The sequence below is a fragment of the Cupressus sempervirens genome, chromosome 9 (genome assembly GCF_028749045.1).
Source record: "Cupressus sempervirens isolate cs-2001-9-10 chromosome 9, ASM2874904v1, whole genome shotgun sequence".
NCBI lineage: Eukaryota > Viridiplantae > Streptophyta > Pinopsida > Cupressales > Cupressaceae > Cupressus > Cupressus sempervirens.
The window spans coordinates 601,461,744-601,533,832 of record NC_143126.1 but is presented as its reverse complement, the minus strand read 5'-3'; the positions used below and the strand labels follow the sequence as shown (position 1 = coordinate 601,533,832).

The 72,089-nt window shown below is 34.4% G+C and overlaps 1 protein-coding gene across 1 annotated transcript; it reads right to left on the bottom strand.

Moving 5' to 3' along the window:
- Nucleotides 1-46,146: 46,146 nt before the first annotated feature.
- Nucleotides 46,147-46,913, bottom strand: LOC149540117 (uncharacterized). The gene is made up of 2 exons (XM_089802654.1): nt 46,898-46,913; nt 46,147-46,667 (listed from the first exon to the last, which is right to left on the bottom strand). Exons 1-2 carry the CDS (start codon nt 46,911-46,913, stop codon nt 46,147-46,149), a joined length of 537 nt encoding a protein of 178 aa, XP_089658780.1.
- Between the last annotated feature and the right edge of the window lie 25,176 nt (nt 46,914-72,089).

Sequence of the window (72,089 nt, the reverse complement as noted above, 5' to 3'; positions counted from 1 at the left end):
AAGGCACAAGCAAAAATTCTTCTATTGATAGGTACATGGATGGTATGGATTATGAAGAGTTTAGTGTGTACTTTTTTTGGCTCATCCATACATGACTGGTGGCTTTTCATCTATAGTAGAGTGTTATGCCAATGGCTAGTGTAGAGTGTCATTAAGGAAATGACACTCTATCTAGTACAAAGTGTCTATTTTTGGATGACACACTTGAAGCAATCTTCTAGACACTACATGCACTTCTACATTGTTAGTAACAAGTTGGACAACATTTTTAAATTTAAAATCCATTATCCTAGTTCCCTTTTCCTCTAGTTGATTTAAGTTTTGACAAACTGGAATTATTTTTCGAAATAAAAGGAGCCTTTAAACTATTAGCTTGATTGGATGTTGCCTTGTTGCCCCCATTTCAAGAAATACAGGTCCATAACCTTTTTGGGTGCATTATTGAGAATAGAATGAAACAAATAATAATTTATTATGTATTCTTTAAAGGGTGCTAGCTCAATGGAAGAGCACTTGCTTTACAAGTAGGAGGATGGTGGTTCAATTCCATCATGCCCTATTATGACCAAGTACACAACCAAATATGTGACCAAAAATGTGAGTAAATATACTAAATATGTGATTAGATATGGTATTAAATATACCACTAAATATGTAACTAAATCAACTATCAAATATAAGACTAAATATATGATTACATATGTGATTAAATTGATGATCAAAATTTGTGATCAAATAAGTGACTAAAATCATTTAGTACTAAATTTAGTAGTGCTATAAATGACTAGATATTAACTAAGTTATTAGTCACGTGACTGATTTTAGTCACATATATACAAATTTTAGTGGTTTTCTTAGTCACATATTGTTGTTTTTGTAATAGTGAACCCCTCACCCAGTTGTATTATCTCTAGGGTCTACGTATCCAAAATTTCCCCCTCTTCATGCATAATCATCTACAAAGCCTTAGTTAGCTTACCTGTGTTCTCCTCCCCCTACCTCTCATCCTAGGCTTTCATAGGGATACTCATTTTCTCCTCAATATTGTGAGTTTCATTTATCTGGGTATACCCTAAACCAAGTGGTTCTGTGCTTTTTAGGGTTTTGGGAATAGCTTCAATCTCGGTAGTTTTTGAGCTTTCCACCACCTCAATGCTTGGGGTTTAGACCTTGTTCTTGAGTTTCTCACATGTTGGGTAGTCAACAAAAAGACATCTAAAGTTGTTACACTTCTAGTAGAAGGGGATAGCATTCTCATAAGCTAGTGGTTACAACTAGGTACCCCATTTAGATGTCAATCCCACCATGATGGGAAGGGGTATATTCATTCCCACATTAACACAGATCTTGGCAAAGCCAAGCTTAATCTTTGAGCAAGTCACGAAGTCTTCTTTTATGAACTGCCCAAAGGAGTTACCAATTCACCTAAAAAAACACTCATCCCCATACTCCAAGGGAAGCCCAAGGAGGCATATCCATATCGGGGTGGATCTAAATATATCAAATTCTAGATTGAATCCTATTTTCCACTTAGCCACCATCAAGTGGTGTTTACCAAAGCTCCAAGACCTAGTCAAGATCAAATCATGGTCCAACTCAGTCATGAACCTAAATAGGAAAAGGGCACTTGCCATCGTAGAGATGGAAACAAAACCCATTAGTTTCCATTGAGTAAAGTACCATTTTTGAACCATGTTCACTGTGGGTCAGAAAGAGACAAAATTTCCAACAAGGATAAGGGTACACCCTGAGGAGATCGAATTTCTCACTAAATCTAGGAGTAAAATCTAATGAGACCTGAGGAGAATGTGGGTTTAGTATTAGATTTCATAGGCATCTTTAAACCAAAAAAAACCCCAAGATAATTTAGTTTAGGGCACGCTGATGAAGTTTCCTCATTCAAGGGGATAGTCAGTGTTTTGAGACCTAAGCAGCCATAGTCGTCAGGGATGGAGCTAGAATCTACAAGGATAGCAACATCCTCCTATACAGGACAATGATTATTTAGGGATTTTGCCACTAGTTCCAAATCTAGGCAGTCAGGGGCTAGATCTAGAAAGGGGGGGGGGGGGGGGGGGGATCCATCTCTCCCAAGATTGAGAGGGCATGGAAGAGGGATGGGAGATGGAAACATAATTGTAGGCAACAGAATAGGGATAGCAATTTGTTGTGAAACATAATATTGTTAATAATATTATTAGGGATAACATATGAATAGTTAATAATGATGAGGATTTCTTTAAAACTTACAAAAAATATAAAGTCTCATTATGGATAGGGGATATGGTATATGCAAAGAATGCAAGTAGCATAAGGTCCATTTCAAATAGTGGTGGCTTGAAAGGTCAAATGTTCGATGTTGTTCCATGATCTTGGGCTTTATGGCAATGCTCAATATGCCTTGTATAATAGCCCATGATAGTTCATAATATGCATGGATTATTGAGAAATCCTTAAGGAAATTTCTCATGCACGTGTTACTATTAAATACATATATGAAATATAATTAGCACCTTATATCCATTTTAATAATGGTGACCCAAGAGGGACTAGGGGGCTAAATGAAAGGTATCATTCAGTTATCCTCTACTTAATGGAAAAATATAACCTTGAAGGGCCTTATAAAAATTTCCAAGAAACTTCATCAATAAAACTAGTTATATCATATGATTGAGTTAATGTCCCCAACCCTAGGAGAAAAGAAATGTTTTATGAATATTGTCTAATTATTAACTAACATAATTACAAGCTCTTAAATAGGATTTATCTTATTCCACAATTGGTGAATGATATTGCTAAATTTATATTATTTCTTTCTTTACTTGGAATTGTAATTTCAGGTTAAAAAAGAAAGGACATAAGAAAATGGGACATTACTCTTAATGGATTTAGGACTCCTAGAAAATATTAAAAAACTATAAGTCAACTATAGTATCTTAATATTGTATTCTATTTTATTTATGTCACTAATTATAGATCCACGATATTGGATAAAGTAATTATAAATATTTAATATTTTGAAAGGTTTGATGATTTTATAAAACTAGTTATTGGATGCTTTGGTATTCTATGAACCTAAGAAAATATCTTTGATTAAGAAATTTGTTGAGATGTAACATATGGTCGAAGACATTAAATTTATAAAATGAAGGATAAGATGAATGAAATGTGAGAATGAAAGATATAGTTCCATATTTATTAATTTTAACAATATATGTAGAAATAAAATTATGTCTCTTGCTTTATTGGTAGAGAACGATACTTATAAATTGATTTTTGAGAATCATAAAAATAGTAGTTTAACACCTCATCATTAAATGAAAAATAAGTACATAAGGATGAGGGAAGTTTTGATTAGTAACAATTAAAAATTTCTTTGTTGAAGTGTAGAAAGAAGAAAGAACATGCTTTATATTAATCTATTTTTACTCATGTATAAATAAAATAGAATTAATAGGATGCTTAAATATCTATTACTATGTATGCAATAAAAATATATTAACATAATTTTAACAAACAATCTAATAAGATGAGGTCTAAATGTGTCATTCAAAAATGTTCATCTGATACCCCACCACTATTGAAATATTAAATGCTATAGTCATTTGTCCCTGGAGCCAAATGCTCACCTACCACCCTTAATGACCTACATAATAGCCAAAAAAATTATTATGGGTAGGTGAGTTTTCAAATTTGCAAAAGAGGGGCAAATATTTTTGGCCAGTAAGACAAAAAAGAATGTTCTACTCCATTCGACCAGTCAGAGAGAGAGAGAGAGAGAGAGAGAGAGAGAGAGAGAGAGAGAGAGAGAGAGAGAGAGAGAGAGAGCTAGTTGAAGAGAAAATTTTCAAAGAAGAGTAGCGAAGGAAGAAGAAAGAAAGTGATCAACAGATCCAGTCATTGCAGAGATAGAATGAAGTGTTTTTCGTGCCTATAGTTGCAAATGTTTCTTCCTGTCATTCTATAAGTTCATAGTTTATTGTGTGATTCGACCTATGAAGCAATGATTTCTCTAGGTGCTATTGTATGTAGCCATTAGATCTACAAGTTTAAAGTTTAAAGTTTGAAGTTTCACTAGTTTAAAGTTTTAGGGTTATTTTAGGGTTTTTTGGTTGAAATCGAAGGCTCCTAGATTTTGTAATATTTTTAATCAAAGTTGAATACACAAAAAGTAGGCATACTTGAATCCATTTCTCTTCCTCAAAATTGTTGCATTTGAAAAGTTTATTGTTGAAAGTTTCAAGGTTTAGCTCTCTAGTTTTAATAGCAAAAATATTCATGTTATAAATCTGTCACTCAGTCTTGTCTTGTTTGAAGTTCTTCTCTTTGCAGTTTAAGCTGAGATCATTTGACATACATTGGTGTTGAGTTACCCTTCATGTTCCAAGTTCACTCGACTCCTTCATGTGCCAAGCTCACTCGACACCCTCCTGCCACTTGGCTCCTTAAGGTCTCGAGCAAAATTGGCACTCGACAATAGTTAGTGTCGAGTGAAAATATTAAATTTGTGATTAATATTTTTCACATGGTATCAGAGCCTTGAGGCCCCACATCCATAATGAGTTAGGGCATTTTTTTTAGGATATTTGACATGGCAGGAGATGCAGGAAAGATATGGTAGCAACCACTATCCTTTAATGGACAGAATTATAATACATGGGCAAAGAAGTTGAAAACTATAATGGTTGCAAATAACTTGTGAGAATTTTTGATAAATGGATTCAATGATGTAATAGACCTAGCTTAGTATGATGCTCTCACAAATCCACAAAAGACTCAGTTGAAAGAGTCAAGGAGAAAAGATGCTAAGGCATTAAGTTTGATTGAGGCAACTATGATAGAGATAGTTTTTCCCAAGATTGCAGCAACAGATTATGCAAAGGGAGCATGGGATATCCTTGAGATGAACTTCAAGGGAGTTAATAAGATTAGAGTAATAAAGCTATAGATGATCAGAAGAGTGTTTGAGAACCTTGAGATTAGGGACAATGAACCTATTGCAGAGTTTAGCTCATGAATCTCCACTTTGATAAACCGGCTCAAATCAAATGGAGAAGAATATGATGAGTAGAGAATAGTAGAGAAAATATTGAGGATTTTATCTTAGAAATATGACAATCTTGTCATGACCATAGAGGAATCAAAAGACCTCACTACATTGACCATGGATGAGTTGATGGGAACTCTTCAAACCCATGAGCACTAGATAAACTAGTCAGCTACGACTTCCCAAGAGCAATCTTTCAAGGCTCAAAAAAATTCAAGAGGTAGGGGGAGAAGAATAAATGGCTTTAGTAGAGGCTCAAGAAGAAAAGGTCATCGAAGGAATGGTCAAAGGAATGTTGGTGCAGAAAGCTCAGGAAGAGCAAGCAACGAAGAGGGAGCAAGCACCTCTTAAAAAAACTCTAGAGGAGGTAAGAAGAATTACAACTCCAATAAGAGTAATGTTGAATGCTATTACTCTCATAAGTATGTACATTATGCAAGTGAATGCTAGAAGAAACAAGGTGATTAGTCAAAGTAAAATGATAATGTGGATGATGTGAACATGGGAAATGCAATCAATCCCACTACCTTCATCATGTGTAACACTGGTGAGGAAGGAAGCCCTGAGGTATGGTACTTGGACAGTGGATGTAGCAACCACATGAGTGGTAATGCAAGTTTATTTTCTTCCATTGATAATACTTTTAAGTCTAAAATTAGAATGGGAAATAATGGAACCATTCCCATAGTGGGAAAAAGATCTATTATGGTCTGCACCTAGCAAGGTGAGAAGAAGGAAATATAAAATGTATATTTTGCCCCCGGTATGAAGCACAAATTGATAAGTGTTGGACAACTCATTCAAAATGGATAAAAGGTGCTAATGGAAAATGACAAATGTGTCATTCATGAAAAGGATGGGAGTAATATATTACTTGTAGTAGTACAAATGGAAAAGAACTAGATGTTTCTGTTGAGAATTGAGATATGTTTCTCTTCTCAATTCAATGTTGCACCTCCCAAGCATGCATGTACAATAGTACACCAGCAATCAGCTCTTAGGAGCATGATTGGAGACCCCTCGAAGCTTTGGCATCTCAGGTATGGACATCTTGGCCTTGCTAGTTTAAATTTGTTGTCTAAGAAAAGAATGGTAGATGGTTTGCCAAGCCTTATAAATTCATATGACAAGTGTGAGGCTTGCATATTGGGTAAGAAACATAGGCTTTGCTTTAATTCTAGAAATTCTAGAAGGGCTAGAGCACCATTAGAATTGGTGCATTCTAATTTGGTAGTCCCTATGCAAACTACTTCTATTAGGGGGAGTACTTATTTTATGACATTCATTGATGATTTCAGTCGTAGGACATGGGTGTATTTTTTGAAGAATAAATGTGAAGCATTTGATAAATTTGTAGAATTTAAAGCCCATGGATGAAATGGAATGTGGAAACTATATTAAGGTCCTTAGATCAGATAGAGGGGTGTATACCTCCAATATGTTTGTAAGTTTTTGCAAGAAAAATGGCATAAGAAAAGAGTTGATAGCCAATTTTACTCCGCAACAAAATGGAGTGGTTGAGAGGAAAAACATGACCATTATTGAAATGGCAAAGAGCATGATGAAAGCCAAAGGGCTCCCAACTGAATACTGGGGTGAAGCTATAACAACACTAGTATACCTGATCAATAGGTGTCCTACAAAATTAGTTCAAGATAAGATTCCTCTTGAGGCTTGGTCAAGGGGCAGATAGATAGTTGAGCACTTAAGAGTGTTTGAATGTGTAGCATATGCACATGTGCCTAAGGAACAAAGGCAAAAATTGGATGGCAAAGGTGTGCAGTGCATCTTCATAGGCTATAGCTCAAAATTAAAGGTGTATAGGTTGTATGATCCAATTAGCAAGAAGATCATCAGTTCAAGAGATGTGGAGTGTCTTGAATCTTAGTCATGGAATGGCTCAGTAGATGAATCCTCAAGCACTTCAAGTAAAGTGTCTACCATTGAAGAGGAAGAAGATGACATTAATGATCAGCAAGAAGATGGAGTAGCAAATGTAGATTGCAGACAAAGGTAAAAAGGCAAGCAACCTAACATGCTGAGTAATAGCTCCAACCACATCAAGATAGCCTTGAGTTAGTATCCAAAATAGTAGCAGCAACACTACAGAGAATTTAGATCCCACTCTCACCTCCTTATTACCAAGAAAGAGCAAGAGTCTAAGGGAGATATACCAAGATGAAAGGTATGAGGAAGATTATGATGAGAGTGTAAATTTTGCATTATTTTCTCATAGTGATCCAATATATTTTGAGGAAGCTATGAATGAGGAGAAATGGTGTAATGCCATGGATGAGGAAATAGATGCCATTGAAAGGAATGAGACATGGGAGTTAACTACATTGCCTCCCAAGAAACAAGTAATTGGAGTGAAATGGGTATACAACACCAAGTGCAATGTTGAAGGAAAAATAGATAGGCATAAGACACGTTTAGTGGTCAAGGGGTACAAGTAGCAATATGGCAGAGATTATGATGAGACATATGCCCCAGTTGCAAGACTGGAAACCATGCATACTATCATAAAAATTGCAGCCTAGCACAAATGGAAGTTATATCAAATGGATGTGAAGTTTGCCTTCCTATATGGTGTATTAAAGGAAGAAGTATATGTGGAGCAACCACTTGGTTATGAAGTTGTAGGTGAAGAACACAAGGTGTATAGATTGAAGAGAGCTCTTTATGGGCTCAAGCAAGCTCCATGGGCATGGTAGAGTAGGATTGACTCATATTTAATGAGAAATGGCTTTAGAAAAAGTGATGGTGACCCCACACTATACATCAAGGTAGAAAATGCTAATGTGTTGACTGTTGTCTTGTATGTAGATGATTTAATTTTTACTAGAAATGATAATTTCCTAATTGGTGAGTTCAAAGAGGCCATGAAAAATGAGTTTGAAATAACAGGCCTAGGTCTCTTGAAGTCCTTTTAAGGAAACTTGGCAATAAAGAATATAACCGTTTCCACATAACCCATCATAAATTTGAAATAAACATGGAATTAAAATCCACATGCAAGAGAATAGACAACATACCCATAAAATGTGACACAAGATATACCCTGTGAAACCCTCATTGAGGGGAAAACCCAGCCTCCAAAAGCATCCATCAGCATGTATTATTCAGCAAAAATACCATTGCCATACAACCATGGAAGACTTCGTGGCCATAGCCACAACCGAGAAAACTATGTGAACAAGCATGAATCCATACATCCCATGCCATGCTTTCAACCTTCACAAATGCTCCCTTGGCTAACCTGTCAAGCCTTGTCCCGCTCGACTCTTGCCTTTTTTTCTTCTCCTTGTCACTCTCTATACAACAACTACCCTTGTGGTTGCTTATATAGTAGCAAGTCCCACAAAACCACCAAGTGGTATTACATAAACCATGTGCTAAAACCATGTGCTACCTAACCCACTAACCTCACATTTAATATTGGGCATTTAATTATTTTCCCCAATATTAAATAATTACATAAAATATTATCACAATGTTACAATACAACTCATCAAGAATATTCCATGGGAATATTTACATGTTGCACGTCCATCTAGGTACAACATTACATAATAAAAATAAAATAATAAAATAACAATATTAAACAATGTGTGCAACACCCATTATCTCAACAATCTCCCACTTGTTGTATACATTGCATAGGGTCAATCCGTAGCCACATAAATGAACAAGGGAACAATCCCTCCCAGCACATCCACCATCATGGATCAAAATACACCAAGTGCTCCATCCTGGTACCCACAACAAAATCAAAGTATCCAGCATCTCAAACATGAATGATCTCACCTCCTATTATGCCACTCATACTGGACATACATAGAAGCCATCCAAAGAGAAAAACCACCCAACCTGTCGCATTAGAAGATCATAAAATCTTGTACCAACTGAAATTCCAAGCACAAAAAACCTGATCCAAAGGTAATCACATGTATCCGTAGTTGTCAAAATATCCATAGCTGAAATAGCACCCACAGCAAAGTGCCAAACCCATCCAACTATCCATACCTCAAAGGTATAACAAGTGAATCTCATATCACTGACATATCCAATCTACAACTTGCAATCAAAAGCCTCAAGAGAAATACCTACCACATATATACCAAGAAGCTCCCACAGCAAAAGATAATGTCAAATCTATAACCAATCCACTCACAACATCTCAAAGAAGTGAATCCATGTAGTATCAAGGACATCCACAGTACATAAATTGATATCCTGCAAGAATAACTCTCATAACAAGTCTCCAATGCTCTCTCAAGTTCACCACAACCAACAGAGGAATGAGATAAAGGAATAACCATGTCATCTCTCACATGACATACATAAGCACAAACCAGTGATCACAATCTCTAACCAATCTCAAATCCAATGTAAGAAAAAATGAACATCCAAGAAGATAACCAAGACCAGAGAAACCATGCAAATCATAACCTGTATCATGTCCTTCTACATACACCTCTAGATGTAAACTGTGCAAGTATGATCTCCTCCATAAAACCCCAACAAGAAGCCTCAACAACACCCAAACCATACCATATAACTAATTATGGATGTAAGCCTCTCACAAGAAGATCAAACTCATAAACCATTCCTAAACCAAGGAATATGCCCAATATAAAACCATCTCCCAAACTCAACTAGCATAACAACATATGCACATGGAGATAAACAATGCTTAACCATCTCTCAACTGAACCCTCTAGAACTAACTCATGTACCATAGCTCAAGATCCATATCCATGAAAGACAAGCATAAATATAATGCAACTAAGAGAAACAATGGGCTATACCTCTCAAGTAGCAACTCGCCGAATAGACCAAGAGTGGGGAATGAGAATGCTCATCAACATACCCAAGTCTCCAACCAAGACTCATCTAAGAACAATCTCCTCTCAAGTCCATATTAGGTGACTTCCCCTCGGACTTCCTACTGAAACCATCAACCGTCCCAACAAATACTTCTCTAATCCAAGAGAAATCAGCGTCACCACCGTCTCTAAGTATCCATGAGCACCTGTAACCAATCAATCCATGCCAACTCCAAATGCAACATAACAATATCATGAAGTATCCAGCTTATGATCAGTGTACTCAATACCAAAAAGCTAAACCAAGATCAATGTCAAAGTTCCAACCATGGCCTCAGGAACATAAACATGACAACATGATCTTACCATCTCAACTAAAGAGATAACATGCTCTACATGCACACACCATAACATATCACAACTCTAAATGCGTATCAAGAGTATACCATGACATAATAATGAAACCATCCTCACACCAAGGATAAAATGCCAAATAAAAGCATAAACCTCACCTTTTTCCAAGAACCCTGTGAGTCCTCAAGATGCAACCATCTCCACACACCATGAAGAACCATCTCCACATACTAGGAAGAACCATCTCCACATACCATGAAGATAACCAAGAACTCCATGAGTTCTCAAGATCTAACCATCTTCATACACCATGAAGATAACAAGTGCACCATGCAAATGTCAAAGACGCTTCTGCAGCAACAAGATCTAAGACAAACCTCCAACATCTACAAACACTCAATAAATATATCAATGCCAACAACTCCCACTCAATTGTGGTACCAAGTCACCTATGGCATCATAAAATTCATCCTCTCCTAACCAAGAAGATATAAACCAAACTAAGAACTAATCCTACACTGTCACCCCATCACTGTCACAAGCTCCCACTAAACTGTGTATCCAAGCTATCCATGACATCATGATGAAAATACCATCCTCTAACCATGAGAATCAACCAAGGCATCAAACTATCAAAGAACTCAAAGTGCACATCATGAGCTCCTCAAAAAGAAAACCAAATAACCATGATCCTCAATCAAGAAGATATACCACCATAACTGTATCAGAAAATCCAAGCTAATGAACATCAAGGATGTACCTGTATAACCAATCATGTCATGCCAAAATCCATGGCACCATGATCACATCCATGAACTGAGCATCTGGCTCTTAAAGTGTCCAACCTGTCAGAATAAAATAGTCAACCACAATCCTCCACCATGACTGTACCTGGTAACAACATCTCATCCCTTCTACATGAAGAAAATAGTAAATCATGTGACTTAGGGCATAGACAATCCAAATCCAAGCCACCAATCTGAATATGCATCAATAATGAAAGATCAATGGGCAAAGACAACCCATAACCAAGCTATAAATGCAACCTGTAAGTATAGACCGCTTACAACACTGCACAACTTGTAGACCCAACAAGTCATCATGCATATCCAAATCCAAACACTGATAACCATATCATCATGAGACCAATCTGAAATATGAACTGAGTATACAATGACATCAAACCTTAAATTTCCAATGCCATAAACTCACAATGTTACCATAGTCAAAATATATCTATAAATTGTTCAGATCAATATATCAACAAATAAATCATGCCAAACCTGCACTAAATCTAAACTAATGTGTAGAGCTCTCCAAGAGCTTTCCATTGACTACTCGAAGTCCAAAATCCGACTCCGTATGCTCAAGTTATGCCCTAATCCGTGCTAAAAATAAACAACATCTAACTTTAGGACTCTTAAAACCTGACAAAATTTCAAAATCATAGAACCAAACCTACACCATCTTGTAGTACTCTGAATTAGCTTTCCAATGCCTATAAGAACTCTAAAATCTGATATTCTGAGAGAAAGTTATGGCCATTTTACTAAGACAGTCTCTTTACCATTTTTAGTACGATTTTTTATTTTTTATTTTTTCAGTGACGAAAATTCCGACAGGATTAAATTTGATGGCCATCATGGGCTGAAACTAAAAAACTCTTTCATTTTCTCTGAACATGGCCAAACTAGGGCATATTATATATCAAAATTTATGGAAATGTCGACCCGGATCCAATGGTGAGGTCTGTTTTTACCCAGGAGGTCATTTCTGCAAGCTACCCCCCAAAACCCTCATTTAAATGAAACATTCGAAAAAAAAATCCTTTTCTCCAACAATTTCACATGCCCAAATCTTTTAACATCCCATCATAACAGCAAATCCAAAACCCTCAGACCTGCAATAAATCATTCATATATCTTGCCATTTCTTTTATCCTCTCATGCATTCCCATGGATTCAATCTAGGGTTACAATAATAAAACCATAGCTCTGATACCACTTGTAAGGAAACTTGGCAATAAAGAATATAACCGTTTCCACATAACCCATCATAAATTTGAAATAAACATGGAATTAAAATCCACATGCAAGAGAATAGACAACATACCCATAAAATGTGACACAAGATATACCCTGGGAAACCCTCATTGAGGGAAAAACCCAGCCTCCAAAAGCATCCATCAGCATGTATTATTCAGCAAAAATACCATTGCCATACAACCATGGAAGCCTTCATGGCCATAGCCACAACCGAGCAAACTATGTGAACAAGCATGAATCCACACATCCCATGCCATGCTTTCAACCTTCACAAATGCTCCCTTGGCTAACCTATCAAGCCTTGTCCTGCTCGACTCTTGCCTTTTTTTCTTCTCCTTGTCACTCTCTATACAAAAACTACCCTTGTGGTTGCTTATATAGTAGCAAGTCCCAAAAAACCACCAAGTGGTATTACATAAACCATGTGCTAAAACCATGTGCTACCTAACCCACTGACCTCACGTTTAATATTGGGCATTTAATTATTTTTTCCAATATTAAATAATTACATAAAATATTATCACAATGTTACAATACAACTCATCAAGAATATTCCATGAGAATCTTTACATGTTGCACGTCCATCTAGGTACAACATTACATAATAAAAATAAAATAATAAAATAACAATATTAAACAATGTGTGCAACACCCATTATCTCAACAGTCCTCTCTAGGCATAGGAGTAAAACAAATGCATGATGACATCTTCATCTCTCAAGAAAAATATGCAAGGCACATATTGTTGAGATTCAAAATGTAGTGTAGTAAAGCAGCCCCAACACCAACAACAGCAGGTCTAAAGTTGAACAAGGAAGATTGCAGCAAAAGAGTGAATCCAACACTATACAAGAACATGGTTGGAAGTCTAATGCATTTGACTAAAACTAGGCTAGAAATAATGCATGTAGTAAGTTTGATTTGCAGATTTATGGAAACACCAAAAGATTCCCATTGGCAAGCGGGAAAGAGGATCCTAAGGTATGTGAATGGTACTAAGGAATTTGGAATTACGTACACTACAGTAAATGATTTTAGGTTGGTTGGTTGGTTATATAGATAGTAATTGGGTTGGAAGTCTAGATGATAGGAAGAGCACTTTTAGATACATGTTTCATATGGGATCAGCGGCAATTTCATAGGCATCCAAGAAGCAACCTATTGTTGCTCAATCTATAGTAGAGGCTAATACATAGTAGAAAATGTAGCAGCATGTTAGGCTATTTGGTTAAGGAGGATCTTGACATATTTGAATGAAAGACAAGAGGGTGGAACCACAATTTATTGTGACAACATCTCCTAAATTGCATTGTCCAAGAATCCAGTCTTCCATGGGAGAAGCAAATATATTGAGATTAGATATCACTTCATCAAAGAGTTAGTGGAGAATGGGGATATCAAAATGGAATTTTGCAAGTCTGAGCAAGAGCTAGTAGACATATTTACTAAGCCATTAGGCACTGGAAGTTTTGTACACCTAAGTGAATGTTTTGGTGTAGTTGATTTGGATCAGCAGTGATCTTTGTTTGTTTGGTTTAGGACAAAGGATGAGTTTTGAAATATTAAATGTTATAGTCATTTGTCCCTAGAGCCAAATGCTCACCTACCATCCTTGATGACCTACACAAAAACTAGAAAAATTTATTATGGATAGGTAAGTTTTCAAATTTTTAAAAGAGGGGGAAATATTTTTGGCTATTAAGACAAAAAGGAATGTTCTGCTCCATTTGACCAATTAGAGAGAGAGCTAGTTGAAGAGAAAATTTGTAGAGAAGAGCAAAGAAGGAAAAAGAAAGAAAGTGATCAGTAGATCTAGTCGTTCCAGAGACAGAAGGAAGTATTTTTCATGCCTGTAGTTGCACATGTTTCTTCGTGTCATTCTGTAAGTTAGTAGTTTATTATGTGATTCAACCTATGAAGCAGTGATTGCTCCAAGTCCTATTGTATGTAGCCATTAGAGCTGTAGGTTTAAAGTTTGAAGTTTGAAGTTTTACTAGTTTAAAGTTTTAGGGTTATTTTAGGGTTTTCTAGTTGAAGCCAAATGCTTCTAGATTTTGTAACATTTTTAATCAAAGTTGAATACCAAGCAAGTAGGGATACTTGAATCCATTTCTCTTCCTCAAAATTGTTGCATTTGAAAAGTTTATTGTTGAAATTTTCAAGGTTCAGCTCTCTGGTTTTAATAGCGAAGATATTCACATTATAAATCTGTCCCTTAGTCTTGTCTTGTTTGAACTTCTTCTCTCTGTAGTTTAAGCCAAGTTCACTCAGCATCCATTGGTGCCAAGTTGCCCTTCACGTGTTGAGTTCACTCAACTCCTTCATGCACCGAGCTCACTTGGCACCCTCCTGCCACTCGGCTCCTTAAGGTGCTGAGCAAAACTGGCACTTGGCAATAGTTAGTGCTAAGTGAAAATATTAAATTTGTGATTAATATTTTTCACACCACTAACACCCCCTCAATAGTTGTACATGTGCAATCATTTTTTGGGCTTTTTATGATAGTAAATGAAGTGGAAAGGTGCCCATAATTGAGAAATAGATGTGGCGGTAATGTGTACATGGGTTACAAATGACTCATTTCCCATATTCATTGTCACTTTTGATACTCATGTAAGTTCTATTTGTATCAAAATAGTTGCAACTACTTTTGTGAAAGTTACTCTAAATTTATGCTTTGATGGTTTTCCATAACCAGTTTGAAAGCTTCCATTAGGGATAGGACATTATTATTTTGCACTGCAGACTGCATTTTTTTGAATTTGTAAAGTCTTTTTAACAAATCTATTTTGTCTAAATCTTCCAAATAGAAAATAATTTGGCTTGAAGTGTTCTATCAACCAGTTTAGGTTCATTGTCTACGATTCTACATTTTTAATATCCTGCAACCCAACAACCTATGAGATAGATCACCTACCATGTCAATGTTTATACCAGGGTAGTTGCAGCTACAAAATATTACAAAATTCCTGCCTATGGAGGATGCCCATACCCTATTTTTACACTCTAATTTTGGCATAGTAGTGGACACTGCCAAAGGTTGCAGAGTTTGGATATACATCTCTCAACCTCATTTGGTGGAATTTTTTTAAAGCTTCTCACCAAACTTCAATCACAACATTCCATGTGCGAACGCATCCGGTCTATGCTATGCAGTTTTTGATGTATTCAAGCTATAAAATCTCATCATATTTGTCTCTCTATCATGCTTAGATACTTGTCCATACAATTTTTGGATAGGTTGGGGTGTTTGCAGATAACCTTTGATCGAGTTGCTGATTTTTTTAATTAAGTGTGCAAACAATTGATTTGAAATGGTATGGTGATGACATCAGTGTTTTTATGGCAAACATCATCCAATGGAAATGATAGAGGGAGAGCTTAATAAAATAATAGACCCACACCAACCACTCCAAGCAGTCAACGCTTAGAGTGTGTTGATTAAGTCAGGCTACATGGAATAGGAGAAATATTGTTCCAAATTTCTAAAGGCCCTTCGTAGAATTCGATACAGACTGAAGGAGAGATCTAGAACATTTGAAGTAGAAATTCTACTGCGGGTATATTATTCTAATAATATGAGCTGCTACATCTATGATTTAAAAATAGGTCTTCTTGCATCCATGCAAGTTATTGTTGGAATATTTAATGTGGTAGTTGACGTTTGCCCCTAGAGCTAAATGCTCACCTACCACCTCTGACGTCCAAAACAGATAAAAACATAAATATGGTGGGTGAGATTTTTGAAATTAGAAATGAGGGAGAAAATGGAATGTGACAAAAGGGAATGTTTCTACATTCATTTTCATTCATTTACATTATTCAAAGATTCAGTTCATCAGAGTAGAGCAAAGGAAGAAGAAGAAAGTGGTCAGAAAATCCACTTGTTGCATAGACAGAAGGAAGTATGTTCAGTGTCTCCAGTTGCTCATGACTCCTCTATTCATTCTGTGAGTTAGTTGTTGTTTTTTTTTTTGTCCTATTGAAGCAGTGATTGCTCCAGGCACCATTGTATGTAGCCATTAGAGCTACAAGTTTAAAAGTTTATTGAAGTTTGAAGTATTATAAGTTTAGGGTTATTTTAGAGTTTTCTAGTTGAAGCCAAATGCTCCCAAATTTTGTAATGGTTTAATCAACTTGAATAGAAGGCAAGCAGGCATACTTGAATCCATTGCTCTTCCCTTTGTTTATTGCATTTGAAAATTTTATTTGGAAGTTTCAAGTATTGGCTCTCTGGTTTTAATGGTGAAAGCATTCACATTGAAATTTTATAAGTTATAATATTTTATAAGTTGAATAGAACACTCGGCATCCTCTTTCTTAGTTGGAGTCGAGCTCACTTGGCATCTATTGTTACTGAACATTTACTTTGTGTGCTGAGCTTCCTGTCACTCAGCACCTGTTGTCTGTCACTCGGCACCATCAAGTGCTAAGCAATCTATGACTCAGCACCTTCAAGTGCTGACCCAAACTGGCACTCGACACCTTCATGTGCTGAGCAATATTTTTCTAGTGTTGAGAAATTTTTTTAAGGTTTAGGGTTGTGAGTTTTAAATATAATTTATATTTCTCACATGGTATCAGAGCTTTGAGGACCCACATCCAAAGTGAGTTAGGGCATTTGTTTTCTTGGGATATTTGACATGGTAGGAGATATAGGAAAGATATAGCAGCAACCACCATCCTTTAATGGGAAAAATTATGATAGATGGGCAAAGAAGATGAAAACCATTATGGTTGCAAATGATTTTATAGGAGTTTTTAGTTAATGGGTTCAATGATGTGACAGACCCAACTCAGTATCTTGCCCTCACAAATGCACAAAAGGCTCATTTGAAAGAGTCAAGGAGGAAGGATGCTAAAGCATTAAATTTGATTGAAGTAGTAATGATAGAGACAATATTACCTAAGATTGCAGTAGCAAATTATGCAAAAGAAGCATGGGATATCCTTGAATTAAACTTCAAGGGAACTGATAAAGTTCATATTGTAAAGCTACAGAATATAAGGAGGGAGTTTGAGAACCTTTAGATGAAGGAAAATGAATCAATTGCAGATTTCAATTCAAGGACCTCCAATGTGATTAACCAACTAAAGTCAAATGGAGAAGATTTTCAAGAGTAGAGGATAGTAGAAAAGATGTTGAAGATTTTACCTCATAAATATGACAATTTAGTCATGACCATAGAAGAGGCAAATGACCTCACTTTTTTGACAATGGATGAGTTGATGGGTACTCTTCAAACCCATGAGCATAGGATCAATAGATCCACATCTTCTTCTTCCCAAGAGAAAGAATTCAAGGATCAGTCAAATCCAAGAGGAAGGGGGAGAGGAAGAAATGGCTCTGGCAGAAACTCTGGAGGTAGAGGCCAAGGTAGTGGAGGATAAAGAAATACTGCAACAAAAAGCTCAGGAAGAGCAGATGGAGCAAGTAGCTCACAAAATACTTCAAGAGAAGGTAAGGAAAACTATAACTCAAATAAGAGTAATGTAGAATGCTACTACTATCATAAATATGGGCATTATGCAAGTGAATGCTGGAAGAAAAAAAATGATTTGTCAGGAAAAGCAAATGTGGCTGATGTAAACATGGGAAGTTGAAACAATGCCACTGCCTTCATCATGTGTAATGCTGGTGAAGAAGGAAGCCCTAAGGTTTTGTACCTCGACAATGGATGTAGAAACCACATGAGTGGTAATGAAACCTTATTTTCATTTATTGATAAGAGTTTCAAATCTGAGATTAAGATGGGTAACAATGGAACCCTACCAGTTGTGGGCAAAGGATCTATTATGGTCTGCACCAAGAAAGGTGAGAAGAAGGAAATACAAAATGTGTATTTTTCCTCTGGTATGAAGCACAATTTGATGAGCATTGGTCAGCTCATTCAAAATGAATACAAAGTGTTGATGGAGAATGAAACGTGTGTCATTCATGAAAAGGATGGGAGCAACAACTTACTTGCAGCAGTTCAAATGACAAAGAATATAATGTTTTCCTTGAGAATAGAGACATGTTTCTCATCTCAAGTTGGTGCTACACCTCCCACACAATCAGCTCTAAGGAGTGTGATTGAAGACCCCTCATGGCTATGGCACCTCAGGTATGGTCATCTTGGCTATGCTAGTTTAAATTTTTTGTCAAATAAAAGAATGGTAGAAGGCTTGCCACGAATAGGAAATTCATGTGACAAGTGTGAGGCTTGTATTTTGGGTAAGCAACATAGTCTTCCCTTTAATTCTAGAAATTCTAAGAGGGCTTGATATCCATTAGAGTTAGTGCATACTGACCTAGTCAGTCCTATGCAAGTTACTTCCATTGGGGGGAGTACTTATTTCATGACATTCATTGATGATTTCAGTCATAGGACATGGGTGTATTTCTTAAAGAATAAATCTGAAGCATTTGATAAATTTGTAGAATTTAAAGCCCAGGCTGAAAGATAATGTGGACACTATATCAAAGTCTTAAGATCAGATAGAGGAGGGGAGTATACCTCCAATTCTTTTGTAAATTTTTACAAAAGCATGGTACAAAGAAAGAGCTCACAACCAGCTATACACCATAGCAAAATGGAGTGGCTGAAAGAAAGAATAGGACCATTGTTGAAAAGGCAAGGACCATGATGAAAGAGAAAGGTCTTCCAACTGAATTTTGGGGAGAGGTCGTGGCAACAATAGTTTAACTAATTAATAGGTGTCCTACAAAAGTAGTTCGGGATAGAATTCCAATGGAAGCATGGTCATGAGGAAGATGGATAGTTGAATACCTAAGGGTGTTTGGATGTGTTGCATATGCACATGTGCCTAAAGAGAAAAGGAAAAAATTGGATGACAAAGGTGTGAAGTGCATCTTCACAGGGTACAACTCAAAATCAAAGGCATACAGATTGTATGACCCATTGAACAACAAGATGAATCTTTCAAGAGATGTGGAATTTCTTGAAAATCTGTCTTGGTATGGACCGATTGATGAGTGAAGAGGATGCTAATGAACAACAAGAAGAAGGAGAAAATAGAAGAAAAGGCAAGTAGATTCAGTCATTGCTGAGCTCCTCTAGGCATGACAGAGTGTTAGTGCCGAGTACTAGTGAAGACTAAGCTAGTCATTAATGTAGTAGCAGTAAAGATTCTGATCCCACACTCTCCTCCCTATTACAAGGGAAGACCAAAAGTGTCAGGGAGATATACCAAGATGAAAGGTATGAAGATTATGATGAGAGTGTTAATTTTGCATAATTTTCTTACAGTGATCCAATATATTTTGAAGAAGCTATTAAGGAGAAAAAATGGTGTAAGGCCATGGATAATGAGATAGATGCTATAGAAAGGAATGAGACATGGGAGCTAACTAAATTGCCTCCCAAGAAGCAAGTGATTGGAGTGAAATGGGTCTATAAGACCAAATGCAATGTTGAAGGCAAGATTGATAGGTATAAGGCAAGGCTGGTAGTCAAGGGCTACAAACAGTAGTATGGAACAGACTATGATGAGTCATATGCCTCTGTTGCAAGAATAGAAACTGTGTGTGCTGTCATAGCAATTGTAGCTCAGTACAAGTGGAAGGTATTCCAAATGGATGTGATGTCTGCCTTCCTAAATGGTGTATTGAAAGAAGAAGTATATGTGGAGCAGCCACCTAGTTATGAAGTTGCAGGTGAAGAAAATAAAGTATATAGATTGAGGAGAGCTCTTTATGGGCTCAAGCAAGCTCGAAGGTCATGGTACAGTAGGATTAACACATATTTAATGAGCAATGGCTTTAGCAAAAGCAATGGTGAGCCCACTCTTTACATCAAGGCAACAGATGGTAATGTATTGATTGGTGTCTTGTATGTAGATGACTTAATTTTTACTGGAAATGACAACGTTCTAATTGGTGAGTTTAAAGAGGTCATGAAAAGTGAATTTGAAATGACAGACCTAGGTCTCTTGAAATACTTTCTAGGAATAGAAGTAAAACAAATGCATAATGGCATCTTCATCTCTCAAGAAAAATATGCAGGAAAAATCTTGGAGAGATTTAAAATTTAGAATAGTAAGGTAGCCCCCACACCAACAACAATAGGTCTAAAGTTGAGCAAGGAGGACTCTAGCAAGAGAGTGGATCCAACACTATACAAGAGTATGGTTGGAAGTTTAATGTACTTTACTAGAACTCGACCAGACCTAGTACATGCAGTAAGTTTAATTTCCAGATTTATGAAAACACCAAAGGATTCCCATTGGCAAGTGGGAAAAAGGATCCTAAGGTATGTGAAAGGTACCAAGGGATTTGGGATTTTGTATATTACAAATAATGATTTCAAGTTGGTTGGTTATACAATTAGTGATTGGGCTGGAAGTTTAGATGATAGGAAGAGCACTTCCAAATACATGTTTCATATGGAATCGAGTGCAATTTCATGGACATTTAAGAAGCAACCTATTGTTGCTCAATCTATAGTAGAGGCTGAATACATAGCAGCAAATGTAGTAGCATGTCAAGCTATTTGATTAAGAAGGATTTTGAATGATTTGAATGAAAGGCAAGAGGATGGAACCACAATTTATTGTGACAACATCTCATCAATTGCATTGTCCAAGAATCCAGTCTTCCATGGGAGAAGAAAAAACATAGAGATCAGAGATCACTTCATCAGAGAGTTGGTGGAGAATGGAGATATCAAGATGAAATTTTGCAAGTCTGAGTAGCAGCTAGCAGACATATTTAGTAAGCCATTAGGTATAAGAAGTTTTGTACACCTAAGAGAGTGTCTTGGTTTAGTTGATGTGGATCAGTTGTGATCCTTGCTTGTTTGGCTCAAGACAAAGGGGGAGTGTTGGAATATTTAATGTGGCAGTTGACGTTTTCCCCTAGAGCCAAACACTCACCTACCACTTCTAACATCTAGAATAGACAGAAACATAAATACGGTGGGTAAGATTTTTGAAATAAAAAATGAGGGGGAAAATGGAATGTGACAAAAGGGAATGTTTCTAAATTCATTTTCATTCAATTATATTATTCAGAGATTTAGTCCAGCAGAGTAGAGCAAAGGAAAAAGAAGAAAGTGGTCAGCAAATCCACTTGTTGCATTGATAGAAGGAAGTATGTTTAGTGTCTCCAGTTGCACATGACTCCTCTGTTCATTCTGTGAGTTAGTCGTTGTTTTGTTTTGCCCTGTTGAACTAGTGATTGCTCCAGGCACCATTGTCTACAACCATTAGAGCTGCAAGTTTAAAAGTTTATTGAAGTTTGAAGTATTATCAGTTTAGGGTTATTTTAGAGTTTTTCGATTGAAGCTGAATGCTCCGAGATTTTGTAATGGTTTAATCAAGTTGAATAAAAGGAAAGAAGGCATACTTGAATCCATTGCTCTTCCCTTTGTTTATTGCATTTGACAATTTTTTTTGGAAGTTTCAAGTAGTGGCTCTCTTGTTTAAATGGTGAAAGCATTCACATTGAAATTTTATAAGTTATAATATTTTTTTAGTTGAACAGAACACTCAGCATCCTCTTTCTTAGTTGGAGCCAAGCTCACTCGACATCTATTATTGCTGAGCATTTACTTTGTGTGCCGAGCTTCCTATCACTCAACACCTGTTGCCTATCACTTAGCAGCATCAAGTGCCAAGCAATATGTGACTCAACAACTTCAAGTACCGAGAAAACTGCCACTTGGCACCTTCAAGTGCCAAGCAAAACTTGCACTCAGCACCTTCATGTGCCGAGCAATTTTATTTTTAGTGTCGAGAATTTTTTTTTAGGTTTAGAGGTGTGAGTTTTAAAGCTAATTTATATTTCTCAAAGTTATATCTCAACCGATATTATTTATCGGTAGTGATGAAACTTTTGCTCTTCAGGGCATTTATATAAGAAAGTCAGAAAGAGTAAGGTTTTATTTCATTTTTATTTATGAAATGTTTAGTTTTTAAGTTAAATTTATTGATTCATATTTTATGAGTTGTGGTTCATACAAATTTATTTTTCTTGAGAATAAGTGGAGTATTTGGTACTTATTAGATGATTATAGAGATAAGGCACCAGAGGTCATCCTCCAATTTGATCATTTAATTATGGAGTTTTCTGCATGATTAAACTCACTCTTCCTACTACTGCATTACAAAATCTTTATTAAAGTCTTGTGCCTTAGGAAACATTCATTACAAAACCCCTTAAGCTCATCTACTAATAAGTAAGAGATATTTTCCATAGCATGTTAAATTGATATTGCTATCAATGTTCAACTTTGTAGCTTTTGAGTCAAACTCATGGCCAATGTTTTATGAGTAGTAGTTCACACCAACAAGAAGTTTAGCGACTTTCTTCTAGTTTGAAAATGTTCTACAAAGTTTCTACCATGGTTAAATGCACCCTACTTGAAACCCTGTTTGTAAAACCTTTAGATAGTGTTTTTCCTTACAAACCATTCATTTGAGATTTCCTTAAGTTCATCTATTGAAAGGTAGAAAATATTTTCCATTAGGATTCAACTATGTAGTTTTTGAATCATACTCATTGACCCATCTTTCATCAGTAGTGACTAGTAGTTCATGGAAACTCATCTCTCATGAGAATGTATGGAGCAATTAATAGTCATTAGATCTAGGTGATGCTCATAGAGGTGAAGTACCAGGAGGTCACCCTAGTCCGATTTGACTACACTTAACTATGGAATTTCCTTCTAGTCAAACCTACTCTACTTGTGACCCAATTCGCAAGACCTTCACCAAGTGTTGTGACTTATGAACCATTAATTAGAAAGCCTCTCAATCTAATGAATTGACAAGTAGCAGATATTTTCTATAGCAAGTCAAATTGTGATATTGCTATCAGGATCCAGCTGTGCTATTTTTTAGTCAAACTCATTGACACGTGTTTAATGTGTAGTGGTTCAAATGAACCCATCTCTCATGGATTGAATGGAACACATAACACTCATTAGATCTAGATGATGTTTATAAAAGTAAAACACTTGAATCATAATTGATCCATGATAAAATCAACAAATGAAACCTTGTAACAACTGCCCCTACAAAAAAAATGCCACATCAGCAATCCCCATAATATGTGGAAAAATCAATGAGAGTCAAAGTCTTTTGAATATTGACCAGTCAACATTAGTCAATTAACTATCATTAACTTTTAAAAAAATGATACATATACATATATGCTCAAATTTAAAAGAAATTGTAAATTCTTTACTAGATTACTAATACCAGATACCAGATACCAGGTGGTAAACCATGACAACCAAGTTGAAAAGAGCTCCAAAACCTATCTAAGAACACCAGGCAAGAATATTGTTGGAGTGCTTTTCCACCCTATCACGAAGCTTTTTAGCTTCCCTAGAATCTTTCCTGACATGAAAGATACCCAGCTCGGCAATGAGATAGTCTAAACAAGTAAAACTTAGAGGAGTAATGGAATTCATGTCATTAAAATAAAATCATGGTCTAAATACCCTTCACTAACAACATGGATATCTACATTAGTGTATGAAAGAAAGTTATTAACATTTCTTAATCAACATGTACATATCTATTTTCTGTCACATTTGTTTTTCAACTATGCATTATCTACATATATGCATCAGTTCAAAGTAAATGTAACACTTAATCCATTCATTTTAATCTATGTCTTTAAGTACAGTGTTAATTTTAACAATTCATTAAAATGCAAATAACAAGGAGATGTTATCAAAATTCCTCATGCTTCTCATAATATTATTGAGAAATAAATAACAAGGATTCATATCATTCTTTCCTAGTTTATTAGATGGAAGCATACTTTAAATTTCTATATCACTAGGAACTTTCATCCACTTTGAACAACATTATTCCGAAGTAAAAACGTATGCAGTGTTTGAGCACTAACCAAAAATAATAATCATAAACATTCAATTTTCATTGTAATTACTTAAAATAATAGAATACAATATGCCCAAAAATTATATTCAATAGTCAGATTGTGTTATTAGGAAAATATTTTTTTATTTTTATAGGACACCATACCCAAAGTTTGAATTATATTAACATTTGTTTTAATCTACTAGCAAGAATACTATCTTCAAATAAAAGAATACATAGCTATGACATTCCTACTGACTTCCTCTATGTCCGAGTTGCCTTTATACATCAATGACTTCAAGAATAATTGTTCTCTACTGTTCATGCATAGCCAGCTCATTGACACATCCAACGAGTAATAATAATTAAATGTATGTGATGAAGTTCTCTGTCTAGGAAATGAAACATAAGGAGTTTTTCCTAAAAAAAAAAAAATTAAACTGTTATAAGTAGTGAATAAGAGGGACAGTGGCTTCAACTTATTGAACACAACATTGGAGATCAAATCCAACATTTACCATGCTTCAATGCTAAATTTAAATTTTTATATTTGATTGATACCAAGTTAATGGTGATCCTCTCTTTCAAGAATAGAATAGTTTGAAGAGATTTTTTCAATAGAATAACTCCACTCATCAATAACAAAGAATCTGACTTCGTGTGAATAAAAGACTTGCTTCTAGGCATTGAATGAGATGGCTAATAAAAGAGAGAATGGTCACAGTATTTTGGATAAACACACACAATACTAAGATAATCCTATTTTATACACTTTGACCTAGATGACCCATATCCTATTCATAGATAATCGGCTAAAGGGGAAGAAAAGGAACATTTATGTTATGGTATAGAATCTTCCCTATTTCCCTAATGTATTTCTGTTCAATTAAACATTTTATAACAAGTATCGTAGATTAATAGGCCACACAATCAATTTCATGTACTAGACTGGACTATAAGTTACATGCACACCTCAAATTTTTCCATTTCTAAAGAAATGATTTCTAACTCTATAAAATGATATCCAATCGATTAGTCATACAGCAAAAGATCCTCAAGAATGGTGTTTAGTTTTTTGATGATAATAGTTGGGGTACGGTAATGTTCTATGTTCTCAATCGAAACCATAAATTCAGTCATCCCCACAGCCAAAAATCAAAGACACTATCATTTATCTAGTATTGGAAAACACACATTTCATCATTTTGCAAAGGAAAGTTAGAAATTTTAACAAAAAGATTGGAACCTGGTAATATTTTAAATTGTTATAAGTAGTGAATAAGAGAGACGGTAGCTGCAACTTACTAAACACAACATTGGAGATCAAATCCAACATTTACCATGCTTCAATGCTAAATTTAGATTTTTATATTTGATTGATACCAAGTTAATGGTGATCCTCTCTTTCAAGAATAGAATAGTTTGAAGAGATTGTTTCAATAGAATAACTCCACTCATCAATAACAAGGAATCTGACTTTGTATGAATAAAATACTTGCTCCTAGGCATCGAATCAGACAACTAATAAAAGAGAAAATGGTCACAGTATTTTGGATAAACACACACAATACTAGGATAATCCTATTTTGTACTCTTTGAACTAGATGACCCATATCCTATTCATAGATAATTGGCTAAAGGGGAAGAAAAGCAACATTCATGTTATGGTATAGAATCTTCACCGTTTCTCTAATGTATTTCTATTCAATTAAACATTTTATAACAAGTATCGTAGATTAATAGGCCACACAATCAATTTCATGTACTAGACTGGAGTATAAGTTACATGCACACTGCAAATTTTTCCATTTATAAAGAAATGATTTCTAACTCTATAAAATGATATCCAATCCATTAGTCATACAACAAAAGATACTCAAGAATGGTGTTTAGTTGTTTGATGATAATAGTTGGGGTACAGTAGTGTTCTATGTTCTCAATCGAAACCATAAATTTAGTCATCCCCACAGCCAAAAATCAAAGACACTATCATTTATCTAGTATTGGTAAACACGTATTTCATCATTTTGCAAAGGAAAGTTAGAAATTTTAACAAAAAGATTGAAACCTGGTAATATACATAGTTGTCAATATCTCCTCTTGTGATGTTGCACATGGACAAGTATGGACTTTAACAAGAAGGCTAATACTAGCTTGGCGAATGGGCTACTTATCTTCAAGAGCCTTATTGGAAAAAAAGTCAATATTACATACCTTCCTTGGTGTACGCATCTGGCTATCGTAGGTAGCCCAGACGAGATCATTGGAATCATAGGCAATGTAAGTGGCACAAGCGTTTCTCAGTATATTAAAAAAAATTGAGATCATTAGTCATCAAGAAAGCCTCCACATAGGAGAAATATCCACAACAGTATCAATAGTCCCAAGTTTCAGATACATGAGAGGCCCGTACTGCTTGGATAGATGATAGAGGAAGCTATGAGGCATGGTGCCCAATAGGGGAAGACTGCCGATGACCGACCATGCCAGTTGCTACCTTTGCTTTTGCTCCTTCCTCTCGATTGTGTGTCCCTCTTTGAATTAAGCAATTCTCGGCGAGAGAAGAGTAGGTTGAACTATACGGATGCATTCAGTTGTTCTCTTCATGGCAATTGCAAGAAGCTTCTTCTTCTTCTTTCCTACTAGAGTAGCACCTGATGCTCCTAACATCACCATCTTAATATCATTTCTCTTGTCCATATGCCCGTATAGGATAACATTTTCGATAGCACCACCACCCATAAAATATTTGATCATATCCCCATATATGGAATACCAACAAAATCTTCTATCTTTCATGGCCTTCTCTCATTAGTTCTCATTTATTACAGGAGAGAGATTTCTGCAATTGAGATATCATCTTAGTTATGCAAGTTCACAATTGTTTTTCGCAAAAGCAATCTCAAACTTCTTCCCTTGTAACTAACCCAACTTCTTCGATAATAGTGTCAAACTCATCCCAACCCCTCAAAAATTTGTATATGCATGTCGATTATAATGGTTTGGAAGTTATTGTTTATTCTAATTCAAGCAATTAATTTAATGGCTTTGTCCAGGTGGCAGTCTAGTACTGATTTATTCGGTATGTTAAAGAGTGGGTCATGACATCCTTCCCCTCTTAGAGAATGCATTGTCTTGATGCAAATATGAAGAGAAGAATTCAAAATCATATGCACTTACATATACAAGGAAATGAATCTACAAGAGCCAATTCTAAATTCCATTTACACAATAACACATGCATTTGCATTCAGTTCTATAAAAGAATATATATATATATATATTGATTTTCAACTACTGTAATAAAGTCTAATTTTCTTTTTCTTTTATGAAAGCTACATTTCATTAACAAATTAACTTTCATGAATCTATCTCTTCAAAGAGAATATTAACACATAGTTGAAGTAATAACTAAAGAGATAGTAACACACATTTGTAGAAGCACGTGAATTAGTAATCATTTCAAGATCATTCACATGTGAGTGTGTGAATTGCATTATCATTCTATAGTTTTACAAGGTTAGACTACCTCTGTCCAACAATATTCCCCTTTTCTAATGATGTGTCGTTCCCTCTGTTTCATTACAAGAACAACACCCAATGTCAGTGCATCATATATTATGAATCAAAGTGACTTTCCAATGAAATATAAAATCTTTAACATACTGAATATTAGTTGTTGTTTTTTTTTATCCTGTTGAAGTAGTGATTGCTCCAGGCACCATTGTATGTAGCCATTAGAGCTACAAGTTTAAAAGTTTATTGAAGTTTGAAGTATTATAAGTTTAGGGTTATTTTAGAGTTTTCTAGTTGAAGCCGAATGCTCCCAAATTTTGTAATGGTTTAATCAACTTGAATAGAAGGCAAGCAGGCATACTTGAATCCATTGCTCTTCCCTTTGTTTATTGCATTTGACAATTTTATTTGGAAGTTTCAAGTATTGGCTCTCTGGTTTTAATGGTGAAAGCATTCACATTGAAATTTTATAAGTTATAATATTTTATAAGTTGAATAGAACACTCGGCATCCTCTTTCTTAGTTGGAGTCGAGCTCACTTGGCATCTATTGTTACCGAGCATTTACTTTGTGTGCTGAGCTTCCTGTCACTCAGCACCTATTGTCTGTCACTCGGCACCATCAAGTGCTAAGCAATCTATGACTCAGCACCTTCAAGTGCCGAGCCAAACTGGCACTCGACACCTTCATGTGCTGAGCAATATTTTTTTAGTGTTGAGCAAAATTTTTTAGGTTTAGGGTTGTGAGTTTTAAATATAATTTATATTTCTCACATGGTATCAGAGCTTTGAGGACCCACATCCAAAGTGAGTTAGGGAATTTGTTTTCTTGGGATATTTGACATGGTAGGAGATATAGGAAAGATATAGCAGCAACCACCATCCTTTAATGGGAAAAATTATGATAGATGGGCAAAGAAGATGAAAACCATTATGGTTGCAAATGATTTTATAGGAGTTTTTAGTTAATGGGTTCAATGATGTGACAGACCCAACTCAGTATCTTGCCCTCACAAATGCACAAAAGGCTCATTTGAAAGAGTCAAGGAGGAAGGATGCTAAAGCATTAAATTTGATTGAAGTAGTAATGATAGAGACAATATTACCTAAGATTGCAGTAGCAAATTATGCAAAAGAAGCATGGGATATCCTTGAATTAAACTTCAAGGGAACTGATAAAGTTCGTATTATAAAGCTACAGAATATAAGGAGGGAGTTTGAGAACCTTTAGATGAAGGAAAATGAATCAATTGCAGATTTCAATTCACGGACCTCCAATGTGATTAACCAACTAAAGTCAAATGGAGAAGATTGTCAATAGTAGAGGATAGTGGAAAAGATATTGAATATTTTACCTCATAAATATGACAATTTAGTCATGACCATAGAAGATGCAAATGACCTCACTTTTTTGACAATGGATGAGTTGATGGGTACTCTTCAAACCCATGAGCACAGGATCAATAGATCCACATCTTCTTCTTTCCATGAGAAAGCATTCAAGGATCATTCAAATCCAAGAGGAAGGGGGAGAGGAAGAAATGGCTCTGGCAGAAACTCTGGAGGTAGAGGCCAAGGTAGTGGAGGATAAAGAAATACTGCAACAAAAAGCTCAGGAAGAGCAGATGGAGCAAGTAGCTCACAAAATACTTCAAGAGAAGGTAAGAAAAACTATAACTCAAATAAGAGTAATGTAGAATGCTACTACTATCATAAATATGGGCATTATGAATGCTGGAAGAAGAAAAATGATTAGTCAGGACAAGCAAATGTGGCTGATGTAAACATGGGAAGTTGAAACAATGCCACTGCCTTCATCATGTGTAATGTTGGTGAAGAAAGAAGCCCTAAGGTTTTTTACCTCAACAATGGATGTAGCAACCACATGAGTGGTAATGAAACCTTATTTTCATTTATTGATAAGAGTTTCAAATCTGAGATTAAGATGGGTAACAATGGAACCCTACCAGTTGTGGGCAAAGGATCTATTATGGTCTGCACCAAGAAAGGTGAGAAGAAGGAAATACAAAATGTATATTTTTCCCCTGGTATGAAGCACAATTTGATGAGCATTGGTTAGCTCATTCAAAATGGATACAAAGTGTTGATGGAGAATGACACGTGTGTCATTCATGAAAAGGATGGGAGCAACAACTTACTTGCAGCAGTTCAAATGACAAAGAATATAATGTTTTCCTTGAGAATAGAGACATGTTTCTCATCTCAAGTTGGTGCTACACCTCCCACACAATCAGCTCTAAGGAGTTTGATTGAAGACCCCTCATGGCTATGGCACCTCAGGTATGGTCATCTTGGCTATGCTAGTTTAAATTTTTTGTCAAATAAAAGAATGGTAGAAGGCTTGCCACGAATAGGAAATTCATGTGACAAGTGTGAGGCTTGTATTTTGGGTAAGCAACATAGTCTTCCCTTTAATTCTAGAAATTCTAAGAGGGCTAGATATCCATTAGAGTTAGTGCATACTAACCTAGTCAGTCCTATGCAAGTTACTTCCATTGGGGGGAGTACTTATTTCATGACATTCATTGATGATTTCAGTCGTAGGACATGGGTGTATTTCTTAAAGAATAAATCTGAAGCATTTGATAAATTTGTAGAATTTAAAGCCCAGGCTGAAAGATAATGTGGACACTATATCAAAGTCTTAAGATCAGATAGAGGAGGGGAGTATACCTCCAATTCTTTTGTAAATTTTTACAAAAAGCATGGTACAAAGAAAGAGCTCACAACCAGCTATACAACATAGCAAAATGGAGTGGCTAAAAGAAAGAACAGGACCATTGTTGAAAAGGCAAGGACCATGATGAAAGAGAAAGGTCTTCCAACTGAATTTTGGGGAGAGGTCGTGGCAACAATAGTTTAACTAATTAATAGGTGTCCTACAAAAGTAGTTCGGGATAGAATTCCAATGGAAGCATGGTCATGAGGAAGATGGATAGTTGAATACCTAAGGGTGTTTGGATGTGTTGCATATGCACATGTGCCTAAAGAGAAAAGGAAAAAATTGGATGACAAAGGTGTGAAGTGCATCTTCAGAGGGTACAACTCAAAATCAAAGGCATACAGATTGTATGACCCATTGAACAACAAGATGACTCTTTCAAGAGATGTGGAATTTCTTGAAAATCTGTCTAGGTATGGACCGATTGATGAGTGAAGAGGACGCGAATTAACAATAAGAAGAAGGAGAAAATAGAAGAAAAGGCAAGCAGATTCAGTCATTGCTGAGCTCCTCTAGGCATGATAGAGTGTTAGTGTCGAGTACTAGTGAAGACTAAGCTAGTCATTAATGTAGTAGCAGTAAAGATTCTGATCCCACACTCTCCTCCCTATTACAAGGGAAGACCAAAAGTGTCAGGGAGATATACCAAGATGAAAGGTATGAAGATTATGATGAGAGTGTTAATTTTGCATAATTTCTTACAGTGATCCAATATATTTTGAAGAAGCTATTAAGGAGAAAAAATGGTGTAAGGCCATGGATAAGGAGATAGATGCTATAGAAAGGAATGAGACATGGGAGCTAACTAAATTGCCTCCCAAGAAGCAAGTGATTGGAGTGAAATGGGTCTATAAGACCAAATGTAATGTTGAAGGCAAGATTGATAGCCATAAGGCAAGGATGGTAGTCAAGGGCTACAAATAGTAGTATGGAAGAGACTATGATGAGTCATATGCCCCTGTTGCAAGAATAGAAACTATGCGTGCTGTCATAGCAATTGTAGCTCAGTACAAGTGGAAGGTATTCCAAATGGATGTGAAGTCTGCCTTCCTAAATGGTGTATTGAAAGAAGAATTATATGTGGAGCAGCCACCTAGTTATGAAGTTCCAGGTGAAGAAAATAAAGTATATAGATTGAGGAGAGCTCTTTATGGGCTCAAGCAAGCTCGAAGGTCATGGTACAGTAGGATTAACACATATTTAATGAGCAATGGCTTTAGCAAAAGCAATGGTGAGCCCACTCTTTACATCAAGGCAACAGATGGTAATGTATTGATTGGTGTCTTGTATGTAGATGACTTAATTTTTACTCAAAATGACAAGGTTCTAATTGGTGAGTTTAAAGAGGTCATGAAAAGTGAATTTGAAATGACAGACCTAGGTCTCTTGAAATACTTTCTAGGAATAGAAGTAAAATAAATGCATAATGGCATCTTCATCTCTCAAGAAAAATATGCAGGAAAAATCTTGGAGAGATTTAAAATGTAGAATAGTAAGGTAGCCCCCACACCAACAACAATAGGTCTAAAGTTGAGCAAGGAGGACTCTAGCAAGAGAGTGGATCCAACACTATACAAGAGTATGGCTGGAAGTTTAATGTACTTGACTACAACTCGACCAAACCTAGTACATGCAGTAAGTTTAATTTCCAGATTTATGAAAACACCAAAGGATTCCCATTGGCAAGTGGGAAAAAGGATCCTAAGGTATGTGAAAGGTACCAAGGGATTTGGAATTTTGTATATTACAAATAATGATTTCAAGTTGGTTGGTTATACAAATAGTGATTGGACTGGAAGTTTAGATGATAGGAAGAGCACTTCCAAATACATGTTTCATATGGGATCGAGTGCAATTTCATGGACATTTAAGAAGCAACCTATTGTTGCTCAATCTATAGTAGAGGTTGAATAAATAGCAGCAAATGCAGTAGCATGTCAAGCTATTTGATTAAGAAGGATTTTGAATGATTTGAATGAAAGGCAAGAGGATGGAACCACAACTTATTGTGACAACATCTCATCAATTGCATTGTCCAAGAATCCTGTCTTCCATGGGAGAAGAAAACACATAGAGATCAGAGATCACTTCATCAGAGAGTTGGTGGAGAATGGAGATATCAAGATGAAATTTTGCAAGTCTGAGTAGCAGCTAGCAGACATATTTAGTAAGCCATTAGGTATAAGAAGTTTTGTACACCTAAGAGAGTGTTTTGGTTTAGTTGATGTGGATCAGTTGTGATCCTTGCTTGTTTGGCTCAAGAAAAAGGGGGAGTGTTGGAATATTTAATGTGGCAGTTGACATTTTCCCCTAGAGCCAAACACTCACCTACCACCTCTAACGTCTAGAATAGACAAAAACATAAATACGTTGGGTGAGATTTTTGAAATAAAAAATGAGGGGAAAAATGGAATGTGACAAAAGGGAATGTTTCTACATTCATTTTCATTCAATTATATTATTCAGAGATTTAGTTCAGCAGAGTAGAGCAAAGGAAAAAGAAGAAAGTGGTCAGCAGATCCACTTGTTGCATTGATAGAAGGAAGTATGTTCAGTGTCTCCAGTTGCACATGACTCCTCTATTCATTCTGTGAGTTAGTTGTTGTTTTGTTTTGTCCTGTTGAAGTAGTGATTGCTCCAAGCACCATTTTCTATAGCCATTAGAGTTGCAAGTTTAAAAGTTTATTGAAGTTTGAAGTATTATCAGTTTAGGGTTATTTTAGAGTTTTCTGGTTGAAGCTGAATGCTCCGAGATTTTGTAATGGTTTAATCAAGTTGAATAAAAGGAAAGAAGGCATACTTGAATCCAATGCTCTTCCCTTTGTTTATTGCATTTGACAATTTTGTTTGGAAGTTTCAAGTAGTGGCTCTCTTGTTTTAATGGTGAAAGCGTTCACGTTGAAATTTTATAAGTTATAATTTTTTTTAGTTGAACAGAACACTCGACATCCTCTTTCTTAGTTGGAGCCAAGCTCACTCGACATCTATTATTGCTGAGCATTTACTTTGTGTGCCGAGCTTCCTATCACTCAACACTTGTTGCCTATCACTCAGCAGCATCAAGTGCCAAGCAATATGTGACTCAACAACTTCAAGTGCCGAGCAAACTGCCACTCGACACCTTCAAGTGCCAAGCAAAACTCGCACTCAGCAACTTCATGTGCTGAGCAATTTTATTTTTAGTGTCGAGAATTTTTTTTTAGGTTTAGAGGTGTGAGTTTTAAATCTAATTTATATTTCTCAAAGTTATATCCCAACCGGTATTATTTATCGGCAGTGATGAAACTTTTTCTCTTCAGGGCATTTATATAAGAAAGTCAAAAAGAGTAAGGTTTTATTTCATTTTTATTTATGAAATGTTTAGTTTTTAAGTTAAATTTATTGATTCATATTTTATGAGTTGTGGTTCATACAAATTTATTTTTCTTGAGAATAAGTGGAGTATTTGGTACTTATTAGATGATTATAGAGATGAGGCACCAGAGGTCATCCTCCAATTTGATCATTTAATTATGCAGTTTTCTGCATGATTAAACTCACTCTTCTTGCTACTCCATTACAAAATCTTTATTAAAGTCTTGTGCCTTAGGAAAAATTCATTACAAAAGCCCTTAAGCTAATCTACTAATAAGTAAGAGATATTTTCCATAGCATGTTAAATTGATATTGCTATCAATGTTCAACTTTGTAGCTTTTGAGTCAAACTCATGGCCAATGTTTTATGAGTAGTAGTTCACACCAACAAGAAGTTTAGCGACTTTCTTCTAGTTTGAAAATGTTCTACAAAGTTTCTACCATGGTTAAATATACCCTACTTGAAACCCTGTTTGTAAAACCTTCAAATAGTTTTTTTCCTTAAAAACCATTCATTTGAGATTTCCTTAAGTTCATCTATTGAAAGGTAGAAAATATTTTCCATTAGGATTCAACTATGTAGTTTTTGAATCATACTCATTGACCCATGTTTCATCAGTAGTGACTAGTAGTTCATGGAAACTCATCTCTCATGAGAATGTATGGAGCAATTAATAGTCATTAGATCTAGGCGATGCTCATAAAGGTGAAGTACCAGGAGGTCACCCTAGTCCGAATTGACTACACTTAACTATGGAATTTCCTTCTAGTCAAACCTACTCTACTTGTGACCCAATTCGCAAGACCTTCACCAAGTGTTGTGACTTATGAACCATTAATTAGAAAGCCTCTCAATCTAATGAATTGACAAGTAGCAGATATTTTCTATAGCAAGTCAAATTGTGATATTGCTATTAGGATCCAGCTGTGCTATTTTTTAGTCAAACTCATTGACACGTGTTTAATGTGTTGTGGTTCAAATGAACCCATCTCTCATGGAATGAATGGAACACATAACACTCATTAGATCTAGATGATGTTTATAAAAGTAAAGCACTTGAATCATAATTGATCCATGATAAAATCAACAAATGAAACCTTGTAACAACTGCACCTACAGAAAAAATGCCACATCAGCAATCCCCATAATATGTGGAAAAATCAATGAGAGTCAAAGTCTTTTGAATATTGACCAGTCAACATTAGTCAATTAACTATCATTAACTTTTAAAAAAATGATACATATACATATATGCTCAAATTTAAAAGAAATTGTAAATTCTTTACTAGATTACTAATACCAGATACTAGATACCAGGTGGTAAACCATGACAACCAAGTTGAAAAGAGCTCCAAAACTTGTCTAAGAACACAAGGCAAGAATATTGTTGGAGTGCTTTTCCACCCTACAACGAAGCTGTTCAGCTTCCCTAGAATCTTTCCTGACATGAAAGATACCCAGCTCGGCAATGAGATAGTCTAAACAAGTAAAACTTAGAGGAGTAATGGAATTCATGTCGTTAAAATAAAATCATGGTCTAAATACCCTTCACTAACAACATGGATATCTACATTAGTGTATGAAAGAAAGTTATTAACATTTCTTAATCAACATGTACATATCTATTTTCTGTCACATTTGTATTTCAACTATGCATTATCTACATATATGCATCAGTTCAAAGTAAATGTAACACTTAATCCATTCATTTTTATCTATGTCTTTAAGTACAGTGTTAATTTTAACAAGTCATTAAAATGCAAATAACAAGGAGATATTATCAAAATTCTTCATGCTTCTCATAATATTCTTGAGAAATAAATAACAAGGATTCATATCATTCTTTCCTAGTTTATCAGATGGAAGCATACTTTCAATTTCTATATCACTAGGAACTTTCATTCACTTTGAACAACATTATTCCGAAGTAAAAACGTATGCAGTGTTTGAGCACTAACCAAAAATAATAATCATAAACATTCAATTTTCATTGTAATTACTTAAAATAATAGAATACAATATGCCCAAAAATTTTATTCAATAGTCAGATTGTGTTATTAGGAAAATATATATATATTTTTTATAGGACACCATACCCAAAGTTTGAATTATATTAACATTTGTTTTAATCTACTAGCAAGAATACTATCTTCAAATAAAAGAATACATAGCTATGACATTCCTACTGACTTCCTCTATGTCTGAGTTGCCTTTATACATCAATGACTTCAATAATAATTGTTCTCTACTGTTCATGCATAGCCAACTCATTGACACATCCAACGAGTAATAATAATTAAATGTATGTGATGAAGTTCTCCGTCTAGGAAATGAAACATAAGGAGTTTTTCCTATAAAAAAAAATTTTAAACTGTTATAAGTAGTGAATAAGAGGGACGGTGGCATCAACTTATTGAACACAACATTGGAGATCAAATCCAACATTTACCATGCTTCAATGCTAAATTTAGATTTTTATATTTGATTGATACCAAGTTAATGGTGATCCTCTCTTTCAAGAATAGAATAGTTTGAAGAGATTGTTTCAATAGAATAACTTCACTCATTAGTAACAAGGAATCTGACTTTGTATGAATAAAATACTTGCTCCTAGGCATCGAATAGAACAACTAATAAAAGAGAGAATGGTCACAGTATTTCTGATAAACACACACAATACTAGGATAATCCTATTTTGTACTCTTTGAACTAGATGACCCATATCCTATTCATAGATAATTGGCTAAAGGGGAAGAAAAGCAACATTCATGTTATGGTATAGAATCTTCACCATTTCCCTAATGTATTTCTATTCAATTAAACATTTTATAACAAGTATCGTAGATTAATAGGCCACACAATCAATTTCATGTACTAGACTGGACTATAAGTTACATGCACACTGCAAATTTTTCCATTTATAAAGAAATGATTTCTAACTCTATAAAATGATATCCAATCCATTAGTCATACAACAAAAGATACTCAAGAATGGTGTTTAGTTGTTTGATGATAATAGTTGGGGTACAGTAATGTTCTATGTTCTCAATCAAAACCATAAATTTAGTCATCCCCACAGCCAAAAATCAAAGACACTATCATTTATCTAGTATTGGCAAACACGCATTTCATCATTTAGCAAAGGAAAGTTAGAAATTTTAACAAAAAGATTGGAACCTGGTAATATTCACAGTTGTCAATATCTCCTCTTGTGATGCTGCCCATGGACAAGTATGGACTTTAACAAGAAGGCTAATACTAGCTTGGCGAACGGGCTGCTTATCTTCAAGAGCCTTATCGGAAAACAAGTCAATATTACATACCTTCCTTGGTGTACGCATCTAGCTATCGTAGGGAGCCCAAATGAGATCATTGGAATCATAGGCAATGCAAGTGGCACAAGCGTTTCTCAGTATATTAAAAAAAAATTGAGATCATTAGTCATCAAGAAAGCCTCCACATAGGAGAAATATCCACAACAGTATCAATATTCCCAAGTTTCAGATACATGAGAGGCCCGTACTGCTTGGATAGATGATAGAGGAAGCTATGAGGCATGGTGCCCAATAGGGGAAGACTGCCGATGACTGACCATGCCAGTTGCTACCTCTGCTTTTGCTCCTTCCTCTCGATTGTGTGTCCCTCTTTGAATTAAACAATTCTCGGCGAGAGAAGAGTAGGTTGAACTATACAAAGGCATTCAGTTGTTCTCTTCATGGCAATTGCAAGAAGCTTCTTCTTCTTCTTTCCTACTAGAGTAGCACCTGATGCTCCTAACATCACCATCTTAATATCGTTGGTCTTGTCCATATGCCCGTATAGGATAACATTTTCGATAGCACCACCACCCATAAAATATTTGATTATATCCCCATATATGGAATACCAACAAAATCTTCTATCTTTCATGGCCTTTTCTCATTAGTTCTCATTTATTACAGGAGAGAGATTTCTGCAATTGAGATATCATCTTAGTTATGCAAGTTCACAATTGTTTTTCCCAAAAGCAATCTCAAACTTCTTCCCTTGTAACTGACCCAACTTCTTCGATAATAGTGTCACACTCATCCCAACCCCTCAAAAATTTGTATATGCATGTCGATTATAATGGTTTGGAAGTTATTGTTTATTCTAGTTCAAGCAATTAATTTAATGGCTTTGTCCAGGTGGCAGTCTAGTACTGATTTATTCGGTATGTTAAAGAGTGGGTCATGACATCCTTCCCCTCTTAGAGAATGCATTGTCTTGATGCAAATATGAAGAGAAGAATTCAAAATCATATGAACTTACATATACAAGGAAATGAATCTACAAGAGCCAGTTCTAAATTCCATTTACACAATAACACATGCATCTGCATTCAGTTCTATAAAAGAATATATATATATATATATTGATTTTCAACTACTATAATAAAGTCTAATTTTCTTTTTCTTTTATGAAAGCTACATTTCATTAACAAATTAACTTTCATGAATCTATCTCTTCAAAGAGAATATTAACACATAGTTGAAGTAATAACTAAAGAGATAGTAACGCACATTTGTAGAAGCACGTGAATTAGTAATCATTTCAAGATCATTCACATGTGAGTGTGTGAATCGCATTATCATTCTATAGTTGTACAAGGTTAGACTACCTCTGTCCAACAATATTCCCCTTTTCTAATGATGTGTCGTTCCCTCTGTTTCATTACAAGAACAACACCCAATGTCAGTGCATCATATATTATGAATCAAAGTGACTTTCCAATGAAATATAAAATCATATACTTTAAATATTAGTAGTCATAATATGGCTTGGCCAAGTACTTTCAAAATCTAGAATTACCTATAGAAGAAACAAGAATAGACATGTATCCATCCTACAAAACTGGCAGATAGGGAAACTAATCATGAAGATATCCACCTATCTGTCCCATAATTTCTACATTACACCCTTCCATGAAGGAAAGTACATAGCATCTAACCTTCCTTGTTTGTCCACATTTGACACCCATAGTTGAAGGTAAGCTTTCCAAAATAATAAAAATAGCATAAGATAAATGCAAAAGGAAAAATGGCATGTTCTTCACAATCTACTCCCTTGTACATCCTATCAATGCTCCACAATGAACATCATAGATGAAATCACTTCCAAATCATAGGACTACCAACATCAAAAATACGTGCACACAGCCTAGCCACCTCAAGATCAAAGAAATCTTAAACAAGATTCTTAATTCTTAAGTAAAAGTCCAAAAAGGAGATACAACCAAAATAAAAGTGGTCAAGAGTCAAGTAAATAGCTCACATAAAAAAATTGTTGGCTTGGTGGTCATAAAGAACATGAAATTTCAAGCTAGTCCTTCATCACATCCAAGTTCATGAAACTGAACATAATAAAATGAAAACTCATTTCACTTAAAGCACAATGACTCTCACTAGTCACCAAGAGGGACTAGATGTTTAACAACACCTTTCCACCTGATAAGAACATAACCATACTTCTCATGCATCACATGCAATACTCTTGCAATTGAAATCCATGTTCTTCCTACTTACTATATTAGGTTAATCAATGAGCCTCATGAATCTGGCATAAAATAGAAATAAATTCTTGCATTTCATGTGCATCACATGTCATTTACACAATAAAAAGATATTTTGCATTGCTATCACAAGCTAAATCTTCGTTTGGTAGGCTCTGATAACCTAGTGCAAAAAAGAACAACCATCCTTTGAAAATCTCAATATTTAATTTTAATACCCAATGCACATATTATACCATCACATGGATTAAAGTAAAGCTAAGGATAAATATATGAGGTATGCAATTTACTAGTCATTCCATAAACTTTCCACTTGACAATCTTTTAAAGATTAAAATTTTTAACTCAAAATCATGACATGCATAAGAAACTTCATATCCTTTTATGTCATAATAATCATAACTAAGAGAGACAACATCCAACCCATCTCATCAACTCATACAACATAGAATAAACAAGTTGACTTATAGTTCTATGTTTAGCATAGTGAACTCAAGGCCCAAGTGTGGAACCAAAAGCTCTGATACCATATGTAACGACTACCCCTGCAAAAAAAATGCCACATCAATAATCCTCGTAATATGTGGAAAAATCAACGAGAGTCATAGTCTTTTGAATATTGACTAGTCAATATTAGTCGATTAACTATCATTAACTTTAAACAAAATGATACGTATACATATATGCTCAAATTTAAAAGAAATTGTAAATTCGTTACCAGATTACTAATACCAGATACCAGATACCAGATACCAGGTGGTAAACCATGATGACCAAGTTGAAAAGAGCTCCAGAACCTATGTAAGAACACAAGGCGAGAATATTGTAGGAGTGCTTTTCCACCCTACCACAAAGCTGTTAAGCTTCCCTAGAATCTTTCTTGACATTAAAGATACCCAGCTCGGCAACGAGATAGTCTAAACAAGTAAAACTTAAAGGAGTAATGGAATTCGTGTCGTTAAAATAAAATCATGGTCTAAATACCCTTCACTAACAACATGGATATCTACATTAGTGTATGAAAGACAGATATTAACATTTCTTAATCAACATGTACATATCATTTTTCTATCACATTTGTATTTCCACTATGCATTATCTACATATATGCATCAGTTCAAAGTAAATGTAACACTTAATCCATTCATTTAAATCTATGTCATTAAGTATAGTGCTAGTTTTAACAAGTCGTTAGAATGCAAATAACAAGGAGATGTTATCAAAATTCCTCATGCTTCTCATAATATTCTTGAGAAATAAATAACAAGGATTCATATCATTCTTTCCTGGTTTATCAAATGGAAGCATACTTTCAATTTCTATATCACTAGGAACTTTCATTCATTTTGAACAACATTATTCCGAAGTAAAAACGTATGCAGTGTTTGAGCACTAACCAAAAATAATAATCATAAACATTCAATTTTCATTGTAATTACTTAAAATAATAGAATACAATATGCTCAAAAATTATATTCAATAGTCAGATTGTGTTATTAGGAAATTTTAGATTGTGTTATTAGGAAATTTTATTTTTATTTTTATAGGACACCATACCCAAAGTTTGAATTATATTAACATTTGTTTTAATCTACTAGCAAGAATACTATCTTCAAATAAAAGAATACATAGCTATGACATTCCTACTCACTTCCTCTATGTCCAAGTTGCCTTTATACATCAATGACATCAATAATAATTGTTCTCTACTGTTCATGCATAGCCAGCTCATTGACACATCCGACAAGTAATAATAATTAAATGTATGTGATGAAGTTCTCCGTCTAGGAAATGAAACATAAGGAGTTTTTCCTATAAAATTTTTTTAAAACAATTATAAGTAGTGAATAAGAGGGATGGTGGCTGCAACTTATTGAACACAACATTGGAGATCAAATCCAACATTTACCATGCTTCAATGCTAAATTTAGATTTTTATATTTGATTGATACCAAGTTAATGGTGATCCTCTCTTTCAAGAATAGAATAGTTTGAAGAGATTGTTTCAATAGAATAACTCCACTCATCAGTAACAAAGAATCTGACTTCATGTGAATAAAAGACTTGCTTCTAGGCATCAAATGAGACGGCTGATAAAAGAGAGAATGGTAATAGTATTTTGGATAAACACACACAATACTAAGATAATCCTATTTTATACTCTTTGAACTAGATGACCCATATCCTATTCATAGATAATCGGCTAAAAGGGAAGAAAAGGAACATTTATGTTATGGTATAGAATCTTCACTATTTCCCTAATGTATTTCTTTTCAATTAAACATTTTATAACAAGTATCGTAGATTAATAGGCCACACAATCAATTTCATGTACTAGACTGGACTATAAGTTACATGCACACTGCAAATTTTTCCATTTATAAAGAAATGATTTCTAACTCTATAAAATGATATCCAATCCATTAGTCATAAGGCAAAAGATCCTCAAGAATGGTGTTTAGTTGTTTGATGATAATAGTTGGGGTACGGTAATGTTCTATGTTCTCAATCGAAACCATAAATTCAGTCATCCCGACAGCCAGAAATCAAAGACACTATCATTTATCTAGTATTGGAAAACACGTATTTCATCATTTTGCAAAGGAAAGTTATAAATTTTAACAAAAAGATTGAAACCTGGTAATATTCGCGGTTGTCAATATCTCCTCTTCTGACTCTGCCCATGGGCAAGTATGGACTTTAACAAGAAGGCTAATCCCAGCCTGACGAATGGGCTGCTTATCTTCAAGAGCGTTATTGGCAAACAAGTCAATATTATATACCTTCCTTGGCGTACGCGTCCGGCTATCGTAGGGAGCCCAGACGAGATCATTGGAATCATAGGCAATGTAAGTGGTACAAGCGTTTCTCAGTAGATTAAAAAAAAGTTGAGATCATTAGTCTTCAAAAAAGCCTCCACAACTTTAGGAGAAGAATCCACAACAGTATCAATAGTCCCAAGTTTCAGATACATGAGAGGCCCGTACTGCTTGGATAGATGATAGAGGAAGCTACGAGGCCTGGTGCCCAACAGGGGAAGACTGCCGATGACCGGCCATGCCAGTTGCTGCCTCTGCTTCTGCTCCTTCCTCTCGGCTGTGTGTCCCTCTTTGAATTAAACAATTCCCCGTGAGAGAAGAGTAGGTTGAACTATACGGATGCATTCAGTTGTTCTCTTCATGGCAATTGCAAGAAGCTTCTTCTTCTTCTTTCCTGCTGGAGCAGCGTCTGATGCTCCTAACATCACCATCTTAATGTCGGTGGTCTTGTCCATATGCCCGTACAGGATAACGTTTTCGATAGCACCACTGCCCATAAAATATTAGATCATATCCCCATATATGGAATACCAACAAAATCTTCTATCTTTCATGGCCTTTTCTCATTAGTTCTCGTTTATTACAGGAGAGAGATTCCCGCAAGTGGGATATCATCTCGGTTATGCAGGTTCACAGTCGTTTTTCCCAAAAGCAATCTCAAACTTCTTCCCTTGTAACCGACCCAACTTCTCCGATAATAGTGTCACACTCATCCCAACCCCCCAGAAAATTTGTATATGCATGTCGATTATAACGGTTTGGAGGTTATTGTTTATTCTAATTCAAGCAATTAATTTAATGGCTTTGTCCAGGTGGCAGTCGAGTACCGATTTATTCGGTATGTTAAGGAGTGGGTTGTGACAAACCTCCTCTGTATTGCATGATTGAAATTCTGATTGCCCTCATATATTAAAAATGGGTTGAACGAAATAGGGAAAAATAGTAGTAAACCATCAGATATAGGAAGAACATTAAACACGCCCTCAACTTAATGTTTCAAAAGAAAAAGATGAAGTCTTATTTAGCAATCAGATGTAAGAAGAGCATGAAGTGGGCTCTGTTAGAAATAGAAACTCCACTTGGAAGGGATATTGAAACGCATACCTTTTGCGAAACAGTGAGCTCTGAATCGAATGAAAGTGTCAACCATGTCGCTGTAGTCGCATTCTGATGTCTCTATACTTTCCTGTAATTCTTATTTTTAGTTTCACGATTTTTATCCATGCAGTTTTGTGGAGATCCAATTAATTAATTTTCTGTACAAAAACCATTTACTTATTAGACATCCACTTCTTAATAGTGCGATCAAGGATCAATTCATCAAAAATATTGAGAAATAATGAGTGCATTACAAAAGTCTTAATAGGTAGAGGTTTCAAATAAGTTAACAAATGTTGGAAATCCATGAGTCTTGTTGTACAACGATCACAAACTCACGCAAATTCTATTTTCGGACACCTAGTTTTAACCTAGGCATAAACTGTTCTTTCTACCCAAGTTTCCGCTTAAAGTGTTGACATTTATTGCTAATGCTACCACAATGCACTATGCAGAAACTTCCATTTGGATAGGAAATTCTTGGTTTCTAGCTCCTTCAAGCCTCTTGTAAACCTTGGATTTGACTTCATGTAAGTAAACCTTGGATTAGACTCCATCTAAATTAACTTGTTCTGATTTGGAGGGCATAAAAATGACACACTAAAGTTTGATTCTTAGACTAAAAGTGTTAAATAGTCAAAGTTGACTTATTTTTCAAAACATAATTTCTTCTTTAGTGTGTGATATTTAAGACTGGTCATTCTGATCTGTAGTCTTCCTCTTACCCTAAACTTTATAAGAATAGCCTTGCCTTTATAGACAACGATCTTCCAATCTGATCAATGGTAAATTATTATAGGTTGGATCTCCACTTTAGACAATTTTCTTTATCAATCTCAGTCCTAAGAAACCTTAATTCCTTTTATTAGATTGCTAATCCCTTTTGACTTTAATCTCTTTTAAAGATCAGCTTAAATATAGATGATTTTGATCACCTCCTGCAAGGGTCAGCTAGTTTCATATAAGAATGCCTGCAATCTATTCCTCCTGGAATCTTTGATCTCATTTAATGAATAAGGGTTGGTCTCACCTTTAGTATAATATTCTTTCTTTGGACATCTTCAAAAGAATTTTTCTACTGCAGAACTTTCTTGGCATTCAGTACATTCTCTTTTTTTTTGGAAGGAAAATCTATGTCTACAGCAATACAGATTTATGAACAAGTGCTAAGTGTTTCATTTATTTTCATGAAAGATGGATTCCTATTGAATTACTAATCATAAAGTATAAGTAATAAGTTTGACTCAAAAAACTAGTAAAATTCTAATAACAATATTACAATTTAACTTACTATAGAATTAACAAATTTGACATTCTTCAACTCCAACAGCTTCAACCAATTCTTCCTCCAACCCATGGATGTTCATTGAATCTTCATAGCAATCTGGGCAAACAATTTTCTAATCATTTATTATTTTTTTCATTTTCCGTAATCATTGACTTGGAGAGGAGATTTCCTGTGTTTCTATTCCTGCAACGAATTCAACAATATTTTTTTGCTTAACCTGTGATTCTGTTCTTTGACAAAAACAGGAATCAAAATCCTTCTTGAGTTCGCCTCATCCTTTTGTTCTTTCTAATGGCGATCTTCCTCTCTCCGGTGATTCAATCTAGGAAATACGATTTATTAGGCTGTAATATCAAATGAAGAGATTTAAAATTATATTAAAAAAATTGTAAAATAACATGTAAAAATTCTATACATTTGAGTGAGTTTGTAAATGATCAAAGATAAGCAGATCATCATAATCAGAAACAAAAAATGCATTATAAAGGCCTCAATAAGCAGAAATTTATGAAATAGTTGAAGGATTTAATAAACAAAGCATTCACATTCACATTGTTAACATAAAATATACAAACAGATATTCAACAAGGATCTGTTACAGCAGAATGAAGAAACTCATAATTTTATTATTGATTAATATTTCTACAAAGAATCACATTCCATTTCTACTATAATTACCTTCAATAAATAAAAGGTTTAACAAATGAGAAACAATGTCTACTTTGAAATGAACAACAATTTAATAAGTCAACTTTGACTATTTAACATTTTTTTCTTAAGAATTGTATGATATTTAAATTGTTCGCAACCAACTTGAACAATTCTATCATTAAACAGAGACTAGACTTATTATTGCATATGCAGACTTGTGATAAACTAAGAGCTAATGACACTTGACTTTCTGATTTATCAGTTGTTAATACTAATCAATTCTAAATGTAAATTCACTCGGAATCTCACGTGGTTGATTCACCTAATTAAAAAGTATCCAAGTGGCTAACTACCACTTTAATCGATGAATGTTAATTTAGATGCAAAGTCTTCTTTATTTGATGAATGGATCAAGATGAACTATCTATTAACACTTCTGCATGTCTTTCAACAATAGTCAAAAAAATTTATTATGGAGCTTCAAGCAAAACATTAATTTGTAGCAGCCCTATCCTAACGTTCTAATGTAAAATTTACATTTTTCTTATTTCAACGGAATAAAAATTAAATTGATAAATAAGAAATATTTTTCATAATAAGTCAAATTGTAATATTACTATTCAAATTTAACTGTATAATTTTTGAGTCAAACTCATTGACCTTTAAATTATCTAAAACAAATTCCTATGACCTATTGAAGAACTTCAGACGATATATTTTTAACAAAACAAGTTGCCAAACAACAAATTTGAAAATCGAAATAAAAGCAAACCGAAATAGTCTCATCTTTAATCACACAGATTTCAAAGTAAAATAGTATGTCCAGGTGAAGAGAATTCACCAAATGCCCTACAGCATGTAGGGATTATTTAGGTCAATCTGCAAGCATACAAGTAAGTGAACAGTAGGGACAAAAATCACTGCATCAAATTGCCGATAAATCCTTGAACCGCAGCACCCAAAACAGTTCTAACAGCAGGTCCTCCAAGTTTACCGACAATATTAGCTGCGGCAGCCATAATACCATTCCGATTTTCTTACTGTAGAATAAATGGATTTTGAACGTGATGTTGGAGAAGGCCGTGCAAATCAAGTTTAGCACATGTCAAGTTTAGTGTAAAAGTGCAGCACTGGCAGTCATATCGCCAACCCCGGCAGAGCCTATAGCAGAAGCTGCACTTGTAGTCTCCGTCCTTTCCCTTCATGAGTTCTAGAGCCAGATGATCGGCATGCTGGGTGAAGGGTAAAAGCGCCGGAAGCGTGATGCAAAGCGGGTGGAACCTCAGACTCGGTTTCAACAGAGTAACACATCTCCGTCCGCGAGGAACATTGAAGAGGAATCCTCTGATGGTATTCTGGCAGGCCCTGCAGTTGTGGCTTGAGATTTTAGACCCGGAGTGGAAAACCAAGTCCTCAGAAACGTGAATGGAGTCCTGGAACACAGGTGGCAGTTGGGCACACTCTAGATGCAGCTTGAACTCCTCGCACGATGGAAGTGTGCACTCAAAACCTCCGTTTCCTCCATCTTCTTTGCATCCGCTGCACTCGTAACGTTTACCTGGAGGAAACCAAAGAAGCGGATGCTTGTGCGGTGACACTAGAGTAGCTCATGCATCGAGTTGGATGGCCATAGAATTCGACACCGCTGAACAATTGATGTATTTATCTACTTCTTCCTGCATCTGCTCTGTTATATTATTCTCTTTATTCAATTGAATAATAATGGACAAAGTTACTCGCAATTATTCAACATGAATGCAAAAATTCAAAAAGAATGAGCGAACTTACTCGTAATTATTCGCATACAGAAAATTGATGTAGCTGTGTTTTTTTATTGATTGATCTAGTTCTTTGTACAACTATTCTGTAAAATTATTTTCTTTTGATAAAAGAAATGAGCAAACTTACCCAGTGATTGCTTATGATGGATGAGGAATTAATTCCTCCTGCAACTGTTCTTGAAAGAGCAAATTTATCAAGTGATTACTTATGATGGAAGAGGAAATTGATGTAGCTGTTTGTATATTGGTTGATGTAGTTCTTGCAACTGCTCTGTAATATTATTCCTTTTTTAATTAAAATAAATAACAAATTTATCCACTGAGTATTCATGATGGATGAGAAAAGTTCTTCTCTATAATATTATTCTTTTTTCAATTAAAATAATTCAACAAATTTATCCAGTAAGTATAATGGATAAGAAAAGTTCTCTGTAATATTATTCTTTTTTCAATTGAAATAATTCAACAAACTTATGTAGTGACTACTGATGATGGACAAGGAAAGTTCTCCCTACAAGTGTTCTATCAATTATTTTGTCAATTGACAAAGATCAGGGTAAAAGACTCAATTATCCACATTGGGTGTGGGTCGATAAGAGTTACACCAATTACTAATTTTTGACTGGTGATTGGTCATTTGTGCACTACTATTGGGACATTTCATAAAGACTACTAGAATTTTTGGCCACAGGCTGACATTTTTGAGTGGGTCATGACTATTGGCACATAAGCAAAGTAGGGTATGAGAAGCTTGAAACACTTGACAAAATCTAACTTACTATTTAAGAATTATATGTACATATAAAGAAATCATAGACAATTATAAATATTTTCCCCTACTTATAATTGATGAAAATATTGATGTAACTATTTTTATGTTGATTAGTTTAATTCATCCTACAACTACTCCATAATATTCATATATTTTTCCAATAAAAAACTGAACGAACTTGCCGAATGACCAGCTATGATGAATTTATAAATTTATTCAAAGAGAACGAATTTGTAGTTGTAGACATATATAAAATTCCATGATGTCAGACCTAATAAACCTATTTATATATTACAGGAATCACATAACTTATGATATGGAGAAAAATATAAATAATGTTATTGACTTAAAAATACATGTCATTTTAAAATCAAATAGGTGATGGGACCTTCACATAAATAATCACATGCTTTTACTTTAATGGAGGGTCTTGCATTGCCCTTGTATGAGATGGCTCTCTAATATGATGCTTTCAATTGGATTTTTGGATGAAGATCAATCATGGAATTTTTTATGATAGTTTTTGGCTTGACTTTTGTTTTGTCACCAACACCCAAACAATGTATTGTATTCATATGAGTTTTGGTTCTTTGTAATAGAATATTCTCGATTTAGGAATGACAAAGGCAACATTGATTAGTGTTGATAGATACTCTTGATGCAGTTTTTCAGTTTTTCTTCTTCTGACTGAAATTTCTGGTTCTTTTCTCCGTGAACTATTTTGAACTAGAGCTAAAACTGAGTATTTGTTTAAATAGAATCTTATTTTTTATAATCCTATTTATTTATTTTTATTATATTTTTATTTTTATTTTTATGATAGAAGATAGAATGTGATAAAAAGTTATGAGAAAATACTTATACAATCTAATATAAAACTATTATTTTGTAATAGAGCTATAATAGCTTTTAGATTAAACTGGGTAATTTTTTATTATCAATATTTAAAACTTACACTTACGAATTTTCTTTTATGTTCTCTATGAATGCACAATTTAATCAAATAAATAAATTATTTCTACAATTTATACTCTAGAACTTTTGTCTTTAATCTTCAAACATTTATTGATTAATATTTGATAATTAATTAGTATTAGACTATAATTGGAAAAAATGACTATTATAATTAAATATTTAAAAATATTTTTTTTAATTAAATGATTAAAATAAAATTTCATTTGATGCTCCCTACCTCTACCAAGCACTATCTACAAGATAACTTATGTGTCTTGATAAAACACATATTGCCCACAAACAATAGTATGTCAACAATTATGTTATTTAATTGTAAGTATTTGTAAATTACTAACATAATTGCTAACATACTATTGTTTATTAATAAATAGTCTATATATATATATATATATATATATATATATATATATATATATATATATATATATATATATATATATATATATATATATATATATATATATATATATATATTCCTCTCGTTCAACTTATTATTATTCCCATTTTCTCTACAGACCACTCAATCATGTTGCACAGGTATTCAGTGATTCGTGGAATCGCAGTATGCTGTCAACTAAGAATCACCATGACAATCAATATTGATGCAACTATTGATGTTATTGGATTTATTTGATTAAATTAAGTGGATTTTTTTCAAGATTCATAGTTTGTTATAAAAGGAAAAATTATGTCTATAAAAAAATATTTCTAAAATTAAATTTAAAAGAATCAAAAGTAATTTGAGTCAACTTTACATATTTATTCTTTTATTTTTGTACTTTTTAATCAGATTTCTACATCCAAAGATTCATGTGAAAAAGGTTCATCAAACAAATATAGTGTAGAAGGAAAATATTAATGACATGCATTATAAAAGGAAATAGTTAAAAAAAAAAAAATACTAAATCCACTTTGAGCCTTAGAAGTAACTCTTTAAAATTTCTATTAAAGTAGATTTTTAGTAACTAATTTCTATTTTACGATTGACTCTTTTATTTTGTCTAAGAAGATTTTTTAATCTTTTAACTAGAAAATAAGAAAAATTACATCTGTAGAAACAGTCTATAGATACCTATTTCCTAAATTGTCCTCTTTCCACGGAGCTACTACATGCACCATTGCACCCACTTCAAAGACTTAAGGTTGGACCTTCATGAAAATTCAAGTCTTTGATTTCTTCGTTTGATTCTGAAATGATGCCAAAGAATTTTTGGCATCTATACTAGGATTGAATTCGACAATTATAATACTAATAGCAATTGCAATAATTCGTTCTCAACGATGGGGATGGGGATTCCGCCTCTAGAATTGCAGATGAATAAGGTTGGCATTCGCTGTTCTTTGCTATTATTTTTTAAGTTTGACATTTGAAAATAATTTTTATCTAATTTTTGCAACTTACACATTTATCTCAATGATTCTAGCTACTAGCTATCTCTAACATCTTTGATGTTATGATTTTCGTTATGCTTAAATCTGGCTTTTATTCATTTTTCTGAATTTGTAGAAATTTTAGCATTATTTCTCATGAGGCTTTGCGTGGTCGCAGTCTTCTAAATCTAGGTTTGGTTTAGTTTTTGTGGATTCGATTTGGCTCTGAATTTTTTAATCTTCATAGTTTGCTATGCAAAGTTTGTGAGGTGGAAATTTGGTTTAAGGGTTTAGATTCAAGTTTGAGACAAAATTTTAATACAAATAGGCTATGAAGGATTTTTGTTCAGATGTTGGAGGAATTTTTATTTTTAGTGTTTAATTTCGGTTGAGAGGTAAGTATTTTATGCTAATTTGTTTTTGAGGGTTTTGTTTTAAGTTTTCAAAATTTTTTTTTTTGATAAAAGGTGGTTTTAAAAAGGTTTCCTTGAAATAGTGACTAATTTTTCTTTGAAGAATTTTTATTCAAGTTTTGACATATTTTAAATTATTTTTGGGACAAATAATTTTAGAAGTACATTTGGATGGTTTACTTGAAATTTCAACACTAGAATTTTTTTATTTGAAATAGTTTCAAAATGGAAAGATGTTGATGTGAACTGGTATTATGAGGATTATAGATTATTAGTTATTTTTCTAATAAATTTATTTACAAGTTCATTCTAGTGGTGTGTTGAACTGTGTGGATCAAAGAAACAACCATGAGGTGAGCATTTTTCAAATGTGATTTAACTCTTCTACTGCTATTTGGTTGCACCACATAGAATGGTTTTTTTTTTTAGGCTTTTATATTGTATGATCCTGTAATTAAGTGGAAACTTCTAAACCAAAGTTCTAGGTATCACTTCCTTTGTCATTATGATTAATCTATGAACATGCTTTGATTTGCAAGAGAAATGAAATGCACCTCACAAGAATTTCTAAAGATTTTCCTTGAACCCTTGAATGAATGTTGCATGAATTTTCATCTAAAAAATGGTATTTTTTCTATTGTTAACTAAAAAAAACTTATTTCCATTTTTTATGCAACTTGTAAAATTGTGAGTGTTGTGTTGGGTTGTTTCGATTTTGAATCTACTTAATTTTTTGGATGAAAATTGACATATCTATATCTATTACAATTTGATGTGCCATAGAATTATCATTTCTTTGGTTACAATCATATTAAAGTTATACTGATGACCACAACTACCTCTACAAAAATTTTGTCTCTATTTTTTTTCACATATCCTCTCTCCCTTAATGTTATAATGGTTTGACAAAGAATATATAACTGCTCTGATTGTGCAGTCCAAGCATTGTGACTCTTCCTTAGCCCTTTTATCTTCCATTGAATGTGACTGATATAGAATAGAAAACACAGTTGATGTTACTGATTATTGTAACTTATGATTTATCTAAATAAGATAAATTCCCCTACTTGAAGAGTGGATGTAGTCTAGACTACTTGTATGAGCCGATATAAATTTTGTGTCTGTTCTTGCATCTTTTGATTCAATTTTAGTTTATCTTTTGTGTCTTTTATTTTAGCTCAACAATTGGTATTAGAGCTGGTTGAGCTCTTTTGATTTTCTAGAAATTGATGAAGATTTACAGATGCCATGGATGAGGCAAATAATTGAAAAATAAAAAAGTTTTTGGGAAAAACTTTGGGCTATAGAAAGTGTAGATAGAGTCTTTACTCACCAAGCAAGATTTACAAAGGGCAGAGGATTATTGATAGAAAAAGAATGGGAAAAACTAGATTTGAAAGCAAGGGCAATGATTTTCTTAGCTCTCTCAAGTAATATGTTGTTTAATATTTAAGATGAGAAGACAACTAGAGAGCTAGTTGAGAAATTATCTTCATTGTATGAGATACCAGTAAAGTTTTCATAATGAAGAAGTTATATAATCTGAAAATGAAAAAAGTGGGAGTAATGTCGAATCCTCTGAGTGAGTTTAATACATTTTCTAGTCAACTCATTTCAATCAGTATATCATTAGATAATGAAATAAAAGCTATTTTATTATTATGTTCACTTCTGAACAATTAGGAAGGCCTAGTAATGGCTATGAGCACTTCAATAGCAACCTAGAACAAGATGAAATTTGATGAAGTCACAACTACATTTCTTAGCAAAGACATGCGAATGAAACACCATGAATCATCTTCTGGTGATGCTCTAACAGTTGTGAGCACAAACAATATAGGAAAAAGTCGTGAAAGAGGAGGAAATAACAATAATAATAATGGAAGAGGTAGATCAAATTATCACTCAAAATCTAGAGGAAGCAATGGGACCTATTGGTTTTGTGGTAAACTGGGCCATGCCAAGAAGCAATTTTGGAATTACAAGAAGGCTCAAAATAAAGTAATTCAGGATGGCATAAATGCTACAACTAATGGACCTTTTGTAACGCCCCGCCAAGGGATCCAAAGAATTAACCTAAATTTTGGTAGCATTTTTTTATAAAAACATGAAAGTAAATCCATCTACATCATACACATGATAGTGGAAGCAATAGCAACAATTCAAGTGATAGTAAACATGACATACATAACAGGCTACATTCTTTATGGATCTCTTAACGTTGAATCACATCTAATTAACTATTAATGATTCCATCTAATTCTACATACACATAAACTAATAATGATAAGTCCAACATTCTTTAACCAATATACTTTGTTCCAAATGTCCCTTAATAAACTACATTTTAGAAAGCTCAATCATCCACTCTACATGGCACCGGATATGAAAGGTTTAAAAGAATATACATATGTGAAATAAAGTACATCATCCTATTCTAATCCATAATGCAATAAAGTAAATGAAACCACATGTTATACATGATACATCATCATAAAAGATATAAACATCCATTGTAACAGATAACCATAAATCACAAACATAACTAACTAAGTGCACGGTTCCTCCCAACTGTAAGTAGCATCATTAGACCATCATAGGCCCTAACCATCCCTCTATGCATAACATTCCAAATCACCAAAGAGATCATTGGTATTAACATAGTAGGAATGTCACTCTTAGAACATACCACATCATATGCATAAAGAAATCTAATCATGTAAAGTAAAGCATAAGATAAGAAAAAAATATCATCTATCACATGCTAATCATCAATATAAGGATACATGTCCACCATCATAATCCATGAACAGAATGAAGATAGATGCCAAAATAGAATGCATCAGCCATGGTGTTTTAGATGGATCTCAAATGGTGAGAGTGGAAAAGCACTACCACTCGACCACGTGGAACCAAAATGGTCCACTCCCATCGTACTAAGGAAATAATCTCAAGTTTGAAACAGGATAACAAATCACATAGCAAAAATACTCTCTAAGTCTAGGAATCCTAAAAGTATACTAACTCAAAGGTTCCAATCACAAACTGACATCTAATCCTAGAGGCACAACAAAGACATGTAGGAAACCTACTATGCAAGTGGGAAAGTGTCATCGTACAGATCATGCTAGAGTTACCCTAGTAGTCTCTCAATAGACCTTGGCCCCCTAGTGATCCCTATGCGGCCACTAGTATCCTCTCATACTGACGAGGCATACTACTCCCATCCTAGTTTGTACTAGCACTCGAGGCATGGGCGGGAACATACAATTATCTTATTAGGTTCATTTTAATCCCCATTTAGTGTAAATATTTTCACTTATTAAAACAACTTACAATGAGTTACCCTGGCAGCCACTTAGGGCCCCAGCCCCCATTGCAAGCCACTTATCGACACCACAAGTAGATTACCTACCATAGGCTCATGGAATCAAAAATCACAAAATACCAAAAGATAATCCATAATAAAACCATCAAATCTCCATGAGCAACTAAAAAGAATCCATAGATAATCATGACCACAACAGTTCTCTATTGGCAACTGAAGGTATCATTGATAATCCCTATATCCATTGGTTCTCAACAAGCAACCAAAAAGTATATCAAAGCAATATTGATCAAAGATGCCAAAATAGTTGAGTCAAAACATGTCACAACATGACATCATCAAGATTAGTTAAACAATACAATTCCATCAAAGTGACTGGAAAGTAATCCAAATACAACTAATTGATAGCTCATAAAAAGGTTACATCAATCACAGCTTACACAAGAAGACTGAAGACAATATCAATCAGCATGCCATCACATAACCATGGTTGAGTTTAAAAGATCGAGATCAAAAGACATCATCATGACATCACAATCATAACCCCCGAGCCTTTGGTAGACGTCCTATATTTGGTCAACAATCTAGTCAACCCCAACCCAAAACATATAGCATAGAGAAAATACAAAATACAAGCATATGTTTGGTTTTGCTAGAGTTACATAGTTGAATTAAGTGTGGAGGCTCAATTTTTTGTTTAAGAGTTGAGTATGAAGGACACTAACCCGTGTATTAGTTTTTAATAAGTTAAAGTTTTCTCATGACTCTTAGAATTTAATTTTCTAAAATGTCCTAAGACTGCTTTGTTGGAAAAGATCCATCCTTCCATATTTTAAATCAATATCTCTATACTGCTTTGGGAAAAAAAATCATCTATCATATTCAAATAGCTTCATTTATGATTTTGAGAAAAACAAAATAATTCATAACTTGAATATTCCAATAACTTTTTTTAAAACTCATTCTATTTAAATAAGTATTAATTCTAAATATAAAACTATATTATTTATTTAAAATTTAATTAACTTGAATATATAATAAAAATTTCATTAATATATAATGTTATGTGTGTGTGTGTGTGTGTGTGTGTGTGTACACACACACACACACACACACACACACACACACATATATATGTATGTATGTACATATATTTATATATATATGTATGTATGTATATATATATATATATATATATATAACAATGTAAAATTCTTAATAAATAAAAATGAATTATGAACTATCGAATTCATAGCAACCCATATATATATAAATGAGTTTATTGTACTTGCACTACCATCACATGTATGGCAGTGCCATGGGGCCTGCCTTTATCGTAGGGCCTGCGACAGTAGTCACAGTACCTATATATATATATATATATCTATGTATATACATACATACATACATACATACATACATACATACATACATACATACATATATATATATATATATATATATGTATGTATGTATGTACGTACATATATGTATATATATGTATGTATATATATAATATAATAATTAATATATTTTGAATTATTAATATATATATATATATATATATATAACAATATAAAATTCTTAATAAATAAAAATGAATTATGAACTATCGAATTCATAGCAATCCATATATATATATAAATGAGTTTATTGTACTTGCACTGCTATCACATGTATGGCAGTGCCATGGGGCCTGCCTTTATCGCAGGGCCTGCGACAGCAGTCACAGTACCTACGACAGTAGGCTCGGCTACCAGCTGTCTTAAAAAGGGGACGAGGTGGGGTTAACGCCCCCCCCTCACATCCTTATTTATTATATTTTTTTTATTATAATGTTTTTCATTAAATATTTTATCAAATGTGATTTCAGATTTTTCAAATATATATCTTTCCACTGCATTTTTTTTAAATAAGCAACATTTAATTATGTGTGTGTGTGTGTGTGTGTGTGTGTGTGTGTGTGTGTGTGTGTGTGTGCATATGTATATATGTATGTATATATATATACACACACACACACATGCAGATTGTTACTATTACAACATTTTTTGTAATATATATATATATATATAAAAGTATATGCAGATTTGTATATTTAAAAAGAGAACATATACATAGTTTTTAAACCAAAAATGGCTTTCCAATTTTATAAATTAAAAATTTTCCTTTTAAAATAATTTTTCTCTAAATTTACCCATTAATTCTTCTAATAGGTTTGTCCATAAGCATCTGAAAACCCTAGCCCCATAGTTTCCTCAGATCTATGCGTTTGAGGTTTTCTCATATAGAAATTTAACTACCCATGACAAAAATACATACAACCAAGATATTCAACATATGAAAATTCTCAGAAAGCATTCAAAAGACACGAAGAGGACAGGAAGTGCAAGAAGCAAAATATCATATGCAAAATTCACAAGTGTCTACCTAGACACTGATGCTAATTCACTTCTCCTCAGAATCCGTAGAGCAAGCTCCTTCCTTCTCCAACATTCTCGAGTCCTCCAAACATGCTCCTCGAGCTTCTAGGAGTGCTTGAATATAAAGAACTCTTAGGAATCACCTAGAATGTCTCTAGAAACAACCAGAAGATGAGATAAGCATTGACAACTAAGCGTGAGCCTTTTCCAACCTTCTAGATGAGTCACAAAGTTGTAGACACCATGTGCTTAATTTGTGTGCTAACTCCTATATTGTAGACATACATGCAATCAAGAGGTGCATTTACTCCTAGGTAGACTTATAACTTCTATTTTAATTCTTTTATCTTTTTCATTATTATTATTTATTTATTATTCTATTATTATTTTTATTATTATTATTTTCAATTTCTTTTATTTAATTATTTTTCTCAATTAATTCCCATTTAATTAATTAAAATCAAAATATCTAAAGATCATGATATTATATTAATTTCTCCAAATAATTAAGTCATTAATTAAATCTTTTAATTTTAGACTTAATTAATAGAAAATTCACCAAAGACCTCCACAATAAAATATGAAAACCCATCATAGAACAATCCATACAAATTTGGTCTAAAGGGTTAAAATCATGAATTATGTCATCTGACACATTTGAAAGGTAAAATATCTTAGATACTTGTCCTACCTTTCTAGGACAAATAGTTTAAGGGCTTAGGATTTGGACTTGAGAATTTATCTCCCCTCTCTTACCATTAAGATTGTACGATAGGGTATGCTCATCCTGGCTATTCAGGGAAGTTGATACCTGGTACTTGCAACCTACATAAAATCCATGCATGTACATAATATATATACATACATACATACATACATACATACATACATACATACATACATACATATATATGCTAAGCTAAGCAGGCAATGACAGGAAGTGGTGCATCGTGTAGATCCCAACTACCAGGTGACTATGACTCCCTTCCTTAACCACATCATAAATGCCATACAATAAGAGAAAAAACACGCACACCATACACATGCAAGTATGAGGTAAGTATCCATAAGAAAACACATGTGATAATAAACCATATAACTAATCATCATCAATAACTAAAAATAATGTAATAATCATCATGCATATATGAAATGTAAAGTCTAAGTAATCTCATCACATATCAACTGAATCCATAGCACAATATTTGATTGTCTCAAAACAATGCTACTAACTATCAACACAAAACTAGTCTAATACAGTTCGTCCATAATAGCAACAATGTAACTAGAAAAAAAATGTAAATGAGGGCAGACACTACATCCACCCCCCCTAGACTTAGGCTTACTCCTGGAAGCCTACAAGAAAAGTAAAGCTAAGAACTCACTGTGCGGGTCCCATTGGACCCTTTCCCTTTGTAGGAGGATGTGACTCCACTGAGTACACTCTTTGGGCTCTACCCATGTCACTAACTGTAGGTTCTGAAGCTATGGGTCCCTAGCCTGAGAACTGAGGTTTCCCTTGAGGGCAGTGAGTTGACTTGTGTCCATGTTGTCCACATATGAGAAACATTCTCCATTGAAGCTCCTCTGAACTCTAGGTGCACTAGACTACTAGAAGCTACTCGAACAAGATTGAACACTCTGAGATGGTTGATCATACTGGTTGTGCTTGTTGCGCTAAGTGTTGTGATAGTTCCTAGTATTGGAACCGCCGCCACCACTCTATGTTGGAGGGTAAGTTCCTCCCTGCCACTGATTACCCCTAGAAGGAGGTTTCCTATTGCCACTTGCTCCCTGACAACCCTTCGACCTTGATGTTGAAGGTTCTCCTACAAAACCCCCATGTCCTAGGTTCACACTCTGGTCTACGAGGACGGCTTGATATACCGCATCCTTGAGGGTTTTAGGTTCAAACACCTTAACACCCCTAATTAAATAGTTGTTCAATCCTCTAATAAAGTGCTATGTCAACTGAGGTGAGTTGTCACTAAATCCTGAAAAGGACATGAGCTTGTAGAATTTGCAGTCATACTCTGTTATAGTCATAAAATACTGCCTAAGGTTATGGAACTCATCTGCTCTTTACTACTTCCATTCCTCTGGTAGGAATCGCTTGTGGAAACTCTCTAAGTATAGCTCCCAAGTGACACTATTCATATCTATGCCCAGCTTCCTTTCCTCAATTTTCCACCAAGTGGCCCCAAAATTCTCTAGATTGGTAATGGAAAATCTTGCCTTAACATTGTTGTCAAAGTCTTGCATGGAAAAAGTCCTGTTAAGGGCAATAAGCCATTTTTCGGCCACACATCCAGAACCTTGCCTGTTAAAGGGCTTGGCCTTAGATCTTGAAAGGTCCTTCATCTGAGTAGATACAATGGATCTTTGATGATCCCTCCGAGGGCTCCTAGACTTGGGTCTATGCTCTTGTTTTGTCTGATGTGCTCTATGTTGTTCATGAGTAGGAGGTAAGTGATCAAGAATAGTTTGCATAATTTTTCCCAAGTTAACCTCCTCATACTCAGCTTGGTCCCCTCTACAGCTCTCTTCCTACTACTCACTAGCATGCTCTCCCCTACTCCCTTCATGAGTAGGCCCTCCATGGGCAGGCACTACACCTTTGGTACTTGAGGCTGGTGGCGAGGATTCAAGTTTGTGAGTTCTCAATTTTGATGCATCTTTTCATGCTACTCCATGTCAAAGTGCATTCACAAATTACTATGAAGGTATGTTTGTTAAAGTTTTTCTTGGGGATAACAAAGAATGTGATATTTTTGGCAAAGGGGATATTTTATTGTCTCTGAAAAATGGTAGTAAATGGATTTTAAAAGATGTTAGGCATGTTCCTACACTCAAGCATAATCTGATTTTAGCTAGTCAATTGTATACATAAGGCTGTAATGTTAACTTTGATCTTGATTTGTGTAAAGTGTCTTAAGGTCAATTACATTTGGCTAAACGAAAGAAATTTAGAAGTTTATATGTTTTAGAGTGCAATATTGAAGTGGAAGCAAGCATGGAAATTGTAGAAAGTAATGCTAAACTTTTGCATAAGATGCTTGGTCACATGAGAAGAATGGGTATTGAAGTCATGCTTCGAAGAGTCCAATTTTTGGGTCTTAAATCTCTTGATTTGGAGTTGTGTGAGCATTGTCTTTATGATAAGAAAAATCATATTAGCTTCATAAGGATGGGTCATGAGAAGAAATCTTCTTTATTAGAGCTTATTAGAGCTTGTGCATTTTGATGTTTTTGGTCCTATGGAGGTAACTTCTCTTGGTGGTGCTAACTATTTTGTCACATTTCTTAATCATTGTGCTCAATAAGTTTGGCTCTATATGTTGAATAAAAAATCTAAAGTATTTTAAAAGTATAAATTTTTAAGGCTATGGTGGAAAATTAGATTGGAAAAAAGTTTAAATGTCGTCTAATGGACAATGGTGGTGAGTTTCGCTCTTCAGAGTTTGATAGTTTTTGCATAGATCACGGTATTTAGAGGATCAAAATAGTCCCTTATACACCTTAAGAAAATGGTACAACTGAGAGGTTGAATCAAACTATCTTGGAAAGGGCTCGCTGTATGTTATCAAATGCCAGTTTGGGGAAAGAATTTTGGGCAGAGGAATGAAATACAACAATTTATTTAATTAATTGAGCTGCTTCATCACATCTTGATTTTGATATTCCGGAAGAGATGGACTGGTAAAAGAATTTCATTTTCTTATTTATGGATGTTTGGTTGTGATGCATAAGTTCATGTTCCTAAAGAGCAACAAACAAAATTGGATTTTCAATCCAAAAGATGTGTCTTTCTAGGATATGACTAATATCAATTTTGTTTCTAATTGTGAGATCCAATTCCTCATAAGGTGGTTCATAGTCGGGATGTTATTTTTAATGAAAAGTCATTCACAGGTTTGCAAAAATTGATCAATATTTCAAGTACATATTTTGAATATGATTTATTTAATAATGAAAAGCGTTCCACTTCCAAAGACTCCATTCAATTAGTAAGTTTTGCTCCCAATATATCATATCAACCTCAACAACCCAACTCACTCTACCCATAGCCAGGAGTTCTATATACAAATTTTCCCCTCGCCACCGCTTATCACTGCTCACAAGGGAAAGTTCCTTTTGTTCAACATGCTACCATGCCCTCCATTTGATAATCAAACCATGTCTTGCGGTGACCTGCAAAGTTCTCCTACATCACAGAGCACACCAAGTCAAATGTCATGTTCTTTATTTCAGAACACCCCTCAAATGTCATCCCTTACACCCAATGCTGATGTAATTGGCAATGACAATGCAACAAAGCATTCATGTATGCCATACCCTGCTGTTGTTGTTAATACAAACTACCATGCCGCACATCCTCTGCATTCCCCTCTCACAATTCTAATACTTAGTTCTCCTTTCTTATTTGACTGGCCGCGGGATACTTCAGCCGAACCCAAAACTCAACATGGACCACTAATTAGCAAGCACCCACTCCATGATATTGTGCAGCATCTAAAATTTTATTCTCCAACAGTGGCCGGTGACTATCAAACCGGTCTGATTAACATGGATTCCTCCCAATCCAAATTGATGATTTCCTCTATACCTCATGATGGGATTAAATAGTCCTCAACTTTGAATGCCTTCAGATGAGTAGGGACATATCAAAATACAGAACAGTGGACTGAAACAGTTCCAACTACTTCACAAACTCCAACAAATTTACCGAATAGAGAACATATAAATGAAGTACCACAACCAAGGAAATCTACTAGGGAGAGAAAACGTCTAAGAAAATTTGATGATTATGAACTTCTGTTCTCTCTATATTTTGACCAGACAAAAAGCCTCAAACATACAAACTAGCCTATGCTGATGTTAATTCAATGTTCTGGATGGATGCCATGAAAGACGAAATTGAGTCTCTATATACAAATCGGGATTTGGTTCCTCTTCCACCAAAGCATTAAAAAATAAATGGGTCTATCAAATAAAAGAGGAAGATGGAGAACATAAGAGGTATAAGGCCAGATTGGTAGTGAAGGGATTTGTTCAACAAAAGGGAGCGGATTTTAATGAGATTTTCTCTCCCGTAGTTAAAATGCAAACCATTCATTTGGTTTTAGGTATGGAAGCAGCTTGGGATCTTGAGCTTGAGCAACTTGATGTCAAAACAACATTTCTACATAGGGATATTGAAGAGGAATTATATATGAAGCAGCTAGAGGGATTCATTTAAATAGGGGCAAGAACATTTATATTGTCGATTAAAGAGGAGTCTATATTGGTTGAAGCAAGCACTATACCAGTAGTATTTAAAATTTGATAACTTCATGACACAAGAAGGATTCACTTGCTACGAAACAGACCCATGTGTTTACTATAAAAGGCTCCCTATTAGTGAGTTTGTGATTTTACTACTCTATGTTGATGATATGTTGGTCCTGCTGAAAATAGTATGAGAGTTATTTAGGAGCTGAAGATGCATTTGGCTCTTCATTTTGTCATGAAAGATTTAGAGGCAGTGAAGAGGATTCTTGGGATGGATATAATCTATGATAGACATAAACAAATAATTATATTATCTCAAGAAAATTATATTCTCAAAGTTTTATAAAAGTTTAATATGTCAAATGCCAAATTGGTTGCCACTCCATTGGTTGATCATTTTCGATTATGTTCAAAGATGTGTCCTTCTACTCCAAATGAGAAATATGAGATGGATGGTATTCCTTATTCTTCAGTAGTTGGGAGTTTAATGTATGCAATGGTTAGCAGGCATCTGGATCTTGCTCACGCAATGGTAGTTGTTAGTGGTTTTATGAGTAATCTAGGTAAAACTCATTGGTAAGCAATTCAATGAAAATTTTGGTATTTGAGAGGCACTTCCTCTCATATTTTATATTTTAACAGTAAGACCCCTTATATTTGTGGATATGCTAATTCCAATATGGTTGAAGATTTAGATAAAAGGAGGTCTACAATAGGCTATGTTTTTACATTTTTCAGAGCAGTGATTAGCTAGGCTTCTCGTGAGCAATATGTTGTCACTCTTCCCTCTACTGAGGCTGAATATATTGACTTACTGAGGGGGATAAAGAGTTGATATGGTTACAATGATTTTTTAGAGAGCTGAGATTTCAACAATCTGACTTTATTCTATTTTTTGACATCAAGAGTGTCATTCATTTGGCTTAAAGTTTAGTTTTCCATAGTTGAACAAAGTACATAGAAACTGGATTTCACTTCATCTGTCATGCTCTTGAAGAGGGAAGACTACAGTTAGAGAAGATTGATAAAAAGGTTAATCCAACTGATGTTTTTACAAAAGTTGTACCTCGAGAGAAGTTTGAATTATGTAGAGCTTTTTAGCAGTATCACAACATAGCCATAAGCATTTCAAGTAGGGGATGTCTCTGTGCAACACTGATTGGACTTCAAGTGGGAGATTGTAATAGTTTTGGAAAAGGAATATGTAACCACTCTGATTGTGCAATCCAATCATTGCAACTCTTCCTCTTCTCAGTCCTTTTATCTTCCATTGCATGTGACTGATATAGAATGGAAAACACAGTTGATGTTGCTGATTTATTGTTACTTTTGATTTATCTAATAAGAGAAATTCCCCTGCTTGAAGAGTGATGTAGTCCAGACTAGCTCGATGGACTTAATTCAGTCTTAGTTTATTTTCTGTATCTTTTATTTTTGCTCAACAAAGGCTTCTTATTCCTTTATATTCCTCTCTTGTTGGACATGGCTAGGATGGGATTCAAAGAATTCAAGCTCATCATAGATTAAAATGATCTCACTAAGTTTTCTTTTGAAATGTTCATCTCAGTCATAATTCATAATATTTCTTGCAAATTCTAGTGCCCAATCTAGAAGCAAGCAAACATGTAGAGGAGTATTTGAAAGCAGAAACCAATCACTTGTTAATACTGGAGGAATTCAAGAACTATCTAAGATGCAAATGGGCATTCTAGGCTATAGATTCATCTAAGTACAATGTAATACACAATCCACACAAGGAGCATATCAAAGTGGTTCTTGAGGCATGCATGTGGAGCATGTTTCCATGTGTGGAGAGCTAGCTTAGCCAAGGACTGGTCATCATAAGCATACATAATTTTCTCAAGGTGTGACAAACCGTGTTTCTAGAACTTGTGTTAGAATCTCTAGGGTTCTCTTGACTACATGATGATCAACGGTGTTCTTCAAACTACAAACTCAAGACTCAAAATTCAAACTTGTCAGTTAAATGTAATATTTCTAATTTCTATTGGAAAAAATAAAGAATTAATTAATCTAAAACATTAAAGGGTAATCAATGTTTTTTAATTTTCTAATTGAATGAGACACATTTTTTAGCATGCCTACTCTATTTTGTATTCAGTAATTTTTTTGTGCAATCTTTATTTTCCTTATTTTCATATTTGTGTGTGATATTGAACAACAATCTCATTTTCATCTCCAATTAAGAAGTTATGTACCTAATAAATCTAATTTTGTAAGGCTAAACAAAGGCAATCCAACTGTAAAAGGTGTAAAAGGTAAAAACTCTATTAGTTCTAAAAACTATTGTGGTGAAAAAATTCAACAGATTTTACTGATTGTGGAAACAAAATGAATATAATAATATAATAATGTATGGGCCTCTAGATAATACACATTTTTTATTGGTTTGACTTTGATATTTTTTATACGTGTCCATAAAGAAAAGACAAGTCAGCTTCTTTACATTGTGTACAAATACTAAGCACTAAGCCTATGGGACCAAATTATTAGTCCTTGCCGCATATAGGCGGGGACTAATGTTTTTACTGCACTATTCAATTAGTCTCTACCTTGGGATTTAGGAAAAGCCTCATAGCAATCCCATTAAAATCATCTTTGTAGCTGCATTTCCATTTTCTATTATTTCCACTACAATTTCCCTCTGTTACTATTGGCTAGGGATGATTTTCCCTAGTAGTCTTTTGATTTTGTTGCCTTGAAAGTTAACATTAAATCAGCATGCATTCCACCTGTTATTCTCGCAATAGGACATGCCTCATACATGTGTGGATGACATTCTTGGATCTCCTTTTACCATGGCTTTTCCTTGTTTTATTAGAGTTCATTTTTATAATAAGATTTTTTTATTATCGCAAACTTGACTTCATCGCTGCACAAAATTTCTTCCCCTCACTGCAGTTGGGCAGCTGGTCATCAGGTATGCATTTCTGTCATTTCTAATTTAATCTTCTCTACATCTTAACCTAGATTACTATAGTTAAAATGGTTAGCGTTTGTGTAGTACGAAAGATATTTTCTTCTTTACTGTCAAAAATTTTGAACAATTTGAATCCTTAAGAAACCATTGTCTCTCCAGCTACGGTTCTTGCAAATTGTCCTCTCATTTGAAACCGCTCCATATAGAACAATACAATCTATCACGAGCCACATGTTGAGGAATGTGCTGCAATATGCGTTTCAATATAGTTTTCCTTGTCATTCCAAATCCTCTGCAATTTTTCTCAAGGGATTCAACAAATTACTCTAAGGAGACAAAGTGGATTCTAAAAATTGCTTCTAGGATGACAATATAGACAACCTTAATCTGAATGTATGATATAGTAGAACAACCTACATATCAGTAACCAAGTGAAAATCACATGTAGTCTGAGGTTACCATCAATGTGCACCCTCAAGAACCTATAGATGCAGAAGAGTTGGCAATTATCCCATTGAATGATATTATCAGCTCTGGTCATGTATACAAGGGATCTTTCTCTTGCTTCCTTAATTTCCAATCCACCCATCGCTCTGTAGTACCTGGAAGTCATTATCTACCCTAACCCCTCTCTCAGGAAAATTAATGTGTCACCATATTTCAACTGCATACCTATTTAGTCAGCATTTTCCTTCTTCCCTGATGATTACCCCCTCTTTGCTGAAAGAAATATGCAAGATCAAACAATTTCATTACTGTGATTTAGTTTTGTAATTTTCACTCACAAACTACACCCATTTTCCTATTTTTCATCATCTTTCTTCACTGTGCAATTTGTGCAAAAGGTTGGCTTCATTTAGAAATACTATTTACTTTAACTTGTGTAGGAATGTTTAACTAACCTTGCATCCATGCTCTGGTATTTAGGGTTTTCATGTCTATTGTGATTTTAGATATTTATATAGGTTCTTTTGATTGTTGACATTTATTTTCCTTTCATCAAAATGTGCTCCTTCAGATCTTCTTTTTTTGCATTACCTCTCCTAGCTCTCAATTATGGAAAATGTTTATGTTATTTATATAGTTTTCTAAAATATTTCCCTTGAGAGCACGAATTGAAGCCTCAATGAATTTTCCTAATTTTCTGACATCATTTTTCTAATTATGTCTAGTTTCTTAAAAGACACACAATGGTTTATAAATGAAGTGAATGTGCAAATTCTTAACTAATAATTGATTTAAAACAAAATTTCCCATATTGGGTTCCCTAGGACTTTTGCAATCGATTAATAAATAAAAGGGGGATTTAGGTTTGACATGATGAAAAAGAATGCATTTGTGTGCTTTATGTAGATTCTATTTGCTTATCTGATACTAAGGCTAGTGAGGAGTTAGAAAACCTACTTCCTATTCGACATTCTTGGCTATAGTTTTGACGATCGAATTGGTGTTTTGTTTCAAATAAATTCTTTGACTTTTTCTTAAAGACTATGGAGTGATACCTCTGATTTGGCTATGTTTCTATTTTCACTCATAGTATCTTCTTTTTCACTATTCTAAGGCCATAGAACCATTATAGGGCCTCATCTCCCTCGAGTGGGCATGCCTTACTCATCCGCTCGTAATCTTCATTCATGAAGCGCTAAAGTGTCATTGCAGTAGAAGCTACAGAGTATTCCCTTTTGATTTTTGGAAAGCATCTTACCTATGGAAAAACTCATGAGAACTTTATGCATCCCATTGCATAACATGTCTATAAACCTAGAGTATCTAAGCGCATTCTTCTTACAATGAAATGTCTAGATAATTAAATAGCCCATTTTATCTTTCACTATCTTGTGCACTTAAACAATACTCTGCTTCACTCTCTGTTCTCTACGTCTTCAAATTTTCTCTTGATGCATCAATATCATATTCATCCACCTATCCATCCAATCCAATAGACCTCTCGCCTTGCAAGAACAGGTGCTGCACGCAACCCTTGTTAATTAAATGAATTTAACATATTAATTGTATTTAATTTAATTAGTTTTTATATGAGCAAGTGTTCATTGGAAATCTAGTTAAGGAATTTGAGGAATTCGTTGGTGAGTTATTCAAAACTATAACACAAATAAATTTAAGATTTTTTTAGCTTAATTTAGTTTAATAATCTAATAAATTTAAGATTTTTAGTTTAATATAATAAAATAATATTTATAATTCTTAGAGGGAATTAGAATATGATATAATAATAAAAAATTATATAAAATAATTTTAAATTTATATACTAGATTATCTTGATTCGTGCCATTTTTCAAAATATAAAGTTTTTAAAACAAATAATCCTTTGATTTCAATTTAATTATTAGTACCATCAAATTATTAACAATTTGAACACATATTACAAATTAAAAGTGTCATTATTCTTATCTACCTCTTCACTTTACATAAGTTAGAGACTCAAGCTCTCCCGAGCTCTTGTTCCTAGTGTAATGAAGATAAACTAAAGAAACAATAGAAGAATATTGAGTATCGAGATAAACTAAAGTGTCAATATTTGATTTAGAGGGATCCAACATGGGAGAGGAGAGATAAAAAGACTCTAGATTACACAAATTAGCTTAGAATAATATAATATATTTGGTAATTGAATTTATCTACCAACAAGAAGAGACTTTCAAAGGGTCATAGGAGAAATAAGAGTATAGTTGTTTCAAAGAAAATAAATGTCTAAATAAAAAATGAATTCCTTCATAATCAATCAATTAGGTCTAAGGATGACCATTCACTTGCAAGATAAGATCTCTCAAAAGATCTCTAAATACATCAACCCCAACTAAATTATGAGAAAGTAAGGAAAAAATTTGTAGTAGCAATACCTACCGAAAGAAACACTTCAAGACATTATGATATTCCTTATAAATAGATTAACATGTCTCACCCAGATAGGAAATGTTGGATAGAACCAGTGTTAACCAAGCTCACCCAGTTAATGAGGGAAATGTTGGATGAAACCAGTGTTGACCAAGCTCACTTGATTAATTAAAGAAATGTTCGATGGAACCAGTGTTAACCACGCTCACTCGGTTACCAAAAGAACTTTGTAAATATGCAGTGTTAAACAAGTTCACTTGGTTAACATAATAAAATCACTTTGAGTTAATATCTACTAATTAGGGTCAGTTAAGAAAGGATTTCTTGTTCCGGCGTATTGAGTTTAATTGAATTGTTTGATGATTCTAGCCAACTAAGGAGATGAACATTAATTATTCTATGTTGTATTCAAGTTGATTTGACAATGTGTAAGATATAAATATAAGGTCAAGTTGAGTATTAGAAGAAGAAGCATAACTGGAACATAATTGAAGATTTAATTATGCTTAGAGTTAGCAAACTAAAAGGATAAGTAGAATATCTTTGTTGAGATGCAAAGATAAATTTGATCAGGAAGGATCAAGTATACAAGCAAGAATTGAGATTTGTAATAAAAAATTTAGTTGCATCATAAGTTAGGTCATCTCATTATTACTCTAACCATTGTAGTAGTGATCTAAAATCTCTTAACAAAGTTGGCTTAACAACTATTTGTAAATCCTCTAACAAGATGGTATTTCTATTGAATTTTATAAAGACCTCTAACAAGGCCACTCCTAATAGGGTGACTAAATCATCTAATAGGGTCACACCTAAAAAATGTGTTTTGTAACCTTTAACAGGGTTGGCTCATAACAGGACTCACTTTAGAAGAGTGAAAATTGAGAACTAGTTACAATTGGTGGTTTTTCCCAAATTGAGTTTTCATGCTAAAATCTTTGTGTCTAGTGTGTTCATGCTATATCTTTTATGTGTTTGCAACTAAGTTAAAGTAAGATCAGTTATAGATAATATCTTAAGATTTTCATGTTAAGCATTTACTGAGTTATTTTAGTGATTAGTGAGTTACAAAAAATTTCCTATGTATTTACCGAATCACTTCAAAGTTCAATTTTAATTGACATCTAAGGGATATGGGATTTATTTTTGTCGTAATTGATTCACCCATCCCCTCTCAGTTACTCCTCTTATATTTCCAACAATTTGTATAAGGGTGTCTGGTGCTTGCAGAGAAGGTTTTAAGGACTAAAGCTAAAGATCAAGATGTCTTATAGAAGACATCATGATGATTGAAATTACTTCTACTCTTAATTATGTTGAATTTGATGAAGTCAAAAGTTGCAATACAGCTTATGATATGTGGACCAAACTAAAAATCATATATGGAGGAGATGATAATGTAAGAAGAGCTAAAGATGAAAGTCTAAGAGGACAGTTTGATCAGACAAAGATGAGAGAAGATGAAAATATTGCAAGTATGTTGAGTGAATTAAAGCAAGTGTGAGTGCAATCAAAGCATCTAGAGGAGACATTGACGACAAAACACTTGCAAGTAAGGTACTCAGAACCCTTCTTCCTATCTTGATGGGGTTCAACCCAAGCACAGAATGGACACAACAGGAAAAGGGAAATTGTATTAACTATGAAAATAAGCTAGTACATTTAGTACAGAGAAAATAGACTTCACAAAATTCCCTATGGGCTTACAATAACATAAATCTGGAGATAATTTCTCCTTTTAGTACCTCCTCTCAAACTCCACTCTGAACTATCTTTTTACAATGCCAGAAATGTCCTTAAATAGACCTCGGAGGGTTAAGGACTAGGAATACATTCTAGAAAGTGCTAGTAGGCTTCCACCAACCAAATAGAAGGCTCCAAAAGCTGCGTTAGAAGTTGACACAAATCTAGAAGGATCTAGAAATGGTAACCAAACTTTCGGGAGGCATAACTTTTGAACCGTAGCTCCGATTGACGAACTGTTTACATTTTCAGAAAGCTCTCAAAGCGCTCTATAGCCCTATGGACAGCTTTTCTTGTCCCTCATTTTTCAGCACTTTTTGAGGTCATTTAATGCCCCTATCCTGACTTTGAAGCATTCTTAGGAGGTCTCCAAAACTCAAAAAACTGCAATAACTTTCAAACCGTGGGGCCTTTTGACCTGATTCTTTTCTTGGGATGCTCTAAATTACAATTACATTCATCTAGCCAATTTACTCCTCGTAGTTCACCAAAATGATGGCTCAATTACATACTCCTATTTTTTTTGGCATTTACACGTATCCCAAGGTGTAAACAAATACTCTATCCTAGAACACTGATAGTGGAACTGTGAGAGTTGGAACCTTTATTTGACCCAAATGGGTATCTAGAAATGAAAACATATAAAATAGAAACTAAGTCTAAGTACATTTTTTTGGGTGACACAGGATTGCCCTTATACCTCTGGATGCTCCTGCATCAGACACCCAAGGTAGATTGAAAAGTGACCCTGTCACTTTATGAATGGTAGAGGAAATCCCAAATGGGAAACCTTAGCTACTGAAATCCAAGTTGAGTCCTCGATCGGCCATCCTTTCCACTTGACCAAGCACTCTTCATACTGCCTATTTCTGGTACTTCTACCCACATGATGATCTATAATGTCTTCTATCTCCTCCTTCTTAGAAGTAGGAATTGGACATTGCTCTAACACTAGCTCCTCATCTGCGCCATCATCATGATACTTTGTTAAGTCTGCAATGTTGAAAATAGGAGAAATGTGAACACCATCTGGCAACTCCACCTCATATGCATTTCCTGAGTCATGTTTCTTCATAATTTTGCAGGGGCCAAATTTCTTCATTTTTAGCTTGTTGTAAGTACCGGTTGGAAATCTTTCTTTTTGTAAGTGCACCATGACTAGATCCCCTACTTGGAATTCCTTATGTCTTCTCCTTTGATCATCCCTAGCCTTATACTCTTGGTTCATCTTGGTAATGTGTGCTTGAACGTCCTCATGTAGACGCTTGATATGTTTAGAAAATTCTTCAACTTTAGCACTTATCCTTTCCCCTTGCTCTATCTTCCTCAATTCTGGTGCTGTCCTTGGGCTACTTCCATATACAATTTGGAATGGTGATTTTCCAGTACTCCTATTTATAGATTTATTGTAAGCAAACTCTGCTTTTGGTAGAATCAAATTCCATCCCTTGGGCTTATCCCCAATTAAACATCTTAGCAAATTGCCTATACTTTTGTTTACCACTTCTATTTGGCTATCAGTCTGTGGGTGATGCGTAGAACTAAATTTCAATTCTGTTCTCTACTTCTTCCACAATGTCCTCTAGAAATACCCCACAAATTTAGTATCTCTGTCAAAAACTATACTCCTTGGAAGACCATGTAGTCTTACCACCTCTCTGAAAAACAAGTCTGCAATATGGACAGCATCATGAGTCTTCTGGCATGGAATGAAATGTGCCATTTTGGAGAACCTATCAACCACCACAAATACTGAGTCATTACCCCTTTGTGTCCTTGGTAATCCAAGAACAAAATCCATACTTATGTCCTCCCATGGCCTTGATGGAATAGGCAATGGCTGATATAGTCCAGTATTGTGACTAAATCCCTTGGCAACTTGACAAACCTGGCAACTCTATACAAACTTCTTCACATCCTGTAAAATTTGAGGCCAAAAATAATGTTCTCTAATAATGGCAATGGTCTTATCTTGACCAAAATGTCCGACCATCCCTCTGCTGTGTTTCTCGTTAATAAGATTTTCCCTCATGGAACTCCTTGGAATGCACAATTGACTACCCTTGAACAACATGCCATCCTGAATCAAATAGTCTAACCACTTGGTTCTATCTACAGAAACAGGCTCTTTACAAGCTTTCCATGCTTCAAAAAAATCAGGATCCTCAGGGTACAAATTCTTGAGTTCATCAAACCCAACTATTTCAACCTGCATTATTGTAAGCAACAATTGTCTCCTACTTAGTGCATCTGCAACCCTGTTAGATTTTCCACTTCCATGCTTCAACACAAATGTATAACTCTGCAAGAACTCTACCCACTTCATATGCCTTTGATTCAATTTACCTTGGCTATTTAGGTACTGTAATGCCTGATGATTAGTATACAAAAAAAATTCTTTTGGCAACAAATAATGCCTCCATTTCTTTAAGGCCTGAAATATTGCATAGAACTCTTGATCATAAACATAATACTTCTTCTTTGCATAATTCAATTTTTCACTAAAATATACAATAGGCTTACCTTCTTGGCTTAATACAGCCCCAATAGCACTGCCACTAGCATCACAATCCACCTAGAACACCTTTCTGAAATATGGAAGTGCCAACACAGGTTGTTCTATTACCTTCTTCTTCAGAAATTCAAAACTTCTTGCAGTTGCTGTAGTCCATTTGAACTCTTTTCTATCCCCTCTTATTGTGTCAGTTAGGGGTGCACATATGCCACTAAAATTCTTAATAAAATTCCTATAAAAACTAACCAGATCATGAAATGATCTTACCTCAGTAGCAGACCTTGGAGTAGGCCATTCCAAGATGGCTTTTACCTTCTCTAGATCCATTTTGAGACCTTTAGGTGAGATAACAAACCCCAAATAGACTAACTCCCTTTTTGCAAAGATACACTTCTTCAAATTAATTAACAATTTCTCTTCCCTTAACATTTCAAGAACACTATGAATATGCAATAAATTTTCTTCCAAAGTCTTGCTGAAAATTAAAATATCATCCAAATAGACAATAACAAATTTTTCCAAGAACTTCTTAAGTACCTCATTCATAAGCCGCATGAAGGTGCTTGGGGTGTTTGTCAATCCAAAGGGCAT